Genomic DNA, 72089 nt, shown 5'->3' on the forward strand with positions numbered 1-72089 from the left:
GATTGTAGTGGACAGAGAGAGAGAGAGAGAGAGAGTTGGGGTTATGAACAGAGAGAGAGAGAGGGGTGTTGTGACCCAATTTCAGGTCAACAACACAAACTGACAAATATCAAGTGATTATATATCCTGTTCATGTTCCTTAACTCTCTTGAACACACACACACAGTTCTGTAGCTGGGCGAGGAACACCATAGGAACGTAATCTTGTTCCTCGCCTCTATAGCCCTGAGCGGTTCATTTTGCATTTGTTCGTGATGCGTCTGGTGGATGGATGGATCGCCGACCACAGCAAGACGGATATGATGTATTTATTTGTGAGCCATGGATTAATGTGGGGTAGGTTAGGTTAGGGTAACAAGATAGGGTTGAGTAGGCTAGAATGGATAGGATAGGGTGGATAGGATAGGGTTGAAGGAACTCTTTGAAATATATGAAAGATTGAGAAACGATAACCAGATTTTGTTTAGATTTACAAATGTTTATTCACGTCACGTTTGCTGCATCGCTGAGAATTGATTCCATCCAGACTGTTGTTGATGTTACACGTGTGTGTGTGGGGGGGGGGAGTAGAGGGGTAGTCGATGTTTACCACGAGTCTTTTATTTACGAGAACGGTGTAAGTACATCACCTGAAGATTAGCCCACCTCCCCAACTTATTTCACCTTTTAGAATAATTGTCTTCATGTTACCTGGGAATGTTAGATCAGGTTAGGTTACGTTAGGTTAGGTTACGTTATGTTAGGTTAGATTAGGTTAGGTTACGTTATGTTAGGTTAGATTAGGTCAGGTTAGCATTAGGGTCGTGAATCATCAGGTGAAATAAACTAGGGTCACTAATCTTCAGGCAATCTGTATATATTTCAAACAGAAAATAGATTTTTGAAGGATATTGTACAACTTAACCTAACTCAACCCATTTCTCACCACTAAGAACTCATAAATAACAATGTTCTATGTATATATATGTATATTTCCTACAAAGTTATTTATCTCAAATCAAACATATGAATTATTTGTATTATATTTACTTATTTCTACTTACATGATTTTAGGTACACATGTATGTAGGCAATAAAAACAGTCATGTGTGGAATTGACTACTGGCTGAATCAAGACTAAAATGCCTGGTGTTTATGTTATAGATTCTGCTTCAGTATTCATTATATCAGTTATATTACCAAGCAGTTATAGGGGACAGATTATTATTGCCACGGCTATATTATGAGAGCAGTTATTTTATTGTCGCATCTGTGTTATAGGGGATTGAGTTACTATATTAATAGGAATTATACAAGACACTAATGATAATACAATAATTATATTACCCAACTGTAGATTAATATATATTACACTAATTTATATATCACAATTACTGTATACTCTTATAGCTGCCTAATATAAATATCTATTGTATATATTGCCTTCATATACCTGTACTCATAAATACATAATAATTACAGTTATGTACAGTACTACAGTGATATAACTACCTAATACATCATACAGTTTTAGCCACAAAATCTTAACTACCTAAACTACACCATTGAGGCTTGGAGCTGTTTGATGATGGGGTGATAACAGCAATTTGTACGTCCTCGTTAACGTGTGTGTGTGTGTGTGTGTGTGTGCGTGCGTGTGTGTGCGTGTGTGCGTGCGTGCGTGTGTGTGTCTTGTCTAAACTTCCTGAACACTTGGGATCTATTTGTGGGTGATGGTGATGGTGGGTGATGGTAATTTATTAAGGTGATGGGTGGTAGTTGATGGTGATTTAATGGCCCATTTGTTTAGTGGTGAATTTGAGTGAATCTTGGTAATTTGTCGATGGTGAGTGTTGCAGTATCGATAAATAATCCAAACAAATCACACGAGAAAAATACAAACAGATATTGAATAAATCCCAGTATCTTAACCTATACCTCATTTAACCCCAGATACTCTCACGTGTTTAGGGAATCTGAACACTAGTGAACAGTCGCTCAAAATAGAGGTGTTCGATGAATCCCAGAATGAACACTGTGACTCTTGTTATCTGAGTAGGGTCTTCAAAATCCCTCATCTGCCACATTATTTAATACTGTTTTTATTGGGCGATTATATTAAATGTTTCATAATTCTTCCACATGTTAGAGTATAATACCTGTATACCATTGAGCATACACTAATATATAACACACTGTTGATCAGACACCTATATAGAGAGATCCAGTGTATGGCAACAGTTTAAATGAGTGTATTTTTTTAATTAATGTTGTTATTGTCAGGATTTTTTATTGATAGGGGTAGTTTTGGTACATTATTTCTATGGGGGGGAGGGTTAATGGGTCGTCCTTGAAGGGTTAGAGTCATCCCTAAAGGGTTAAACTATCCTCCTCAAAGGGTTAAGTTTGTCTCTTGTGTTTGCTTGGTGACAGACTGTAGTGAGTTACAGTAATTCCTGCTGTATCCTAGCCCCTCCATATCATCTACCTAAACAGAGTGAATACAGAGACAAAAACTCGTATAATGTTTTCTACCTAACCTAATGTGAACTAACCTAACCAAACCTGACCAAACCTGACCAAACCAAACCAAGAAAGGAAAAGTATGATGGTCTCTACCTAACCTAACCAAACCTAATCTAAACTCAACATAGAATGAATACCATGATAAATACACACACACTGTACCATTTAATACACCGTGTGGGAGTAACCGCAACAAGTACAGGGTGCGGCAGAAGTCTTAATGCGGCTCTAACAGTCACGCCGGGAGAGTAACATCATTTGTATAATACGTGAGATAACAACACTAACGTTTCGGTGTCGTAGAACTTTGTTTATGGCACCAGTCGTTTCATTACAATTTTCTTTACGACTTCTGCTGTTTTCTGCTACTTAAATATTTTACTTGTGTATGTATAATTTTTATTTAACTTGCTTAAGAAAATAGAAAACAATGCCTTTGAAATATATATAGTACTGTACATTATTGCCAAGTTAGGTACTATAACTTGAAGTATAGTTAGCACATTATTACCAAGTTAGGTTTATATCCCACACACTGTACTGTATAACTACACTACTACAAGCTATATATTTCTACCATGTATACTTACTAATGACTACCATAGTTGCTATCATAAGGCGATATAACCAGCTAGAGTTTGTACGTATATTACCATTGTGTAGAGTGAGGTAAGCTGTGTAGAGTGAGGTAACTTGTGTAGAGTGAGGTAAGCTGTGTAGAGTGAGGTAAGCTGTCATAAGGTGCCGTGGATGAGAGGTGAAGTTAGGTTAGGTTCAGAGGTTAGATGACTGGCAAATGTAAAAAAAAAAACATCAAGAAATGCATTAAAAAAACAGAAAGGAATTTAGAAGATCTTAATAATATGATAACCACATCCTAGACTCAGTGGTGGGCACAGCTAAACGAAAAGTTAGCTCCGCTAATCTGCTAACTAAAAAGTTAACTTCACTAATGCTAAACCGCTAAATAGCTAAAAAATTATTGGAAGCTAACGCTAACTTTTATTATATGAATTTAGCTTCATTTATTTTTTTTTGGGGGCTTTAAAACCCTTAAAACAGACCTACAGAGCTGAAATTTTCAAATGTTGTCTTGTAGCTTAGACATAGAGCTTTCCAAAAAGGTATAGCATGCCAAGACCAGATGATGAGCAAGGTGTACACAAATAATTAAATGAACAAATGAAATTAAACATTAGTTTACATTCAAGTTTCAACATACACTTTATAATCTTTATTTACTGTACGAAAAGACAGAAAGTATTAAACGAATCCAAAACTATACAATAGTACTGTATAGCCTAGGTAGCATCATGCCAAGATCAGATGATTATCAAGTTATCAAGGTGTACACTGTACACAATTTCACAAATAATTTAATTTGCATTCTCATACAACCTATCGGCCTTATTCATGTAAATATGCAATACCAAACACATACACATTATACCAATGCAACTTATTGTTAGTCTTAGTCATGTCTTGTCACGTTTACACATACTAACACGCAGTCAGCCAAGTGTGCCTGACTGGCTGTTGGAGACACGCGTCACGGCATCAAACGCTTACAACAGACAGGAACAAACATATATAAATTTTGTTAGCGGAACTAAATTTAGCGGAAACTAATTGGTCCTCTAATGGTTTCCAAAGTTAGCGAAAACGCTAATCCGCTAACGAGACAGTTAGCTTCGCTAATTAGCGGATTAGCGGAACCGTGCCCACCACTGCCTAAACTAACAAAACCACATCCTAACCAAACCGCAGAGGGTCAGCGTAGATGGTGTTAAATCTGAGTGGGGCAGTGTAACCAGTGGGGTTCCCCAGGGGTCAGTACTAGGCCCACTCTTGTTCATAATCTACATAAACGATCTCGATACTGGGATCAGCAGTGACATAAGCAAGTTTGCGGACGACACCAAAATAGGGCGGCAGATTAATTCAGGGCAGGATGCAAATGCATTACAGGAGGATTTAAATAAACTGCAGGGGTGGTCAGAAATATGGCAAATGAAATTCAACACCAGCAAGTGCGGCATACTTAATATTGGAAGAACAAATACTGTCAATATATACAGCCTTAACAACATCAACCTAGAGAAGTCTACTTGTGAAAGAGACTTAGGGGTACTTGTAAGCTCCGGACCTACGGCCTAGAAAACAGCGCGTTAATGTTCGAAATAAGGCAAACAGAGTACTGTATTGGGTTTTATATCTAGAAGTGTAAGTAATAAGAGTGCAGAGGTCTTATTGCAACTATATCTTGCGCTAGTCAGGCCGCACCTCGATTATGCGGTTCAGTTCTGGTGCCCTTGTTATAGAATGGATATCAATTCACTAGAGTCGGTGCTTACCAACTTACCAACTTTGTAGTAAGTGCTGGAACGCTGGAAAGTTTTAAAAGGAGGCTAGATAGATTCATGGATGATAGAGAGTGGTAGTAACTCTCGAAAGGAGCTGTCATGCACAGACCAACCGGCCTATTACAGACTCCTTATTTTCTTATGTTCTTATAACCTAACCTAAACTACCATATTGTCATTCTCACACCAATGGCGCCTCAGTTAGCTAAAAATGTCTACCGATCCTTGTGTGAACGGAGTCATGAGACACAGTGTAAGAATGTCCTCTTAGTTCTGTACTCAGTGACATTTTTTATAACCCTGTTTTATTACTGTATTAAAAGTGATTTGTATAAAGGATTTTGTGAGGAATGAAAGTCTTTAGTGAAATAAGGGGTGGTTGTACTCTGGTATCTATGGAGTGCCTGTACTCTGCGGTTACTGTACTCTGATATATGTAAAGTCTGGGGTTCCTGTACTCTTATAATAGTGTATTGTATATGTAATAAAGTACGGGGTGCCTGTACTCTGGTATGTTTGAAGTACTGGGGGTTCCTGTACTCTGATAATAGTGTTTATATAGAGTATGGGTTTAATGTACTCTAGTATGTAGTATGATTTCTTGTATTCTGATTATATATAAAGTTTACTGAAACAATTTTAAGTTGTGAAATAAAGGTGTTGTCTGATTTTTGAAAGAACGATTTAAAGATTGTTTTTTTTTGTAACTTTTACAATAATTAAGAAACACTTTTATGAGATTGAGGTGGAATAAAACTTTAATTAATATCCATTGATATAATGAGCTTTGTTATATGGGGGTTTCACATGTAACGAACCTCGATATAACGGCATAGTCTCACATATAGTTTGTTATATGGGGGTTCCACATCTAACGAACCTCGATATAATGGCATAGTCTCACATATAGTTTGTTATATGGGGGTTCCACATCTAACGAACCTCGATATAATGGAAGCCTATAACTTTACTGTACTGTACGTGAGACCTGGTTCAAGGAATGGTAATTATGAGGCCAATAACAGCTGAACTTTGACCTAAAATGAGAAAGTTTTAATTAGGTCATAAACAGCTGAACTTTGACCTAATATATGTGAAGGTGATGGTGTTATTGTGGTCTTGGCTACATCACTGTGGTAAGATGCTATAGAGGTCTGTCTTGGATCACGTATCATGTACAGGTGTTGTGAGCAATAGTTTAGTTTTATCACCTGTTAATTGTTTCGTTCTTCTTGTGTTCATAGTTTATTGTTTAATGGATTTACCTGAAGAATATTAAGATGCCATAATTTATCTCACTTGCTGATGAAAATGTTATAATGCTAACCTAACCCAACCCAACCCAACCCAACTCAACTCAACCCAACCCAACCCAACCCAACCCAACCCAACCCAACCCAACCCAACCCAACCCAACCAAACTCACTCAACCAAACTAAACCCAATTGATCTTGAACCACCCTAACCTAACCCCACCAGGTACAATAGTATAGGGTGTCTAATCATCAAGTGAAATAAACAATGAGGGTGTCTAATCTTCATGTGACCCCAGAGCCACTATGCATTAGGTTAAAAACTGTACATAAAATGAATCCTTAAAACATTTCCTTTGTCTATTTTCACAAAAGTATTTCATTATATTATCCAGATTATATTTAACTAGTCATTATTATTACAGTGAAACTTTTTTTTTACGGATATTTAGTTATTTTAATTTTTATTTTGGCTAAACTTGAGTTGTGTACATAAGTTTGAGTCATTATTCTGTCTTGGTGATAAAGGTGAACTGTATTATGTTATGGTTAAGCCACCCTAGTTTATTTTACCTGATGGTTTAATACACAAATGTTAACTTAATCTAACCTAACCTTAATCAACCCTCACTAACGGAGGTCAAATGTGGAAAGGATCTGGCCGTGTATTTTGACAGCTAACTGAAGTTCTCGGGCCATTGCGAGAAGAAGGTGAATCAGACGACTAAGCTAATAGGTCCGTCCTGCCACAGCTTAAGGTTAAAGAGGCCACAGGTTTAGAAAATTATCAGGACAATTTTTTTTATTTGAGTGAGAGTTGTGAACTGTTGTAATAACCTGCCAGTGTGTGTTGTGATGGGGCCTAGTGTGAGTCCAGGTACCATAAAGATGTTGTAATCATCAGGTGAATTAAGGAAGAGGACTGACTTACCTCCATGTTGTCCCAGGTATCAGGTACATCAATATTAACTTGTTTATATTCACAGTTTAGTTCACCTGATGATTACAACACTTGAGGGGTGGAGAGGGTTAGGCTAGGTAAGCATTAAGGTGAAATAAACTAGGGTATCTAATGTTCAAGTGAATCCATAATAATAGGCTCCAAACACTTTCATCAATATTAAGTCACGTAAAAACTGGGCAGCGACGACACCGCTCCTTGGTGATGATGCCGACCAACCTACCTTGTAACACAGACCCCATAGTATGTGTCTTGCTTAGGGTCCTCTGCAAGTGTTTTATCTCCTTCGAGTACAGTGAAAATCTCCATATAGTGAACCTCTCTATATAAAATCAATTATATGGAGGTTTCACATTTAACAACCCTCGATATAGTGGACTTTCATATCTATATACTAGTTCGTTAAATGGAAGTTTAACATCTAACGGACGCTCGATATAATGGACTTTCCTCCCCATATAGTTCATTAAATAGAGGTTTTATGTTTACCCCGAGCGAGTGTTGGTCACAACACTCGCTGGTCAATACTGTTTATGTTAAGTATTGTTTTGAAAAGTATGTATACATGAAGAAATATGAATTCTGTATGTATGATTGCACACATATATACATAGTACACATGTAAACGACACGGTGTTAACGAAGTGGTTCTTTATTAATATGGATCATGAGTTTAGTTGTGTAAGGTAAAAAGTCTCGATAAGGTTTAAAGTGAGTCATTCTGTGTCTGTGATTTATTGATAATGACGAATAATACAAAATTTTAAGTTTATAACTGCAAGAGTGTTTTATTCCCCCTGTGTGTGTGTGTGTGTGGAAAACAATTGATTTAACACACCCACAACACCCACAACACACCCACAACACACCCACAACACCCCTACACACCCACAACACCCCTACACATCCCCCACACCCCCACGACACAAGACTGATGTGACACCAGCATTGGCAATTATTTCTGTTTGTTAAAGTGTTGTGTTATTTAGCATTCTCTTACACCACAAAATACTGGTAACTTCCTTGACTCATGGCTACAGGTCCATATAGAGGAGGACAAGTACATAAGGAGGTAGATATCGTGTACTAATATATAGACACAGTATATAGTTTAGATAAGTAGATAGATATAGTTAGATAAGTAGATACTGGGTAGATATACGTACAGTATACGTACTGTAGTTAGATATAAAGATACAGTACTTTGTATAGTTAGATGTACAGATAAATATTTATTCAGTAAAATTGTTTTAAAGGTGTATTATTGATTTAGCATGTACTGGTGCAGTATATATATAGTGTAGGCATACAGTAGTGTATGCATACATGGTGTAGGTATACAATATGCATACACAACAGGGGCAGATCCAGGACTCTCAAAAGGTGGGTCAAAAGAAGAACTTTGTGGGTGGAGGAACATGGTGAGCACAGTGACCCCACACAGTTTGGTATTTTGAGGCCATGTGCACTTGTTAGATATTCTGAGGTCAATAGTAATTACTTGTTACTATATAAAAATACTTGAGTACAATACTGTATTGAAGAAAAGTACTGGAATTATCTGGTGAAAAGGGGGGGTCTGGACCCAAGGACCTCCCCTGAGTCCGCCCCTGCACAGTGTAGGTTTAGAATATGCATATGCAGTGTAGGTATACTGAACTACTATGTACTTACACAGCAAATGTATACAATTATTTAAAGAATATTATTAGAGAAAGGAAGGCTAGTATTGGTAGGAGATAAATCGTGGTGAAGTTTACCTCCGAGATTATTATAAGGTATTGGCTGGTAGGGTTAAGACCGAGATAAGGAAAGCAAAGAGGAATAATGAACTGAAGGTAGTGTGGGGTTTCGGGATGTTGTCTCACACTCAGGATGGGTTGGAGAAAGGAAACTCACAATGCGCTCTCTGTGTATATATTGTGTTGGATGTACAGTGCAGCTTGGTGCTGGGAAGCTGCTGCGTGGTTAGGAGCTTGCTGGTTCGGGAGCGTGGAATAGAGAGAGCTGGTTGGTGAGGAGCTTGCTGGTTCGGGAGCGTGGAGTAGAGAGAGCTGGTTGGTGAGGAGCTTGCTGGTTCGGGAGCGTGGAGTAGAGAGAGCTGGTTGGTGAGGAGCTTGCTGGTTCGGGAGAGAGAGCGTGGAGTAGAGAGAGCTGGTTGGTGAGGAGCTTGCTGGTTCGGGGCGTGGAGTAGAGAGCTGGTTGGTGAGGAGCTTGCTGGTTCGGGAGCGTGGAGTAGAGAGAGCTGGTTGGTGAGGAGCTTGCTGGTTCGGGAGCGTGGAGTAGAGAGAGCTGGTTGGTGAGGAGCTTGCTCGGAGGAGGTGTTGCGTGGCTCAGGTAGAAGAAGGGAGGTCACAGCGAGGTGAGGTCTTATGTAGCGGAGGTAGGCGTGGCTTGATGGCTGACCTGCGCTTTGTCAGACGTCGCTAGTAGCCGACCTTAGACCACGAGGCATTGGCTGGGTAACCCGAAAAGGGATCAGCCAGTCAGCGACAAACGGCAGTTGTAGTTGTAGGGGAAATTTCCACTGCAGTAGCAAGGGAGGCGAAGTCAAACCCCAAGGGATTCTATCAAACGTATCAAACTAAAACATGAGAAAAGATTGGACCAATAGTCAGATACCGGCGAGCTAACTGATAACGACAGAGAAATGAGCAATAATCAGAACAGATATGCTAACCTAACCTCACTTGAAGATTAATCACTCTAATGCTAACCTTAATAAAAATATTAATAACTCAAATTAATAAAAATAAAATAAATAATAGTACTTGTAATAACACTTGTAAATATCACGTTAAACTTATAAATGGACAGTGAGGATGAAATGTTCACTTGTGTCTTGTTTTTAGTAAACTTGACACATGACCTTAGTGTCCTCGGGCGTGTACCTGGTGGGGCAGGTAAGAGAAGGGGTTGGGGGCTATCTGCCACACAACCTTTGACTCTCACTAAAGAAGCGACCAAACATCGTTTTAACCATCTGTGATTGGTTAAACCTTATGACGTCATTATACGTCATCGTCCACCATCAAACATATTGTTTATTTTACGCTTATTTTATAATTATCTTCCATTTTATGACATATATATTATTAACTTATTTTATTATCTCAATGTAAGGCTTCAAATAGAGGGAAATTTATGAGTATTTAGCTGATATAAACTCAAAATAAAATAAAATCCAGCAACCAATGAGAGTGGATGTTTGTTGGGTGACGTAAGCAGCCTCAGAGCGTCAGTGTGGCGGCCGACTTAATAGTGTGTGGTCCTATAGACTAACACAAGTGAGTTAGTGTCTACATTATATATGGGAAGGTATTTTAATCTGTTATAGGAGTTACAGTACCTTCCTTGACCCGACATATCAAACTATTTCTTATATTAATCTAGTTTATGTTTTAACTACTTATTACAGGGATGCTGTTTTTAATCAGCTCAGAAGGGACCCCATACACAAGGGGTTAAGAGTGTTCAGTTAGTCGAGTCACCCTTGACCTGACCTGACCTCACCATTACAGTACAATTCTAAAAGTTTTGTGTCAGTCAAAATATTCAGGTTAGGTCAGGATTTGGGTCTGTTATCGTCAGGTTAGGTTAGGATATGGGTGTTAAGTTATCAGGTTAGATTAACATTCGGGTTTTAAATCATCAGTTGAAATAAGTTAGGTGAGTTAATCTTCTGGTGATATGAACATTGTCTCTGGCTGGGCGTCCAAGTTAGGTCAGAAAATTTTTTATAATAAGTATTTTTTTTGTATAAATATCATGTAGAATTTACCTTACACCTTTATTTTCAGTTACTGTACAACACAAAGATGAAACACTACAGAACGTGGGTGTTTGTGTTGCTGTGGGCTGCTGCTGGTACAGGCGGCTACCAGTGGGACGCCCTGCAGCTCCACCCACAACACCTGGCCTTCTTCTTCAACAATAACCCACAGGTGGCCGAGGAGTGTCGGAGAAGTGCGTCTTGTCCCTATAAGGTGAGATGATGCTGTACAGGGTGACCCAAAAAATGTGTTGTACAGGGTGACCAAAAAAATGTGCTTCTGTAATAATGAGCAATATATGTACTGTATTTCTTTTATCAGCAATACAGTATACAGTAGTTTATAAATGAATGTATTGTTGTATCAGTTAAATTTTCTGTTTCTTATAGATGCACCTTGACCGGCCAGCGTGTTGGGGTTACGAGGACGACTGTACGACTGACCGAGCGTACAGTCACCCGTCCTGTCCCGGTGATGCTAGAGGTCAGTTTGTCACCTTAATTAGACCATAATCACCCATTTATGTGTTGAACAAGATGATCCAGTTAATTTACCTGATGATTGCATACCCAACTTAACCTAACCCCCCCCCCCTCTCCTCCCCAGACAGGAATAGAGTATTTAATCATCAGGTGAAATAAATAATGTGGCGGCAAACCTACGCACTTCTCGACTAACTCTTGCTAATGTTAACAGGTTGGGTGAAGAGTAAAGAAGAACAGATCTCGACCTTCTACCATCAGGGAGACTTTGGTTACATCAAGGAGAAGCGACAACAACTCCAAGTGATCTGTGAGCCGCAGCGAGAGGTGACGTTCTCTTACGGCGGATTGGTCTTGTTTTTTAAGTCGTCATTTTTAGGTTGTCTGAGGATTGGTGTCCGCAGTTTGATTGATGTTAAGGATAGTTGTGTTAATCTGATCTATATAATCTGACTTAATCCAACCTAATGTAACTGAATTTAATGTAATCCAACCTAACCTATATACTCAAAGGTTAAACCAAAATACTCAAAGGCAGTGGCGGCTCGTGGGGGTGCTGCTTCAAAACATTTTCAAGAATCGTTTTAATATTGTGTAAGAGACACACACAGAAATACAGTAGGTGTATATAATGATAAAAATAATACAATAATAAAAGTATGGTAAAAATAAAAACATTTAACACCTACAGATAAAATACTCCAGTCTAGCTTGATCCAAATTTATTTAAAAATAAAATCCATTCTTCTTGTTTTTATTTTGAGCGAAAAGTGCATTTAGCCTTTCCTGATTCATTGTGCTCCTCAGAAAAGTTTTTATTCTTTTTAATGTTGAAAAGCAGCGTTCAGGCTCTGATGTAGTCATAGGAATTGTCAAGAGGATTTTTATCAGTTTCGTAATCTCGCTAAGAACACCATCTAAATTATTTTCCAAGATAAATTTCAGCAGGTTAATTAATCTGCAATATTCATGCATATCGGACCTACTGTAGAATACTCTAAGTTCAGTTTCTAATTTGTCTTTGTCACTCATGGGATATGCCTCAGTGGTCAATCCTATCTCTTCTGTAGGCAGTTTATTCTTAAGACTAGTGAAGCTTTTCTTGTTGACTAATTTAGCAGCTACTGATTGTTTAGTGAAGGAATATCTCTCCACTATATCAACACATAAGCAGTCACATACTTCCTTTGCTTCAGCCAGGAGCGTCTTTGAAGGATTCTCACAGTACTTCGAGTTTCTTATTTCTAAAATAGCAGCTTTGAAATTTGTTATATATTCGTGTACTTTAAACACATCAATTTCTCGAGACTGCATTTGGTTGTAAATTACTTTACCATGAGGCATGATCTGATGAAAAAGCTCCAACCAGAACATGAATTTTTCATTATTCAGGTAGTGCAAAATTCCTGTTGCTTCTGAAGTGGTTCGATCTGCATTTACCGTCGACTGGATTTCAGCAAGGCGGCTTTTTAAAGGTTGCAAATTTTCATGAACTTTGTTCACGGTCCGTATGTTAAAGTTCCACCTTGTAGAGGATGGGCCTGGAATGCTGACGTTCATATGCTTATTGAGAATGGATACACGTTGTGGTGATCTTGAGAAAAATGTTGGTATAGCCAAAACGTTAGAGAAAAATATTCTTGAGTCCCGCGTAATACTTGCTGCAGTTCTCATTATCAGATTCAGTTGGTGAGCATAACAGTGAATGAAATGTGCATTATTATAAACTGCTTTTATTTTTGCCCGAACGCCCCCTTTCTTGCCTTTTATGACATTTGCACCATCAAATGTCTGTGCTATCAGTTTTTTTCTATTTCCTTGAAGGATTATATCTAACTGCTCTAGAATACATTTTGATATGCCATCTGCAGTTAAATTTTCTAAAATAAAGAATCCCCCAAAACGCTCAAATATTTCTTCACTCAGCACGTACCGTAGAACAATTACCATTTGAGTGTGTTCTGAAACATCTGTTGTGTCATCAGCCGTGACAGCTACAAATGAAGCTTCTTTAATCTCTTTCTTTATCTCATCATGGTATATCTGCATCAGGCAGTCAAGTATCTCATCCTGAATAGTCTTAGAAACACGTGTGAAGACTGTACTTGTTTCTAAATGGTTCTTTAAATCTGGGTCTAATTTAGATGCAAAATTTATTAATCCCCTAAATACACCTGGATTTACTGAATCATCTTTTTCATCACGTCCACGTAAAGGACTTTCACGTTTCTTGGTAACCTTCCTGTTATGCTCATTGATCATAAGTCTATAGGCTTCATTAAGTTTTTCTTTAATATTTACGCTTCCTAAAAGTGATAGTGAAACCACGCTTCAAAATGCTTCTTTGACTTTTCATGTTTTTCATATTTTTCTTTCATTTTGTTTATATTTCTAAAGCCGTCTATTGTCCAAGTTACATCACTTCCAATTCCAAACAACAAACACGGAAAACAAAATAATGTATTTTTTTTTACTTCACAACCACAGAGCCAACTTTTCCTTTGGTACCATTCTGAATGAAAGCTACGAATATAACTCTTACTGTTGCTTATTCCTGGCCGAGATATTTGAATATCAGGTGAGGGACGGCCTCTTGTCTTAATAACAACTTTCTCATGAAGAGACAACTGTGAAAATTTAAGTTGTTGAAGTTCACTCACATCACCTACAATTTATCACATTCAGATACTCTTGACGGAACGTAAGCACCACACAGGATGATGCGTAAACACTACCTCCCACACTGATAACCAGATCGGCACTGTGTGATCCACAGTGCTCGCCCCCGCTTGCCTCCAGGACATGCGCTAGACAAAGCAAAGGCCCGTTATTGGAACTGTCGAGTAAGACAGTTCCACATACAGGGTTTTTTGTTTCTCGGAATTAGAGGACGGCCATTGACATTAAGTTTAAGGATTATTGATAATAGTTTTAAATATCTTGTACAAGCATAAATAAATAAGCATATATGATATATTATATTATATAATACATATATATCAGGTGAAATAGGGGTGCTGCAGTTCCACAGTGCCTACCGCTCAAAGGTTAAATCATAATATTCAAAGGTTAAATCATAGTACTCAAAGGTTAAATCATAGTACTCAAAGGTTAAATCATAGTACTCAAAGGTTAAATCATAGTACTTAAAGGTTAAATCATCATAGTACTCGAGGGGTTAAACCATCATACTCATGGGGTTTTCATTGTACTCAAGGGGTTAGGTTGGGGAAATGATCAATATAAAGTACATATTACATTCTTGTTACAGGGTGATTCATCGTTGGAGTGTGTAGACTACCTGCAGTTCTGTCGAGGGAGGAACATATACATTGACTTCCGCCCACTGAAACACCGCAAGGAGGTGGTGCACTATCATATGGACGTCTTGGACTCGGGGCAGATCGGCGGTCATTGCAGGTGTGTTTATCATCTCTCTAAATTCCTGTAATGTGTGAGATTTACGACTACGGGATAATTCGACTAATGTTATCGTGTATTACAGGTTAAATAAAAATCTTCTGGCACGACAAGCTGTACAAATTAGTCCCCTTCAGTCGTGGGCGCCGGAGCTGCGTCACTTCACCGAGCAGGAGGACACGGTGGCGGCCGGCGGCAGGATGTGTGACCTCTGGGTTGACACTCCGACGTTTATTATGAAGATTGATGCAAGTAAGTGATGATAAGACTGACTGATGCAAGTACGTGATGATAAAACTGACTGATGCATTGGGAGTCTTGTTGTTGAAGACTTAAGCTAGGATTCCATTCACGTGAAATGCCAATAATAGAGCATATTGAAATGCGGTTGTTTCCATCGGCACGGTTGCATTAGTGGTGTCGTAAGCATTATACATTTGTAGTACATGTCGATCGCTCCCTGTAGTGATTGACAACACAACCACTTGGAAATGGACGCAGGAATCCCATACTGTGATGTCCCTGTGTTTTCTCTCCTCACCCAGCAAAATAACTTAGGAAAAAAACCAGTTTTCTCTCGAGGTGACTGAGAAGTTGATTTCACTAAGAATATATCCCAACCTATTTTTGTGATGCGTTTAAAAACCTTTCTACTGTATATCAATTTATGAGATCCACACATCTTTGACACAACTGATCTAAATTGAAGGTTCATGGTCTCAATAAAAGGTTCACTGGAATACTAATTTTTGTGTCACGTAAGTATAATGTCTTAACCCCTTCAGTACGATGTCTTAACCCCTTCAGTACGATGTCTTAACCCCTTCAGTACAATGTCTTAACCCCTTCAGTACGATGTCTTAACCCCTTCAGTACGACGTCTTAACCCCTTCAGTACGATGTCTTAACCCCTTCAGTACGACGTCTTAACCCCTTCAGTACGATGTCTTAACCCCTTGAGTACGACGTCTTAACCCCTTGAGTACAACGTCTTAACCCCTTCAGTACGACGTCTTAACCCCTTGAGTACGACGTCTTAACACCTTGAGTAAAAAGTATAGTTATTTATTGCATACGTATATACATTTTTATGATAAATTATAATAACATTAAAATATACAGCATACATGTAATGATTAATGAATGTATAGTAAATGAGATTTTAGTTTGTATTAATGATTGTATTTTACCAGTAGCCGGGCTAAGTACACCTGTATTGTTCTTTATAGCAAGTTGTTGATTAGATCGTAGACATTTTCTTTCTTACAAACACTTGATACAGCCTAAGATAACAGCCTGAGTTAGTGTTAGATGAAGTCAGGTTATGTTAGAATTCATTAGATTATGTTAAGTTAAAACAGATTAACACCGGGTAATGTCAGGTTAATATATAGTAAGATTAACAATAAGTCGTTAATCTCAAGGGTGAAATAAACCAGGTCAGAAGGTAATCACCACGCGACCCTCATTAGTCTATTTACCCGCAGCTGTTAATTTGTATCACCACTTCTGCGACTTCTTCAACCTCTATGCGTCACAACATGTCAACAACACTGACTCATCTGCCTTCTCCCGCGACACACAGGTGAGTCATTTGTTACCTGTTGTGTGTTACCTGTTGTGTGTTACCTGTTGTGTGTTACCTGTTGTGTGTTACCTGTTGTGTGTTACCTGTCATTTGTTACCTGTTGTGTTTTTTGCTCTATATTTGGTTGTTATTCTATGTGTTTTAGCCCCTTGAATACTATGTCGACCCACTGAGTACCACGGGTTAGTTTAGTTGAGTTCAGGGCCGGATTTACCAATAGGCCAAGTAGACCATTGGTCTAGGGCCCACCGGTATCTGGGGCCCCACTGAAACTAATTTGTCGTGCAGCGTGCCAGCGTATAACTTTGTTTCAAGTGTACACCGAGTATTTCATTATATAATATATTCACAACCATAAGGGCCCCTGTACAATAAGTATAGGGCCCAGAGTATGGGGCCCCTGTACAATAAGTATAGGCCTGCAGTGGTCTTCAACTGGTGGGCCATGGTGGGCCCACTGATGAGTTTGGCCTGGGGCCCACAAGAAGGTAAATCCGGCCCTGGTTGAGTATGTAACCCCTTGAGTATGATGACTTAACCCCTTGAGTATGATGACTTAACCCCTTGAGTATGATGACTTAGCCCCTTGAATATGATGACTTAGCCCCTTGAATATGATGACTTAACCCCTTGAATATGTTGATTTAACTGGGAGGATGTGTGGTAATGTGTCACCCCATTACAGATCCTTATATGGGAGACTCTCGTGTACCGCACCAACTTCGGGTCAGCCTTCGATGCTTTTACCAAGAACCCCATTTGGACTCTTAACTCTGTCTCAGGTAACACTGTAATGCATAAGAGTTCTACTGTAACACATAATAATAATAATGGTTGCCCCTCGTGTTCAAAGATGGCCGTCCCTTGGGCCACCTAGGCGTGAATTTGTTTAAGGTGTAGAAGCTGCTGCCAACACAACAACCACACCCTAATGTGTTACGTGACCCAGTGTCAAGGAATAGTCCGAGAAGACCGGACAACTCACCAACTGCACTGGCTAACCATTGTCTTGGTAAATGATCTATAAATTGATTAACATTCAGGTCCCCAATTACTGCTGCGTAGACAGAGGCAAATGGCATAAACATACCCTTCATGCAGCTGTGTATGTTAATGTGACTTGTGATTGGTTGTTGTAGCATTACCTCCACCAATCAGGGTTCTCGGTGGTCTTTACTGGTTGGGAAGCCTTTATTTGAATGTCTTGGGGTCGGATGTTTTGCAGGGTTGAGAACTTTACCCTAACTGTATTTGGACTTGGCAGTGAAGTACTGTACACTATCTATTTAAAGAAGTACAGAGAGGAAAGTCCATTATATTGGGAGTCCATTTGGTTAGGTTAGGTGTGTTGGTGTTAATATCTGATGTTAGAGTGTTACCAACTAAGTCATGTTGTGTTCACCAGGGCAGCGGGTGTGCTTCAAGGAGGTGGTGTTGCCGCTACTGCCTCGGATGGTCTTTGGCCTCTACTACAACACTCCCATTGTATGTACTGTACTGCAACACTTGTACTGCAACACTTGTGCTGCAACACTTGTGCTGCAACACTTGTACTGCAACACCTGTACTGCAACACCTGTACTACAATACTCATAATTCTATACTATACCACTACCATAATTCTACACTATTTCTCTACCATGATTCTGTACTACAGCTCTCATGTAATAAAAACTTTGTTGACAATTTGGTTATAAATTTCTGGTTCATGGTGTAAATACTATATACATTAACACTTAATTTAATTCTTAACATAGCTGCCACTTCAACGTATTAAAATCAATATAATATTTAACGTAACCGCTACAATAAGTTACTGTAATATACATGAAAATAAAATATATATTAAGATTTATTTTTCTTGTTTATTTTTGTAGATTTGGGGATGTGAGAACAGCGGTTTATTCCACGCCTTCTCTCACCACCTCATCCACCGCTTGCACATCCCGGAGAGAACTGTCGGGGACGGGAAGATACACGTGACATTCCTCTCGCGGGAGACTGAATTCCGACGAGTCTTAAATGAGGCGGAACTCATCGAGGCCGTCAGAAGAGATAAGAGTTTTGTTGTGAGGAAGGTGAGTCATGAGGAATAGGGGTCATCACTTAGTTTATAACCCATCCCAAGCCTACCTGACCTAACCTAACCCATCCCAAGCCTACCTAACCTAACCTAACCCATCCCAAGCCTACCTAACCTAACCCATCCCAAGCCTACCTAACCTAACCTAACCCATCCCAAGCCTACCTGACCTAACCTAACCTAACCTAACCTAACCTAACCCATCCCAAGCCTACGTAACCTAACATAAGAAAATAAGGAGTCTGCAATAGGCCGGTTGGTCTGTGCATGGCAGCTCCTGTCGAGAGTTACTACCACTCTCTATCATCCATGAATCTATCTAGCCTCCTTGTAAAACTTTCCAGCGTTCCAGCACTTACTACAAAGTTGGTAAGCTTGTTCCACTCGTCCACCACCCTATTTGTGAACCAGTTCCTTCCTATCTCCCTCCTAAACCTACACTAAACTTATCCAACATAAATCTGTTGCTCCGAGTCCTATCCTGCTCGGATATTATAAGAACTTTATCTATATCACCTTTGTTGATTCCTTTAACCCACTTAAATACTTCTATCATATCTCCCCGCACTCTTTGTCTTTCTCGGGAATGCAAGTTTAGTTTCTTTAACCTATCCTGATATGGAAGGTTTCTAAGTCCCAGAATCATTTTCGTCATTCTTCGCTGCACCGACTCTAGTGAATTGATATCCATTCTATAATAGGGGCACCAGAACTGAACCGCATAATCGAGGTGCGGCCTGACTAGCGCAAGATATAGTTGCAATAAGACCTCTGCACTCTTATTACTTACACTTCTAGATATAAAACCCAATACCCTGTTTGCCTTATTTCAAACATTAACGCACTGTTTTCTAGGCCGTAGGTCTGGGCTTACAAGTCCCCCTAGGTCTCCTTCACAAGTCGACTTTTCTAGGTTGATGTTGTTAAGGCTGTATACATTGACAGTATTTCTTCTTCCAATATTAAGTACGCTGCACTTGCTGGTGTTGAATTTCATTTGCCATTTTTCAGACCACCCATGCAGTTCATTTAGATTCTCCTGTAATGCATTTGCATCCTGCCCTGAATTAATCTGCCGCCCTATTTTGGTGTCATCCGCAAACTTGCTTATGTCACTGCTGATCCCAGTATCTAGATCGTTTATGTAGATTATGAACAAGAGTGAGCCTAGTACTGACCCCTGGGGAACCCCACTGGTTACACTGCCCCACTCAGATTTAACACCATCTACGCTGACCCTCTGCGTTCTATTGGTGAGCCATGATTTTATCCAATTTAAAACTTTCCTCGATACCATGAGCCTTAATTTTTCTCAGAAGCCTCTGATGCGGTACTCTGTCAAATGCTTTGCTAAAGTCTAAGTAAATAACATCGTAATTTTCGTCATTATCTACTACCTCGAAGACTTTCCTAAAAAACGTCAGCAGATTTGTTAGACAAGATTTTCCCTTTGTAAACCCATGTTGAGAGTCGTAGATTAATTTGCTTTTCTCTAAATGCGATCGGATGCTATCTGCTATAATTGATTCAAGAAATTTCCCCACTACTGACGTCAATCTGATCGGCCGGTAATTTGACGCTGATGCTCTGTCTCCCTTTTTGAATATGGGTACCACATTTGCCTACTTCCACAAGTCTGGCACAACTCCCGTGTCTAATGATTTTGTAAATAAATTTACGAGGGGTCCACTAATCTGTTCCCTACACTCTTTCAAGATTCGAGGGAATATTTCATCCGGCCCTGAGGATTTTGTCTTCTTTAGTTTATTTATCCTCTTAAGAACATCCTCTCTTCTGATAGTGATATTCTTTAATTTCTCTTCTTCCATTCCCCTAAATATCAGTTCCACCTCTGGAATTTCCTCGCAAATTTCTAATGTGAAAACTAATAAGAAGTAGCTGTTCAATGCTTTGCTTATTTCTTCACTTCCATTTATCACTTCTCCTCTCCCTGACTTTAAAGGCCCAACTTTGTCCTTGACTTTTGTTCTATATACCTGGAAAAATCCCTTGGGATTCGCCTTGGATTCTCTTGCTATTTTTATTTCATATTCTCTCTTTGCTTTCCTTACATTTTTCTTAACATTCCTAGATAGTTCATTATACCTATTTCTGAGCTGCTACTCCCCTCCCTTTAATTTCTTATAAATGCCTTTCTTTATTCCTTTGTCATGTTTAAGTTTTCTGGTCATCCACCTTGGCTCATTCTTATTTGACCTAATTTTTCTGTATGGTATATTTTGTTCTTGTGCTTTATGTAGTATACTTGTGAATATATTATAGTCATGATCAATTGTTGTGTCATCCATGACCTCACCCCTTCCTACTGGGGACTGACGTGACTGTTCCCAGGTGACCTCACCTAGGTACCTTCTTAACCCCTGATAATCCGCCAACCGAAACTTTGGGACTCTGACCATATTGTCATTGTTTTTCATTTCCCAATTTAGGATGAACCTGATTTGTCTGTGATCACTGTTACTTAGTTCTTCCCCTACTGTGATATCTCTGATAATATTTTCTTTATTTGTTAATACTCGGTCTAATATATTGTCACCTCTAGTAGGTTCTGTAATTAGTTGTTTCAAAAAATTGTCCTGTACTGCATCTAGGAAGTTTTCAGATTCACAGTCACCTACAATGTTGTCCCAGTCAATATTTCTGAAGTTGAAATCCCCCATAATGCATAGGTTGTTATATTTTGCTGCCCTACTCATTTCCTGCCATATGGGCTGAGCTGCTTCTTTGCCAAGACTTGGGGGCCTGTAAATCACTCCCATAATTAGTTTTTCTCTTCCTTCCGTGATTTCTACCCATACAGACTCGGTTCCTATTTCACCCTTTATTGAATTATTAATACAACATTTTAATGTATCCTTGACGAAGAGTGCGACCCCTCCCCCCCTTCCCTGTCCTTGTGAAAAAGGTTGTACCCTTCTATGTGGTACTCTGATAAAAAAATTTTGCTCGCCAGATTCATCCAAGTTTCGGTGATTGCTATGACGTCTACATTCTCGGTACATACAACCGCTCTCAGCAAGTCTATTTTATTTCTAACGCTCCTACTGTTTGTATAGTATACATTTAAACCTACCCTTCCCTGGTCCTGTTTTACCCCTTGTCCTGAGTAACCAATTTTACTTCCCAGGACCTGCTTGTTTTTTGACTCCCACTTTCCCCGACCTCTCTCTACTGGCGAAACCCCCCCTTTGGAGTGACAATTTCACGCTCCAGGGATGCAGACAACGTCTTTACCCCCGCACGAGACAAGTGTACTCCGTCACGACTGTACAGGTAGTCGTTGCCATAGAATCGTTGCCAGCTATCAATGAATGCCCAACCATTGTTTGCACAATGTTTTTCCAGTCGGCAATTTATAGCAATTGCCCTGGACAGCCATTCACGACCAACCCCTCTTCTAGGCAAGACACCACATACTATTGGGATCCCTCCCCTATCTCTAATCTTCCCCAGCGCCTCCCTATACCTCTTGAAAAGTTCCTCACTTCTAACCTTTCCTATGTCGTTTCCTCCCACACTAAGACACACTACTGGATTGGTACCCTCCCCTGACAAAACCCTGTCTATCCTCTCAGCTACATGCCCTATCCCAGCCCCAGGAAAACACACCCTAGTCCTACGTTTCCTATCTCTTGCACAAAAAGTCCTATCTAATAACCTCACCTGGCTGTCCCCAACTACCACGACCTTACCACTGGGCAGGGTTTGTACAACTGCCCTTTCCTCTCCCTGCACCACACCGTCCTGCCTCTTCTCTTCCCCGCCAGCTTCCTCCAGCACCTGATAGGGGTTACTACACTCCACACCCTGGTCAGCTTTCCTGAGTCTGACCCTAGTCCCCTTGGAGACAACCACTCTCCACGCCTGCTCCTCCTTCAGGTAGGTGTCCTGCTAGGCAGGACACCTACCTGAAGGAGTTCAGTCCTGAGGGGTTCATTTTCCCCCTTTAGAGTGTCAATCTCACTCCTCAACTGCCCCAGCTGCCTTAACAGAGTGGCGAGGAGGTCGTCTTTCCTCACACTCCGCTCCTCTTCCCCCAAGACACAAGGATCCAAGGCGGCCATTTTCCTTGGTCACTAACGGGAGCACTTGGGGGCACGTCCTTCTCCAAGCTGGGGCAGGTAGCAACTGAGCTGGGTCAGGTAGCAACTGAGCTGGGGCAGGTAGCAACATAATCCAACTCAGGTAGCATAAGAGTGTGTGTAATCATCAGGTGAAATAAGCTCAGAGCCTTAATCTCCTTATAGATCCAAAAATCATTAAAAATACAATATTGTTCTTGGACTGAGGTCGATAAATGTCGTGCCCCATCAGGTGGACTACAGCCACGAGATGGACTTCCACCAGCAGCTGAGGCAAGACCAATGGACAGATGTATTTATTGGTATGCATGGTGCTGGTCTGACCCATCTGCTCTTTCTTCCTGACTGGGCTGTTGTCTTGGAACTGTGAGTATTGTATTGTTCTGTGTGTGTGTGTGTGTATGTGTGCTTTTTGTGAGTGTTTTAATGTGATTTATGTGTACAGTACATCTTTTTATGTGTGTGTGTGTGCTTTGTGTGTACAGTGTTTTTTATGTTTGTGTGTGTGTGTGTTTTGTACATGCTCTATGTGTCACTGTGTGTTTTGTGAGTGTGTTGGGTTTGTGTGTATGTCTGTCTAAGCATCAAGCACATCCAATCCACCATTTCCTTTCACCTAACAAACATTCTAACATTATGTTCACCACATTTCCAGATACAATTGTGGTGACCCAAACTGCTTCAAGGATCTGGCACGTTTACGAGGGATCAAATACCTGACGTGGCAAGACCCAGCCAAACTAACCCCACAAGATAAGGTATTTATTGTGAACGATGTGGTAACACTCTCTCTCTCTCTCTAGATGAAGTGTGATTTAATGTATTTAGTGATTTTTATACTGTATTTAATGTACAGTGGTCCCTCAATTAACGAGCGCCTCGGTTAACGAGTTACCTCCCATAAGATTCTTAACTTCGGTTAACGAGCAACCCCTCGGTTAACAAGTTTCTTACGAGCCGACCTCAACATGTTTTGGCTTGCACTTGGCGGTCAACCAGCTGTAGTATTAGTCCGCCAATACATTAATCGGTTCTAGGGCTTAAATTCCTTACTATTTTAGTAAATATCAAGAAGTTTATACTATTCAATAATTTTAAAAGTTTAATATTAGGTTTTTTAGTAATTTTAACAATTATTGATCATAATTGAAGGTAAAGTGACTAGTTTAATGCACGGCATCCAGCCTCTTAACACAGCAAACAAGCGTTAGTCTCTCTCTGTTTTCACTGGAGGTAATATCTTGCTTGAGACTCTCTTCAACTAAATGCTTTTTTTCTGTGTTTCCAAGCAAATTATTGGTCATTTTGAAATTTATTTTACATATTGACAATATATAGCCCAGTGCAGTGTTATTTTAAAGAAAATATTCTTTATTTACAACAAGTTTAACTTTAAAAAACACGTGTTGACATTGTTTGAATCCAGCATGGGGCCTAAGAGATCAAGAAAAGCGATTTCAATCCAAACCAAGCAGGAAATTATAAAAAAAACATGAACAAGGCATTAGAACAAATGCGCTATGCAAAGAATATGGCATGACGGCATCAACTGTGTCAACAATTCTTGCACAGAAAGACAAATTTAAAGAAGTGAAAGTGAGAGACAAATCTACAAGAGTGTTTAAAAGTAGAGACCTAATTGCAGAAACAGAGAGGTTACTTCTCATCTGGATTAGGGAAAAACAGATGAAAGGTGATTCAGTTTCTACTGAATTCATTTGTGAAAGAGCCGGGGAGATTTACGAACATTTAAAGGCAGATCAACCTGGTTCTTCAGGCACAGAATTTGAAAATTTTCGGGCCAGCAAAGGCTGGTTCGAAAAATTTAAGAAAAGAAGTGACATTTTCAGTGTTATTAGGCATGGTGAAGCTGCCAGTGCTGATAAGGAAGGGGCAGCAAAGTTTTTAGTGAATTTAAAGAACTGATGGAAGAAGAAAATTATCTTCCACAGCAAGTGTTCAATGTGGACAAAACTGGGCTGTTCTGGAAAAAGATGCCCAAAAGAACATTCATCACCAGAGATGAAGCCTCTTTACCTGGGCATAAACCCATGAAAGACCGTCTCACTCTATTGCTTGGTGCCAATGCTTCAGGGGATTTCCGACTGAAGCCTATGCTTGTCTACCACTCTGAAAACCCCAGGGTGTTCAAGCAACAGAAAGTGGTAAGAACAAAGCTTGGAGTTTATTGGAAGTCCAACCGTAAGGCATGGGTGACAAGACAGCTCTTTAATGAATGGGCTGTTGAGGTGTTTTGCCCTTCTGTCAAGAGCTACCTAACCACCAATAAACTCCCTTTAAAGGCTCTTCTCCTCATGGATAATGCTCCTGGTCATGACCCTGAACTTGCCAGAATTTGGAGTATCAATTTGACTTTGTGAAAGTGTTGTTTTTGCCTCCCAACACTACATCAATCATACAGCCAATGGACCAGAATGTGATCAGCAACTTCAAGAAGTTGTACATGAAAAAATGTTTAGGAGGTGTCATCAGGCAGCTTCCACTGATCCTGAACTAACACTGAAACATTTCTGGAAGACACAATTCAACATCCTGGAGGCTGTAAAATTGATTGTGTCATCATGGGAAGAAGTCTCCACTAGATCCCTCAATTCTTCATGGAAAGCACTGTGGCCATCAGTAGTCCATGATTTTGAGGGATTTGAGGAAGAAACAGTGTTGGACCAGGAGATTGTGTCCATTGGTCAGTCATTGGGCCTTGAAGTGGAGGAGGAGGATGTGGAAGAGCTTGTGATGTCTCATGAGGAGGAACTTACTCCTGATGACTTGAAGCAACTGGATGAGATGTTAGAGGTAGAGGCTGACAATGGTGAGGAGGGAATTGAAAGTGATGACCATATGTCAGCTAAACAGTTGAAAAATGTGATTTACCACTGGGAGAAGTTCAGGGAACTGGCTTCAAGGCACCCAGAAGTGGAAAAAACTGAACTAACTTTGTGTCATGTTGAGGACTCAGTGGTCTCCTTCTTTAAACATAAGTTAATGGTGAGGAGGACAGATGCCCCACAGACCACAATTGACACTTTCTTCAGTAAAAGGCAGAGGGAACAAGATGCTATCCCTCAGCCTTCCACTTCAAGAAGGAGAGAGGATGATGCTAGTCCTCAGCCTTCCACTTCAAGGAGAGAGGATGTTGCTGGTGGAGAATCTGTCAGTCCAGAGGTTCCTGACATTTTCATGGAAGGTGACTCACCTTCCAAGAAGCAGTAAAATGCTTCTCCTCCACCTCCACTTCCTTCTCTTCTCCCTTCTCCTCCTCCACCTCCCACTTCAAATTCACATCATCATCATCATCCAGGAGCCTTCTACATACTGTACACACCTCAAAGTAAGTGAACTTTTCTACCTTTTTTGTTGAATTTTAGGCAATTTTCGGTGAGCTGGAACCAATTACCCAAAAACCCATTGAAACAATGGTTTCGGTTAACGAGCAACCTGCTGGAACGGATTGTGCTCGTTAACCGAGGGACCACTGTAGTTAGTGATTTTTATGCTGTATTTAATGTATTTAGTGTTTTTTGCTGTATTTAGTGATTTTTATGCTGTATTTAATATATTTCGTGATTTACAGGGCAGGCATCCCACTGAAGGAGCTCACGAAAAGTTCACGAATTACTGGTTCGACAGAGAGGAGTTCGTGCGACTTATGCAGGAGGCAGCGGAGCACGTCAGGGAGCACAGAGGCTGGCGGAATCTACAGGAACAGTTGAATAAGTCGCAGCAACGGGAGGAGTTGTGAATGTGGTTAAGTTAGGTTATGAGGTTGTAAGGGTCATCTGTGTTGGTTGTGAGGCGATATTAGTCGAGTTGATTTGTGGTTGATGTTGATACTACCACGTTCTGTCCTTTTCTTTCCTGTTCTGTCCTTTTCTTTCCTATTCTGTCCTTTTCTTTCCTATTCTGTCCTTTTCTTTCCTGTTCTGTCCTTTTCTTTCCTGTTCTGTCTTTTTCTTTCCTATTCTGTCCTGTTCTGTGTTGTTCAATCCCGCCAAATACCTTCCCCTTAGCCCCTACACCCCGGGTAACGTTCCAGAATGCGCTCCTTTTCCCGCCACTGTTTAAATGGCCAGCGCGGGTTATGAGGTTCCAGTGTGACTATTTGCTTGTCACGCCACCCCTCGGCCACAGGGAAGCTTCCTGGACATAATTACCTACTTTTCTTTGTCCATTTCATCATGTTGTATCAAGGTAATATTGATAAAAGTAGTGTAGTTGTATTGTAGTGTAGTATTACTGTAAAACAATGCTATGATTATGTTATAAATGTATTTATTTGTGGAATTATTATTTTATGCATTAATTGCTCTACCAAACACAAAGACAGCCTGGCGACAGACTGCGTGTGTGTTGCCAAGTGCTTTTTATGAAAAATACTGCAAATAAAATATTCTAAATGAATTATTTATACCAAATAAGTATTATGATCAGTAAATATTTGCATTACTGGCCATCTCGAACACAAAGGCAAGCTTAGTGCGTAGGTGACCACGAATGCTCCCTTATCTCCCTCCCTCCGCACGGCCAGGGAAGTTTCTAGAGGGTCAATATATAGATTTTCTTACTATGGACCTGTGAATCCAAGACATGAACCCTTGAATCTCAGACATGGACCTGTGAATCCAAGACATGGACCTGTGAATCCAAGACATGAACCCTTGAATCTCAGACATGGACCTGTGAATCCAAGACATGGACCTGTGAATCCAAGACATGAACCCTTGAATCCCAGATCATTGTTGGGTCTATAGCAGGTGCACAGGTTCATGGATGGGGGAGCAAACTGACGGACCTTTTATGGTGGCTGTACTGTACAGTCGTCTGGTACAGTGGCAGGTGTGTTTTATCAGATGTGGCAACTCTGTGTTTTATCAGATGTGGCAACTCTGTGTTTTGTCAGATGTGGCAACTCTGTGTTTTATCAGATGTGGCAACTCTGTATTTTATCAGATGCGGCAACTTGTGGTATAACTTAATTGTAATTTATTAATAGTATTTTTTTTAAATAAGTGAATTAAGAGTTTTATCGGCTTTTGTGTTTCTGCCAAGTACTGTAAAGCCGTCCCTTCAGTTACTCAAAGGCTCGGCTCGTGAAAAATAATGTATAAAATTGATCCAGGAACATTTGTATGCCGGTGCTGTTCATTGAGTCCTCCGTCCAATAACAACTAAGAGACCGGCCCTGAGAGTAAATCTGCCTTATATCCCGTCCAGTGTAAGCAGTACCCACTTGGTTCTGTTCAATTGATTATTTATACATCAAGATAGTGTTTTAAGGCAGGTATGATATAAAGTAATGTGCTTTATTTATTATTGAAATACAGTACAGTAGGAATATAGGGGTACATTTGGTGCAAGAGGAGTGGGAGCTGAGACAATAAGTAGAAACACACACACATACAGACACACACACATACAGACACACACACACACACACATACAGACACACACATACAGACACACACATACACACACACACACACATACAGACACACACACACACACACACAACATATAATTTCGTTGATATAAGTGTCCAAATAGTTAGCGCTGTATGTAATTCACTCGATTAGCTGAAAGTTACGACACCTGACCATGATACAGTATCAAGTTCAGGTTAGGACACATGCCTATTTCAGACTCCATTACACGACACTGATGCACAATTTATGCCTTTTTTTAATATCAGGTTCGTAGCTCAGGTGGTGAAGGATATTTTAGTGATTAATGGTGATACGTTTCTTCCTCTTATGAAGGTCTCTGTCGGGTCATTGAGATGATGGCATTAACTTGAGGCGCTGACGATCATTATTCTGGAGGTCTGTGGCGCTGGTGTTGTCATGAGCGAGGTCATTTGTACACCACCACAAGATCGGCTCCCATAGATACCTGCAGGGTTAGGTTAGGTTTCTGGTTAGTTAATATGTGAGGTAGCTCTTCAGGTGAGCACTTGGGGAGGGGGGTGGGGGGCTAATCATCAGGTGATCCATAAAAGCTTAAGACCACAAATGGCTTCGTTCGTGGCCCCGATCTTAACTACATCGCGGATTATTAACTCCGTTGATTATAAAAATATTACTCTGTTGTGTCCTATGTTTTATATATATCTCTCCATGGGGTCGTATTAACACTTTGATGATTATTGAAGGAGGCGGTGAATTGTGATGATGTTTTAATTTTATTTAAACTCGTGGGAAATTTTCTAGATAAAATAATGAGTTGGGTGATAGTACAGTCAGTTCTGCTATAACGCGATAGTTGTGTTCTTGTAAAACATCGTGTTATAGAAATTCGCGTAATAGAAATAACAGGGCTTATGGAGAAAATAGGGTTAGGTGCAGGTTACTACTCGAAATCGAAAAAAATTAGTAGTTAGCCTAACACAAAGGATAGCACAGTCTAAATAAATGTTACATTCATATCTAATAATGAAATCATACAGTAAATGTAACACTTTACCTTGAAAAAATGTGAATATAACTTGATGGGGGAGAAGGGTGATTTTGAGGTTGATAACATCGAGCTTCTCTTCAAGGGTTATAGCCTTTCTTTTACAATCATCACGGGGAATGCGATCACCAGAACGCTTCTTGGAGATATTCTTCTTTACCATATTCACAGTTAATACCACAAAATTGGAGAAATAATAAGCAAAAATCGCGTTATACAAATATCGTTCCTCTATTCATAAATCGCGTTAGAGCCAATTCGCGTTGTCAAAACACGCGTTATAGCAGAACTCACTGTATGAGAGTGAGACCTTGATATAATGGACTTCTCTCTCTATTTACTACAGTGATGTCACCATTAGCCGCAACAATTGGCACTTCCAGGAATGAGAGATTTCCGGGTGACGAGATGACTCTGCAACACTGAACAAATTCCCCCATCCCCGGAATTTTCCGGGTATCGGGAAAATTGTCTCGGATTTTTTCGGAAAATGTGCCCCTCGTAAAATTGTTTCCAAAGTCGGAATTTTCCTGAAATTCCTGTGCTTTGGGAACGATTTTCCGAGAAAATTTCAATTCCGGCCGCTGGAGTTCTGGGTTTGAGGGATTCTTGCTAATGTAGATATTACTATAGTCTGTTAGATGGAGGGTTAACATGTTACAGACCCTTCATATAACGGTCTTCTCTCACTCTATATACAGTAGGTTCTCAAATTTCGCGACTTTTTAATTTGACGTTTTTTATTTGGAAAAAAAAATAACACTACACAATTTCAAATTTCAACGGCGGAAACTCGAATTTCGACGGGTTTGAGTGGCCCGCCAACGTTCAGAGAGTGCACAATACAGCGTAATTTCTCTTATGTACAAAAGATTCATTATTGTTTATTAATTTCTTTTTGATTGAATTAATGTTTGTGTGCAAAATGAACAATACAATTCATTAATAATACATAGAATATTAAAACACACGAGGAGACGAGACGGCTTTGTTTTTGTTGTTTACAAAACCAATGACTGATTGGTTCTACATAAAAAACTGAAAAAAATAAGACCCCGGTTGTAGCTGTAGTAAAATTAATGTAAAAAAATAATATGGTTGTTTTAAGTAATGATATTTAATGTTAATAAATGAAACAATGGAAGAAGCTAACCATTAATGGTAAAGAAAAAAGTGAGACTGCGCGTATGTAAGTGAGCACATGTGAAAACATATCGTCATTACTCTACATAAGAATATGAAAGCAACACCTATTTACTGTTCATATATATTTTAATTAATGTTTCTGAATTTAAAACAAAAATTCTGCCCACCAGTGGTGGTAAAGTTGAAAACATAAGGACAGTTAATGTTGTTGTGTGTGTTTTACTTGGATGACAAAGTTGCCAAGTCATCAGGTTCAACTCTAGCTGAAGCTGTAGAACATAGGAACTTTTTCTGTGTTGTTTTTAGTTTTTATTTAACTTTATCTGTGTTATTCTCGTTGGTTTATTAGGATGTTGCTTTATTACAGGTAGTAATTCACCCAAAAGTAGGGTAAATAAGGCCAAATTTAGCCAAACATCGAAAGTACCAGACTCAATTAATTTTCTCAATAGGAAGTTGTATTTAAATTTGGACGATTTGAATTCTCGAGGTTTTTACAGTCTAAATGGGTGTCCAAATATGAGACCGTACTGTAGTTCATTCAACAGAGGTTTAACTGTAGTATGTTTCATGTGCCTTAAAATGTGTTAATGAGTTGACTGAGGAAATGGAGTTTGTTGATTTTGTGGAGAATATGTTGAGTGCTGTGGTTACCCTAAGCTGAATATGTTGAGTGCTGTGGTTACCCTAAGCTGAATATGTTGAGTGCTGTGGTTACCCTAAGCTGAATATGTTGAGTGCTGTGGTTACCCTAAGCTGAATATGTTGACTGCTGTGGTTACCCTAAGCTGAATAAAATCATCTGGTGGTAACTTTAGGGTGTTTAATCATCAGGTGAAATAAGCTTATAAAAGCCTCAGTGTAGACTCATAACAGCCTCATGTGTGTCTCAGTATAAGGACAATTAGGCCTCACACCCTGTGATAATGGAAGTATTGTGATGATCAACACAAATATTAGGATTAATTTTATGGTTTTGTGTGTGTGTGTGTGTGTGTTATTCTTGCATATACAGTATAGTCTGGATTTACATAGTTTTTGTTTACGTGTTTGGTCATTTACGAGGTGCCTTGCCAGAATGAAATGTTTTAATTACGCGGTAAATTTCATCATTTACACGGCGAGCGGCTGGAGAGGTCCAGACACGCCACGCCATTTTTTACTCACGCGGTCCATTCTTGACCATACGCAGGAAGTGGCACGGTGAGTGGTGCGCATTAGGCCGCTCTTACGTTATCGCTGACGTCATATGACGTATCGGACTGTGATTGGGCCACGCATCCTTACCACCCACGCATTTCCTCCGCCGCTAGCTGTGATTGGTCTAATGTAACATGACATGCCCTGCCACCAGAGGGTAGAAGTCGCTGACCTTGCCGGGCCTGTCTCAGTGTTCTCAGTCCGCGTATACAGTTCTCTCTTGTGCCCGCTATTCCCCTCACAATGGCTTCCACTGGACCCCCACCACCAGAAAAAAACCTTGAATTGCCTGGACCAAGCCATGATTGTGTGAAGGAAATCATCGACTTGGGGGAGAAAATTAAGCTCGTCCTTGACAACGACCCAGACAAGCATCGGTATGAAGCGTCTAATAACCATCTGACGAAAGTTATGGAGCCGTATATCCAGATGTATCACGACAACATCAATGCTAGTCGTCAACGCAGTATTAAGGACTTCCTCGCCCGCAACCCACCACAACCACAGCCAGCCCAAGTCAGTGATAGTGACAGTGAGGCTATGGACTTTGAGGGGTTTGTCTGGGAGGCAATGCAAACCTCTGCGAGTAGTGAAAGTGATTCACCGGAGGGCAACTAATCTGCCCTCTGCCTTGGAACCAGCCGCCATCCACGTGTGCCGACCCATCTCTTCTACTAACGTAAGTGTTAAACACCTTTAGATTTGTAGTTTTTTTATTTAGATATTATGTGTGTAGCAATACCATCATAAATTTATGATATTTTTACTACAATTACGTATTGTGTCGGAAAAAGTGGAGTTTGGCCCAGTCTCTGTTTCAATTAATCCCATATCTTATGTTATTTCGTTTACGTGTTTCTCGTTTTACACAGACCTCCACGGGTTCAATTGACCGCGCAAATGCAGACTATACTGTATGTGTTGTGTGTGTGTGTTCTTGCATATATGTGTTGTGTGAGTACATACATGTATTTTCCAAGGTATTTCTGAGTTGACAATGTTATTACCATTAATAATTAATAAGTTTATAAAATGCCCAAATATGTCCTGTTGGTTGTCCAGAACTCAATAATTATCCAAGTAAATAAAATATGTTTGTCTATTTTGTTATTTGATGCCTTAATAACTTTGTATTTTATTATGTATTGAAGCTGACAATAAATTTTTTACTACACTTTGAAATCTTTGATGTTGGTGGGTAAACTATCCTACTGTACCTTTGTAGCGTAGTGTTTGTGGCTAGTTGTTAAATTTCTCTTTGTTAGGCTCACATACATACGTACATGTAGGAGATCTCGCACTAAGGATGGAGGTGAGAAGGGGAACTCACAATGGCATTTTCTATTTATATATATTATGTACAATGCAATGCTAGGGAGTTGCTGTGTGGTGAGGAACTTGCTGAGAGGATGTCTTGTCTGTTTGAGAATGTTAAGTAGAATAATCTTCATGGTTTTGTTGTTGTTGTTGAGATTGTCTGGCCGTAGTCCGACACGGGCCTTTGCCTGTAGGCGGCCCGTTTGGTGGTTCCGGTTGGAGCTCTTGGAGCAGCCAGACCGGATTGGGATTGGGGATGGAGGTTGTCCGACCTGCAGATATGAAAGGATACTGCGGGTTTACAAGTGTGAGCGTACCCTCGGTCAGTGAACGCTGACCACCAACCCCCACTCTTGGACGTGGTCAGCTTCGGAGTGGTGCGCCCCCCGAACTGGGGTCCGCACTTGCTGGGGGAGGATACTTCCTGAGCTATCTGTGTGGTGGGTATCGTGTGATGACCCGGAGAAGGTGGTGAATGTGGTTTGTTTGGGCCTTTCGGGTAAGAGTGGCCGCTGGTGTTGTGTGTTCTTTTTAGAAGTTACGAATTCTGTACCTTCACGGCGAGGCTGGGGGTATTTATATAATTCTGCCGGAATTGAGCAGCGCTGCTGATTGGCTAAGGTGAAAGGCGGTAACTGGCCAATCACCGCGCAGCCCTGGACGGCTCTGCTCTGTGCTTGCTGGCTGCTGCCCTGGACGGCTCTGCTCTGTGTGTGCTGCTGCCCTGGACGGCTCTGCTCTGTGTGTGCCGCTGCCCTGGACGGCTCTGCTCTGTGTGTGCCGCTGCCCTGGACGGCTCTGCTCTGTGTGTGCCGCTGCCCTGGACGCTCTCTGTGTGTGCCGCTGCCTGGGCAGCTCTGCTCTCTGTATGTGCTGCCTGGGCAGCACTGCTCTGTGCAGCTGCCCTGGTTGCTCTACTCTGTATGTACGCTGCCCTGGACGCTCTACTCTGTGTATACGCTGCCCTGGGCAGCTCTGCTCTGTGTGTGCACGCTGCCTGGGTACAGCTCCCTGTTCTCTGTGTGTGCACCCCCTGGGCAGCTCTGCTCTGTGTGTGCCGCTGCCCTGGGCACTCTGCTCTGTGTGCACGCTGCCCTGGGCGCTCTGCTCTGTGTGTGTGTGCTTACCCTGGGCGCTCTGCTCTGTGTGTGCCTGGGCCAGCTCTGCTCTGTGTGTGCCGCTACCCTGGGCAGCTCTACTCTGCTGCTGCCCTGGGCGGCTCTGCTCTGTGTGTGCTGCTGCCCTGGATGGCTCTGCTCTTGGTTTGTGTGGCTGCTGCTGCCCTGGACAGCTCTGCTCTGTGTGTGCTGCTGCCCTGGACGGCTCTGCTCTGTGTGTGCTGCTGCCCTGGACGGCTCTGCTCTGTGTGTGCTGCTGCCCTGGACGGCTCTGTGCTTGCTGCCCTGCAAATCTATAGAGCCATTAAGTTTCCATTAATAAATGTCATTATGTCTTTATTAACCTTTTCCAGCATTTACAATATTTTCAACTTTTAAAGAAAATTGACTAAGTTGAGCTTCAGATTTTGAAGCAAAATAATTTAATGAAATACTTGAAAAAAATATCTAATTCATTATATACAAATGAAAAAGATATATAAACTTGAAAAATAAACATATATATATATATATATATATATATATATATATATATATATATATATATATATATATATATATATATATATATATATATATATATATATATATGTATGTATGTATGTATGTATGTATGTATATATATATATATATATATATATATATATATATATATATGTATGTATATGTATGTGCAAGTAAATCACTGTAGGTGCTCGTGATCCAGGTATATGCTGATGACCACAAGGAAAGAAGAAAACACGAAGTTCTAAGTGCTTTCCTGTAATTCACACCTTCAGGGGTGAGTACAGACTAAGGAGTAATACAAACCAAGGTGTATATATACAGAGGAGGGTCCACAATGGTCAGGTAATGACCCTACTAATCTTTAAATAGCGCACAACGGTTGGTGGTCACCTTACCGGTAAGCGTTCCCTAGTCCCACCCAGTAGGTCCAGGGTTCGATTCCTTGCTGGCGAGGTCGTTGATTATATGTTCAAAGTCCGCCTGTTATATGGACTAAAAATTAAGTATATAATATATATATATATATATATATATATATATATATATATATATATATATATATATATATATATTATATATATATATATATACTTTAAGCAGTGTGATGTGGTCGTGGTACTGGGAGCAACATCAGACCGTCTAATCAAAACAATAGACCTCTTGTTCTCAGCAGCAGATACAGCACTAAATTATTTGATCAGTTTATCACCCATTTTAGGCCCTTATTTAGGTCATTTGGAGTCATAAAGTCCCTAAAATATTACCCTAAGAGTGTTTACCTAAGTGTCAACTCCCTAAGATAAAGGTAAGATGAGTTTATGGGGAGTAAGAGGTGTGTGAAGGTCATTTTGGGTGAGGGAGTGAGAGGCAGGGAGAGGTTGAGAGGGAGTGGAAGGCAGGGAGAGGTTGAGAGGGAGTGGAAGGCAGGGTAAGGTGGTGAGAGGTTGAGAGGGGGTGGAAGGCAGGGTAAGGTTGAGAGGGAGTGGAAGGCAGGGTAAGGTGGTGAGAGGGAGAGATACAAGCATTAGCTCTAGAAGTAATAAAATAATGTGGGTAAAGGTGTAGGAGACAGTTAGTACCACAAGGACTTTATGGAATTTAACCAAATTTTCAGAAGTTGACATAATTGTAATACAATGGAAACGAGAATACACAGAACCTTACCTAACCTGACCTACCTAACTTTATCCGACCTACCTAACCTTATCCGACCTACCTAACCTTATCCGACCTACCTATCATAACTTCCTAACCTGTGCATAACATCTCTAGTAAAATGGTTAAATTCTATCCAATATAAATCATAATTGACACCCTATCAGGATTGTCGTTGGTTTCTTGACATTTAAACAAAGACTGCGGACAATGTGAACCAAAACACAAGGCAGCTGACGTGAAATTACTGCCATACCATCGGTGTTAAAAGTGTTTCTTCTCCATTATTTTCCTCTTTCATCCACTAACAAGTAATTTATGATTGGTAAGAAAAATACTACACTACAGTATTGTTATTATTAATGTTATTGCTTATTATCTTCTGTAGAACAACTGTGGACAATATGAACTAGATAATGTATTGAACACTTTAACTCTGTTCCAACTTTATCATTATTTTTTATATACAATATTCATGTTTAATTTTCTTCTTAAAACTTTGGGTAATACTTAAGACGATTATTAATTATTATTCTTTTTTTAGATGTTTTGGTGTGGCAATAATCAAGATGACTGAGCCACAGGAAGGAAGCTCTTTACCTGCACCTGAAACATCTACAGACAAGGCACTAGTGGAAGAAGCACTCAGTTGCATCAACACTCACACACAACTGAAGCCTGTACCCTCACTAAAGCGCAAGTTGTGTTGCCATCCTGCAGCCATATCACCATTGTATGAGGCACCCAAGAGAACATGGTTAGAGACACCCAGACCAACAAACGTGGCACCCAAAAGAACATGGTTAGAGGCACCCAGACCAACATGGTTAGAGTCACCATCAACATCAGTTGAAGAGTCACCCACAACATCAGCAGAAGAGTCACCCACAACATCAGTGAAAGAGTTACCCACAACATCAGTGGAAGTGACCCCCTCAACATCAGCGGAAGAGTCACCCACAACATCAGTGGAAGAGGCACCCACAATGTCAGTGGAAGAGTTACCCACAACATCAGCAAAAGAGTCACCCACAACATCAGTGGAAGAGTCACCCACAACATCAGCAAAAGATGAATACAGTGAACTAACGGAAGAGGCACTTAGAAAACTAGCGGAAAAGACACTCAGGAAAATGGTGGAAGAGGAACCCAGAAAACTAGTGGAAGAGGCAATCATAAAACTAGTGGAAGAAGCTCCCAGAAAAGCAGTGGAAGAGTCATTCCATGGACTAACAGAGAGGAAACTGAGGAAAATAGCGGCTCGGGCGTTCAGAAAACTAGTGGAGGAGGCACCCAGAAAACTAGTGGAAGACACACTGAAACTAGTGCAAGAGACACTCAAACTAGCAGAGGAGCCGCCCAAAAACCTGCGCTCAAGAAAGTCCAAGGTGAGTCTTAGCTTACTGCTGCTGTTGGGGTATTATTCTGTATTGTACTGTACTGTATTGTACTGTAATGTATTGTACTGTACTGTAATGTATTGTACTGTATTGTACTGTACTGTACAGTAAAGGGTCACATCAGGGGTTAAAACGTGGTGTTTTATGAGTTAATATACTGTATTGTACTGTAGTGCAGTACATATAGATGTTAAGAGTGATGGTGAATACATCAACCGTGGTGCTTTATGGTGACTTGTGGTAAAGTACAGTACTAAACTTTATACCGCTACTCCTCGATTTACGTCCACCTGGACATACGACCGCCCCAGTCATACCAAAATTTTGTCAAATTACGTATTTTTGAGTCCCGACGTTAGTGATTGTGCTGTGTACTGAACTGACAAAATATTCGTTTGTAATTCACTTTAAAATGGCTGGCAAGCTTAAAAGTGAGAGTTTTGTGGTCCTGAGAAGAAAAAGAGACACCCATTTTTGATGTTCTATGTATTATTTAAGCATTTTCGACTTGTGTCGAGGAGTGGCTGTACTATATTACAGTATGTAATTATTCTGCCAACACCTATATTTTTACTATATTATATAATTATTAAATTAAAAGCTTTATTTTTTCCACATTAGTTTATCTGCAGAATTTTCCCTTTAGTTCATATTTAACCCATAGATGGTCAATTAATTTAACCTAAATCTTAAAACAACTCCAGAGGTTCCCGTAACGACACAATAAAAACCACACCTATAACCTCGTTAAATGGTTTAGAGGTCCCAATCATTGTTGCCACCACTTATGTTATTTACTTATCAATATATCATTAGTTCTATTTAATATACACCATGTAGTACTGGAGGTGACAACACACCAACATGGTACTGTATTCCTCCCTTCACCACACACACACCAACATGGTACTGTATTCCTCCCTTCACCACACACACACACACACCAACATGGTACTGTATTCCTCCCTTCACCACACACACACCAACATGGTACTGTATTCCTCCCTTCACCACACACACACACCAACATGGTACTGTATTCCTCCCTTCACCACACACACACCAACATGGTACTGTATTCCTCCCTTCACCACACACACACACACACATATACTGTATTGGTTCTAGGACATTGTTCGTTATAGCATTCGTTCGTTATAGGATTAATCCGTTCCAGGCCCCCAAATACAACCACTTAACACTGAAAAATATAATATAAAATTGTAAAAATTGTAAAAAAAGTGCATAAATATGCTTCTAAACCCCTGAAATAAAGAATATCATTAATACTTGTAATAAAAAAAACAATAAATTAGTAAAAAAAAAAATAATAATTAAATAATGTTCGTTCTAGGAGTTTCGTTCGTTATAGCATTCTCAATTTTATAGGTAAAACCGTTCGTTATAGGAATATTCGTAGTAGGATCCATTCGTTATAACATACCCCACTGTACTGTATTCCTCCCTTCACCACACACACACACCAACATGGTACTGTATTCCTCCCTTCACCACACACACATCACCTTATCTCCACACATTCATCTATTTAAAGCCATAAGTTGCCAAGTCATATAGAATGAGTTATACTATGGGAGCCCTTACTAATGCCTACAGTATCCTGCCTAAACATGAGGTAAACCATGCCACTAACCAATCAGCATATGACAAGGGGTAATGTAACTTATCTCAGTGATCATTAATAGGTTAAGGATTTTTACCTGTGAATTAATCCTAGAACATGTTCACTACAGGAAAAGTGTTTCGTGCTATTCGTGAACTGTACTCACCGTAAGATCGACGTGTGCTGGATCAACTTCAATGGTATAAGCAAGAAGTATAAGGTAAGATGTTGGGTTCCTGTGTACAGACCTGTGTACAGAATTCTTAAGTGTATTAAGATCAGGTGAAGATTAGCCACCCTCACTTAACCTGACCTGATCATATATATACCTAACCTAACCCCCTCAGCAAGCCTTAGTGTGTTTAATCATGTGTAATAAACTAGGAGGGTCTAATATGTAAATGAATTAAACTAGAACGAGCTATTCTTTATGTGTAATAAACTAGGAGGGCTAATATGTAAATGAATTAAACTAGAACGAGCTATTCTTTATGTGTAATAAACTAGGAGGGCTAATATGTAAATGAATTAAACTAGAATGAGCTATTCTTTATGTGTAATAAACTAGGAGGGCTAATATGTAAATGAATTAAACTAGAATGAGCTATTCTTTATGTGTAATAAACTAGGAGGGTCTAATATGTAAATGAATTAAACTAGAACGAGCTATTCTTTATGTGTAATAAACTAGGAGGGTCTAATATGTAAATGAATTAAACTAGAACGAGCTATTCTTTATGTGTAATAAACTAGGAGGGCTAATCTTCAGGTGTAATAAACTAGGGGGGCTAATCTTGAGGTCATTCAAAGCTAACACATATTCTTCCACCAGACTTTGTACCCGGGAAATCAGGTAGAGATCCAGACCTACGTGACTCACCCCTGGGTCTTCCGAGACACAGAGACAAGAGCTGCCTTTGTGATGGACTCAGAGAGGGTGTTCTTCCCCAAGGTGAGAGATGAAGTCACAGCTGTAGGGTCCTGTACAGCGACACGTAAAATATATTTGTTGACGTTTTTACTCATCTAGAATAACAACCTTATACAGCTACTCCTTGACTTACAACTACGACCGCCTCAGTCGTACCAAAATTTTGTCAAATTATGTATTTTCGAGTCCCAACGTCAGTACACAGACAAAATTTTCGTTTGTAATTCACTTTAAAATGGCTGACAAGCTTAAAAGTGAGAGTTTTGTGGTGCTGAGAAGAAAAAGAGACACCCATTTTAGTTTTTCTATGTATTATTTAAGCATTTTCGACTTACGACCAATGCGACTTACGACCTGGATTTGGGTCCCTAACCCCGTCGTAAGTCGGGGAGGAGTTGTACAGTATACAGTATATGCAGTAAACCTTCGAAGATCCGGATTTCGTAAGATCCGGAAAAGAATTTGTGGGTTTCTGGGCTAAGAAGCCTCCTAGAAGTTTCCCTAAGAAACATTCCCAAACCAGAGCAAAGAACATTTTAGGGCCGTGGGCGCTGCTTGACCCGTCAGTTGCTTGGTGCCCGAGGAGGTGGGAAACAGTTGTTGTTTGTGGTAATATTATTTCACTCACTCTAGTAATGATACAATGTTTCTTATAATGTTATCACAGGTAAATGCTTGGTTTATATAATTTATTTATCACTACATTAGTACTGTATTTTGGGTGTTTCTTATAGGAGGGCTAATCTTCTGGTGTAATAAACTATGACATATTCTTCCACCAGACAATAATTCCAGGACAACACAGGGTCAACACTTATGGTAAACTCCCCTGGTTCTTCCATGATTCAGAGACAGTTACCTTTGTGATGGACTTAGAGGAGGTGTTCTTCCCCAAGGTGAGAGATGGTGTCACAGCCGTAGGGTCGTGTACAGCGACACTTAAAATATATCTGTTGGTGTTTTTACTCATCTAGAATAACAAACTTATAAATTTTAGTCGTGGAATTTGAGCATCAGGATGAGTGTCATACTTAAATAGACAGACAGATTGAAAGATAGTTTCCTTATCTCTGTACACCTTCCAGTGATGTACAGACTCCGTTAATTAAGGTTATTTTCAGCCTATTTTACAAGAGGAGTTGACGGTGGATGATGAGGTCAGTTTCCACCACCCACCAGTCTTCATCTACAGTCCTTTCTACACTCTGAAGGCTCTGGCAGCACAGGTGGGTGATCCCCGAGAGACGTAGAGTGAGGGGCGAGGTGATCCAGATGTATAAATGGAAGTCAGGGCTAAACAAAGGTGATTTAACAATAGTACTCAAACTATCCAATCAGGAGCGAACTCGTAGCAATGGTTTTAAATTAGACAAAGTTAGATTTAGGTGTGAGATAGGTAAACATTGGTTTGGAAATAGAGTTGTGGATGAATGGAACAAGTTACCAAATATCATCATTATGCTGGATAGCTTCAAACATAAGTTGGATGGATATATGAGTGATAGGGGTTGGGTGTTACGGGACTGACCAGTATGGCACGCTGCAGTTTCCTCCATTCTTATGTTTGTCGGCTTTGACAAGGTACCAGAGCCTCATATTGAAGCTTCCATCCCCATCCTGTTAGCCATAAATTGTTATTGGTGATTGTCCTCCATGGTACCATTTACTATCTGAATATTCACTCCTGATGGAAGCTTCTCTGGCACAAACTTAGACCTGTCAACTGAGTACTTCATGAAATAGTTGTATACATTCTCACACCAGCATCAGAAATTTGTTCTTTTGTCGAGTCACTAGTACCAATAATTTTATCCAAATTCGTATCATTCTCAGACAGTTTAAGCTTTGTAATGATGGCAGCCAACCCATGACCATGTGTGGCAGATGTAGGATGGCAGCCAACCATGACCATGTGTGGTAGATGTAGAATGGCAGCCAACCCATGACCATGTGTGGCAGATGTAGGATGGCAGCCAACCCATGACCATGTGTGGCAGATGTAGTATGGCAGCCAACTGTTATTAGGCCCCTTATGTTACAGAATTTGAGTCGTCTTCTCTGATCTTTCCCACTCTCTGTGCTTTATGTATTTATAAAGTAATTCTCTGGTATCAATATCATCAGCACTTACTGCCATGGTCCCAACAGCAGCTCCTTCCTATTCATGTTTCACAGCTGTTGCATCACCGTCATCTTTGGCCAGCTCGACACGGTGTTCATCTGATTCAAGTACTCAACATTGTTCTGTACTGTAATGAGATAAATTGAGATGAATTTTTTATCATTTCTACATTATACTAATTATTCTATGCTATGGTTAATTTTGGGCTATTTTGACTTTACTATAAAACAGCCTGAAACTAACCTAAGCTAACCCAACCTACCCTAATATAATCTGACCTATTACTAATCAAATCTAACCAAACACTAACCTAATCTAACCTAATACTAACCTAATCTGCCCTAACACTAACATAACTTAACCTAATCTAACCAAACACTAACCTAACTTAACCAAACTGAAAATCGTCATAAATGGTCAAAACATAACTGATTGTGTTTTCCATCCCCAGGTTGTTGGTTCACTGTTACCAAACCCTGAGGATGCCTACGACCTCATCATTCCCCGAGTACTCATGAACACCGTCGCTAAGTCAGCCTTTCGAAAACATCACATCAAATACATTTAGTTTATAATTTAGGTAAGGCAAAAGTTGTTCTTTTAATATACAGACATGCAACGCTTAGCAATCGTTCACTTAGTTATATTTAGGGGTATAGCGATTTAAAATTATTTACACTATTTGTTGTTTAACAATATGTAATTTTGGGTTTAGTGATCTTTGACTCACTGGGAAAATTTTGTGAGGGAAGTTGGAAAGACTGGGAGTTGTGTGCATCATTGTGCTGCTATAATGTGGTTTAGAGGTGTAGCATTGAGGGAGGAACACCAGGCAGGGGAAGCATACATGAGCTTGGGATGTATGAATATACAGTACAGGTATATACACATGTATATGTGTGTATATGTATTTTCCTTGGTACTTCAGAGTTCACAAAAGAATGGTATATCAAACTTATGTACAGTATTTTTAATATTCATAATGTTAAAAACACAGATACTGAGTGGATAATAATAGCAATATTAACATGGCTGAGCCAGTTGAGAACCTGAGCTGCACCTGATATATACTGTACATTTATCTCAAAGAAGTATTATGTAACATTTAGTATCATCTGGAATAGTACAACAGCATGGTGGTAATAACAACATCTCACCACGGTTATCACTTCATTATTTATTTATTTATTATATTTGTTTTAGTTTATTTATTTATTTTTATTATAAGCATAAACTGTACACAAATTACAGTGGAATTGAAAAACATAAGTATAATGGGGGAGCAGTACAACATGGGCCGTACAGTCTTAAGGTTGAACAAGAGGACAGAGCTGTCAGGATTATGTCTAGTTGGCAATTATGTTTATTGCAATGGTAATTACTTATCTATTTACATGATAATTTCCGATAAAACGGTTTTGATGGTACAGCAAAGAACCTTGCTGTATCTAGTTCTTCCTGTGATAGATTTATCAGCAACAGTTACCCGGTAATTATTTTCGTATAAAACTGACGATATTATACGTACAATTAATTGTTCTTTCACAAGAAACAAGAAAAACATTATTTTATTATGATGCTAAGTCATGCATTATTGTTGTCAATACAATTAACTATACAGTACTTTAGTCAACAACCAACCAAGCGGACAAAATGCCGCTCAGTTGAAAAAAACGAATATCTAGAATTTGTTCCCAAATTGTTCACTCTCTTTTGGTCATTATTTTATATATTTTTCATTGTTTTATTATTACATGGGTCAGTATAAGAGTGTACAGTACAGTACGTAGGTTATGGTGGCTGTATAATGTGGCCAGCATAAACAGTTTGGCTCTAAGTGATCTTAAACAACCCTTCCCCACATTGTGTTATACATACTGTACTGTACTGTACTGTACTGTACTGTACTGTACTGTACTGTACTGTAGTGTACTGTGCTGTACTATACTATAGAATAATACTAAATCATTATAGTAATATTATACAGGTATTATCATTATAAAAGTATATTTTTAAACTGTGTTAAGTTTGGGTGGTGTTGGTAGTTACTGAGACATTTATTGTAGTCACAGAAGGTAATTTATTATGCCATTGACACGTGTTGCTTACATGTTTAAATAGCACAAACACTTTATAAACACTCATATGGACACTTATAAAACACTTGAGAACACTTTTACAGATGATTATCATGTCTACAGAAAGGCATTATGGCATATTTTACAAAATTAATGGTTATAAATTTAAGTACTACAGTAGTATAAGTAAAATATAAATAAATAACTGAAAGCTTCGTAAACACTTCACAGGTTAATTTTACCGCAGTGGACGGCACAAGAGTCTGGGGTGGATATCAAGAGACAGGATTTACAGACCTCGCTCACTAACCTGCCGGGACAACACTCATGGCTCCACGTTCTACGGACTGTCGCCAAGTATGGTGTCGGAATGACTCGCCAAAATCTCAGGCGTCGGTTAATTACTGGATTGATGATTTGGCCGTCAGTGTCAATTGAAAGAGATTATCATTGATGCTTGTGCACGTCAGTGTTTAAAACGTTCACAACTCAAATAATTATCAAAGTCAATAAAATAATTATACAGTGTTATTTTGTACACCATTTCATCTTTTTATTTTATTATGTACGGAAGTTATTAATAAATTTTTCAACATATAACTTTTAATTATTTCAGTCATACCGGATTTATCTGTCTGTCTGTCTATCTGTGGCTGTCTATATCTTTCTATACATTTTGGCCGATAAGAAATAGTGAACATAAAACAATATATCTGCGAGGCGTCAGATATATAATGTTAAAATATTACTCGACCGTGATGTAAACTTATTTTGAAACAGGTAAATTTAACTTAACTAAACAAAGTGATGAATTAACAAATATAGAAATCAAGAATATATTTAATTGGACCATAAGAATGAGCTATGCTAATTACTTTTCCAAATAACAGCAAAATTATAATTATTAATAAATTATTAGTAAAACAAAACAATGTAAACTTAATATGAATAGTTTATGGTAATTTTAGAGTATATTTGGATAGATTTAATCACATATAGTTTTTAAAATAAATAAAAACAAGAAATAAGTAATATATGAATAAATTATTTACTAAAATACTACTTTATCTTGACACTACAGTAAACTAACTCAAAATTAACCAAAGTAATAAAATAAAAAAGTAATATAATTCTTCAAACTCTCAAACAATTTCCTATACATTAGTCCAAACACACCTGTACTGTATACCTGTACCATACACCTGTACTGTATACCTGTACCATACACCTGTACTGTATACCTGTACCGTACACTATACTGTATACCTGTACCATACACCTGTACTGTATACCTGTACCATACACCTGTACTGTATACCTGTACCGTACACTATACTGTATACCTGCACCATACACTATACTGTATACCTGCACCATACACCTGTACTGTATACCTGTACCATACACTATACTGTATACCTGCACCATACACGGATCTGTGCAGCATCTCTGAATGGGGAGATACAAACTTGGTTAAGTTCAATAGTAACAAAACTCAATATTTACCAATTACACTTTGTAAAGTAGACGATCTCCCACCAATTACATTTCAGGACGTTATCATCCTCCCAAATTCTGAAATAAATATATTAGGCCTCACCATTTCCTCCAATATGTCCTGGAAATCACACATCCTTAGCATAACTAAAGCTGCCTCCCGAAAGTTGGGAATGCTGTACAGATGCTGCAGCTACTTCACTCCTGAGCAGTTGCTCCAAGTATATAAGGGATTCATTCGTCCTAACTTGGAGTACTGCTCTCATATCTGGGGTGGCTCTTCTTCTGTCCAACTATTAGATAGGGTGGAATCAAAGGCATTTCGTCTTATTAACTCTCCTCCTTTAGTCGACAATCTCTCTCCCCTTTCTCTTCGCCGCAATGTTGCTTCACTCTCTCTCTTTTACAGGTACTTTAACGGGCAATGTTCAGTGGATTTGGCATCCTGTGTACCGCCGGTAAGGCCGTGGGTTCGTAACACACGTCTTGCCCGCGGTGCCCACCATTTCTCTGTGGATATCGGTCACACGAGAATAACCCGTTATAGTACCTCACACAGCCAAACTGTGGAATGCTCTGCCTTCTTCTGTGTTTCCATGCTCTTACAATCTGTCTCACTTTAAAAAGCTGGTTTTCCGGCATCTTCGTGGTGTAGATTAATACAGTATAACCTTTTTTTCTATATTTTCAATTTCTTTCCGTTCTTTTTTTTTCGCCCCCCAGGCTCCGTTGTGGGTCGTTTGACCTGTGCCCGGGTGGGCTAATTCCCGTAAAAAAAAAAAAGTAGACATTAAGTAACTTACAAAAGTGTTTAAGATATCAAAGTAAAAAGAAATTATAATGGAAATAGTTTATTAAGTAAACTGGATAATAGTGAATCATCCTGAAGTACTGCTCTCATACCTGGGGTGGCTCTTCAACTGTTAGACAGGGTGGAATCAAAGGCATTTCATCTTATTAACTCTCCTTTAGGTGATAATCTTTCTTCCCTTTCTTTTCGGCACAATGTTGCTTCACTCTCTCTCTTTTACAGGTACTTTAACGGGCAATGTTCGGTGAATTTGGCATCCTGTGTACCGCCGGCAAGGCCGTGGGCTCGTAACACACGTCTTGCCCACGGTGCCCACCGTTACTCTGTGGATGTTGGTCACACTATAATAACCCGTTATAGTACATCCTTCTTTCCTCACACAGCCAAACTGTGGAATGCTCTGCCTTCTTCTGTTTCCATACTCACACAATCTGTCTCACTTCAAAAGTTGGTTTTGCGTCATCTTCGTGGTGTAGATTATTATACAGTAGTCTTTTTCTCTTATAATTTTAATTTCTTTTTACTCTTATCCCCCCCAGACCCGTTGATGGTTTATGACCTGTGCCCGGGTGGGTTATTCTCTGTACACAAAGTTTGTATATATAACATTTTGTTTTAAATTTATAAGAAATATTAATTTGTAATATATTCAAAGCTAAATGCACCAAATTATTATATTAGGGGTAAATGATATATATTTCTTCATCACTATTAAAGTGCTTCAGTAGCTGGAGTTCACAACTTTTGTTCTTAATTTTGTTCAACTTTGTCGTAATTACTAGTTTAAGAAAAAATAAAATAATATAATAATTGAACTCGCCTTAAAAACCTATTATTTTCTTCATAACTTCTGACTGGCCCGTCATCATAAAGAACATTTTGGTATTACGTGGATAACTACAAAAATATTGATCATTATTATTATTAAATTATACCTGCAATAATGTCTATATCGATAAGGTCTTTCACGTGTTTATTGTCTCCTACACATTTACTGAGTCTTAGCAATAATTAATTTCTAACATACATACATACATCCTTGATTAGCTCAGCAGAAAGGGTTAACAGCATTTCTCTCTGGTAAATTGTTTTTTGTTAAATGCAAATAAAGATACGAGGGTAATGTCATGGAAGAAAATTGTCTTAAAATTGTCTAAACCATCGGAAAATCACCTTGGAACATTGCTCAATTCAAGAGCCATATTGATTAGTCTGTAGCAGTTATTACAGTTTAAAGCTTTGCCTGATGTATAAGTGAAATAGTAATGTGTTAGGGTGTGTGACAACCGCCCATCAGGCAATATTTCTCGGTATCCCCCGTTCTACCGTCACCTCGGGTCCCATGCGGTCGGAGTGCCTTGCTGGGCGGCGGCCATTATCCCTGTGAGGGTCCCACCAGGTGGTGACTACTCCCAGCTATGCCAATCCACTGTGAACATGTAGATTCCCAGCACCCCACCCCAAATGAGTAGGAACAACTAAGGAAACGTTTGAGAAACTCCGCGGTCGTCATTTGGAGTGACCTATAATAGTCGGACTGCTGTCAACAGTCTCGAAGTTATCCAGAGGAAAGCTTCTCGTATCATCCTTGGGGCTCCTCAGTGGACACGCTCTACTTCTCTATATACCGAACTTGGTCTTTCCCCCTTACAGGATCGTGTCCAGGAGTTTTACCTAAAAACTACCGTTTCCATTCTACGGGATCCTCGGGGCAACTATGTCCAAGCCAACTTGACTCCTGCTGTCCGAGGCCGACCTCCATCTAGAAGACAGTGGCGAGGGTCACTCATCCGAGCCCTTCAGGAACATGACCTCCTGCCTGATATTGTTGTCACCCCTGCTGTTGGTTCGTCTCCTTCTCCCTGGCTGGATTTTCAACCTGAAGTGATTGCCCTCGGTGGACCACTCCCGAAATCCCACGTGAACCCTGTTATTCTCTGCAAATACCACCTCTCCAGGATTGCCCACTGGTCCCCAGGTAGGGTCGTCCTCTACACTGATGGTTCTTTTGACCCCGCTACAGGTCGGGCCGGGGCTGGTGTCTACATCTCCCGTCCTGATGCCCCTGAGCCTATCAAACTGTCTCTCAGAGTTTCTGACGGGGCATCCTCCACTCAGGCTGAACTAATAGCCCTCCTTGCTGCCCTTCTCGATGAGGAAGAAGCAGACGGTTTCTGCCTCTTGCTTGTCTGCTGCGATTCCAGGTCTGCTCTCGATGGGATCACATTTGGATCAGGGAAAAATAAGGACCTTATCCTCCGAATACGAGGGTAAACATCCACACTTCAGGATGCAGGCCGTCCTGTGACATTCCTATGGGTACCCAGTCATGTCGGTATCTTGGGGAATAGGGCAGCAGATGGCCTTGCCAAGACTGGCTGCAACAAGGCCACACCTGACTACATTGTTCCTCGAGTACTTTTACAGCTTAGGACCCAAATTCGCAGCAAACAGAGAGAAGCTCGGGAAGCAGCCATCCCCCTGGACTCCCCGCCCACCTGGTACGATGTCCTCCGTAATCTTCCTGACCTCTCGTACGTCTATGGGAAAGGGTCGCAGAAAAGGGACGTGATTGCTGCCCGTATCATCATTGGGTATGACTTTGCTTGGGAGATTGGTATCCCCACATCCCCTGAGCAACGCTCTTGTGCATTATGCAGAAGACCCGACAGCCGCACCCTTATCCACTACCTCCTAAGACGTCCCCGCACACAACGCTTCCGTGACGCCTGCTGGACCACGACCCCCTGACGATGATCCTCCCCATACTGGCCAGATATTATGTAAATAACATTGATTATGTGTTAAAGGAATATCCTTCCTTTCTTAGGCTTTAGTAAGCCCCTTTATAATACAGTATTCATACTGTATATACTTGTCACACTTGCCAGATGTTTCTGCTGTTATTGTACAGGGGTACCTAGTGACAGCACTAGGATCCCGCTTCCTCTATTAAGGAATAAACAATTGAAATTGAAATTGAAATAGAACCTTAATAAACAACGCGGCAATGCTCAACCCTAGCCACCTCCTTATCATGGGGGACTTTAATTATGGCGACATCGACTGGAGAAACGAGTCCACCCCAAATGACTTGAATAACCCTGCTACTCTTTTTGTAGAAACTCTGAGAGATAATTTTCTGTTCCAACATGTTAGAGACCCGACACATTACAGAGGGGAAGCAAACACCCAAGTCACTTGACCTCATCATAACAAACGAGGAGGGTATGGTGGCCTAACTGCAACACCTTGCCCCAGTTGGCACCAGTCACCATACAGTGTTGTCATTCAGATTTAACTGTTACCTAGTTCAGGATAAGGCCAGACCAAGGTGCAAATATTACAAGGGAAATTACAATGGGATGAGGGAAGAGATGAGTGGTCTCAACTGGCCTGACTTATTAAGGTACAAGAACGCAGACACGACGCTGAATATCATAACTAGTAAAGTGACCCATTTGATCGATAAATATATACCCAAGACCAAACCCAGTGCCTCTAGGAATACGAGGAGATCCCTACACATGAACCATGCGGCGGTCGACAAAATTAAGAAAACCCAGAAATTCAAGACGTGGGTTGGGTCAAACGATGAGCAAGACAGGAGGATGTATGCAAGAGCCAGAAACCAAGTAAAGATAGAATGTAGAAGGGCTGAAAAGGAGTTCCAGAGGCTGGTTGCAAGCGAGGTCAAGTCAAACCCAAAGGCGTTTTACCGCTATGCAAAGTCGAAATTGAAAACGCGAGTTGAAGTATCAGACCTGAGGCTTGAAGAGGGTAGTTATGCAGATTCTGACCAGGATAAAGCTGAGGCATTGAACAGCTTCTTTTCCTCGGTGTTCACAAGAGAGGATGCGATTAGCCTTCCTGTGTTTGAGGACAGACGGTTGGACACAGCACCGACCCACATTGTGTTCACAGAAGAGGGTATTAGAAATAAACTGTCAAAGCTAAAGGTCCATAAGAGTCCCGGCCCTGACATGGAGCATCCCAGAGTGCTAAGAGAGTTGAGCAACGAGCTTGCCGAGCCCCTGAATATCCTGTTTTGTAAATGCCTGGATGAACAAATGGTCCCCAGTGAATGGAAAGTGGCTTATATGAGTCCTATCTTCAAGAAGGGCGATCGTCACTCCACGAACAACTATAGACCGGTGAGCCTGACCAGCATAATATGTAAAGTAATTGAGAGTATTATCAGAGATGCCGCAATGGAACATCTACTACGAAACAACCTTGTAAAGGATTGCCAACACGATTTTATGCAGGGGCGCTCCTGCTTAGCACAATTGCTCAAGGTATTGGATATTTGGACCCATATTCTGGAACGGTGGTAATATCGACAATATTTACCTATATTTTGCCAAGGCTTTCGACAGTGTACCCCATGAAAGGCTGAAAATCAAACTGGAAGGGTACGGTATTCGGGGAAATGTCCTAGCGTGGATAGAAGACTTTCTACATGACCGCAAGCAGTGTGTGGTGATTAATGGCATGAAAACATCATCCGTACCTGTCACAAGCGGGGTACCACAGGGCAGTGTATTGGGCCAGCTGCTGTTTGTTTGTTTCATAAATGACATGCCTGACGTTGTACACTCCTCCATACAAATGTTTGCCGATGACGCCAAGTTATTTCGGGAAATTAAGAACCAAGCAGACTGTGAAGAGCTGCAGAAGGACCTCTGTGGGCTCCAGGAATGGTCGAAGAAATGGCTGCTGAGATTCAATGTCACGAAGTGTAAGAGGATGCACCTAGGGCGTACCAACGGTAAGGAGGCGTATCAGATGTCCCAACGGGATGAAGAAACTGCACTATTTGAGACAATGCGAGAAGGACCTAGGTGTGTATGTTGACAATGAGCTGAAGTTCTCGGGCCATTGTGAGAAGAAGGTAAATCAGGCAAATAAATTATTGGGTCTTATAAGAAGGTCGTTCAGATATCTAGACGGTCCGTCCCTCGTGACGATCTTCAGGAGTGAAGTGCTTCCCCATCTGGAGTACTGTCACCCCATCTGGTCCCGAGATATGCTAGGGACTGTCAGTTGGTTGAAAATTTTCAAAGGAGGGCCACCAAACTGGTGCCTGCACTTCGGCACCTCAGCTACCCTGAGAGATTGGAGCGCCTGAACTTGCCTAGCTTATACTACAGATGGGCAAGGGGGGGACCTAGTTGAGGTGTATAAACATCTCAGGGGGCACTACTCAGTCGAGTGTCCTTACTTGGAGCTGGCGGACGCTCGCCCCACAAGGGGTCACAGCTCAAGATTGAAGAAACTGCAAGTCCAGAAAACCGTGAGGGCAAACTTTTTCGGAGTGAGGGTTGTAAACTCTTGGAACAACCTGCCAGAGAGTGTTGTGACGGCACCGAGTGTGAGCTCTTTCAAGAGAAGACTTGACCAACACTGGAGCAGGTTCAGGTACATTCAGGAGCCGGTGCATGCCCAGTATTTGCCAACAGTGTGTGACAGAGACGTGACCGATCGCCCAAGCGGCTAAGAAGCCGATCAGTGGTGAAGAGGATAAAAGTAAAAAATTAAAGTATTGTGTGACGGCTGTCACTGACCGCTGTCAATGGTGGCTGTTACTGATGGCTGTTATTGACGGATGTTGCTGACGGCTGTTACTGACGGCCAACAAAGCCATCAAATTACCGGGAGAGAAGAATGGTATAAGCTGAATTACCTTACAGAAAGCTGACGAAATAAATCGTACCACAGCTTAACACCCCACTAAGCTTACCAAATAATTCATAGTGCTGTAAATAAAATTTATAAAATATACAAAATTGAAAATTAAATTGAAAAATAATAATAATAATAATAATAATAATAATAATAATAATAAATACTGTAATAAAGAACCATAAAGAAATACAAAAATGAAAAAAAAAGATCGAAAGCGATGAACCAAATATACAGTATGTATGATGTGCTGTGAGAGAAACAATTGAGACCCTGTGTGTAAATGAGGTACAAGTCAGATCATCAACCTGGGACTAAAGGTCTCTGTGGCAGAAGGTCCACCATTAGACAACACTTCCAATATCTTTGGCGGTAGTCCCTCCCTCCTTCTACCTATTATTCATTTAACTTGATTAACTATTTTATCTCATTCCTTCCCAAATGATTTCAAAGTAATAATATTTTTAATAGACAACTACAGTAATACAGGGAGAGAGAAGTAAGAAAACTACAAAAAGGTACAAGTGTCTAGGTCCGGAAAGTTACTTTTCTCCCAGTATGAACTACATCAACTTTTATTATTTCATACTGTCAAGATTAATATAGCTTATTATAATACGTTACTTTACACACTATAGCTGTAGTTACTCTAACATTATTATATTTATTTGTGTTTGCTAATAGACTACGATTAAGAGGGTCATAAAACAGTTGCTGATCATCATATGAAAAATATATTAAACATGGGCTGGCCCCGGACACTCTTGCCATCAACCGGTTTAAAAACTATTTTGTTATTTTTTCTAAACGACAGTATTATGTAAGACTAAAAATGATCTGTAATGTTGCTGTAAGTAATTTTGATAAGTTTTTGGTCATAAATAACAAAATTATTCTTCGTAACTGAGAAATATTAGTAATTACATGTATCAAAAAATAGTTAAAATTATAAGACTTGGTAGCTCCCTCGTCAAGCTGCCATTTAACTTAATATTTCAGCTGTTCGGCTAAAAATATTAAATGTCCTGCTTTTTTTAACGTCTCCAACTATCCTAATTTATCATAGCGTATAGTTAACAGTAGATGAGATAACATTAGAGAAGAAAATGTATGAAATCATTATGGATATTTGGTAAAACACAGTACTGTGGGTGGCAACTGTGTGGTAGGCTGGGGTACATACAGTTTACTTATGTGTTAGACGAGACAAACTACAGTTGTGGACGGAAATAAAATCCACAGGCAAAAAAGGTCACAGGACTTGTACACATTGACAACACAATATATATGATGGCATTGTACGTAGGTTAGGTTAGGTTAGGTTAGGTTAGGTTTTCCATGCCCTTTTTTCCTACAACCGTGGACCCTCCCTCTACCGTGGAGCCAATACAGTACATGTTAACTAATACATTACAGAGGTAACTGGTTATAAGACTGTACAGGATAGGAGTACTGTACTGTACCGTTACTGATATAACGGGTGACTAACATTACTGTACAGTCAATCTGTAATACATCACAGGTGACTGGTACAGTCTACAGGGTGACTGTAATGTTATAGAAGTGACTGGTACAGTCCAATGGGTGACTGTAATGCCATAGAAGTGACTGGTACAGTCCAAGGGGTGACTGTAATGCCATAGAAGTGACTGGTACAGTCCAAGGGGTGACTGTAATGCTATAGAAGTGACTGGTACAGTCCAAGGGGTGACTGTAATGTTATAGAAGTGACTGGTATAGTCCAAGGGGTGACTGTAATGCCATAGAAGTGACTGGTACAGTCCAAGGGGTGACTGTAATGCCATAGAAGTGACTGGTATAGTCCAAGGGGTGACTGTAATGCCATAGAAGTGACTGGTATAGTCCAAGGGGTGACTGTAATGCCATAGAAGTGACTGGTATAGTCCAAGGGGTGACTGTAATGCCATAGAAGTGACTGGTACAGTCCAAGGGGTGACTGTAATGTTATAGAAGTGACTGGTATAGTCCAAGGGGTGACTGTAATGCCATAGAAGTGACTGGTACAGTCCAAGGGGTGACTGTAATGTTATAGAAGTGACTGGTACAGTCCAAGGGGTGACTGTAATGCCACAGAAGTGACTGGTATAGTCCAAGGGGTGACTAAGTGACCACGTGGGTATAGTAGCAGGTGGTTGGCAGGTGGTTGAACACCTACTGTTATTACCTCACATATATAATGTTTATATATAACATTACCATGCCTCACACAATATATCGTGTAGCCATCAACTAATTATATCATTAACTAATATTACAAACGAATACAATTTATTTTCTAAGTTAATTATACATATTATTATTGTTATTATATGATAAAGCATTAGTTATAATGGTGTAGTTAACTTCGTATTGTTTTATATCTTATTAATGTCTTTATTCAAAAGGTTGGTAAATAATGACTCATATTACTTGATATAAGGCAAGTTTGGAGGCGCCATATATACCGAACTATGCACTAAAGTATAGAGAATGAGAAAACTAACCTTCCCGGGCTGTAATATTACGGGACGGGTAATTATGAGCACTTTTCTACACATTTCTCCGTTCAGAAAATACCGGCATCAAGGGGCAGACGACCACGTGTAATCAATAGTTTCCCGCCAAAATGTTCCCGAATATTCTCGAACCTTCTCCCGCGTGACGCCATTATCGAGCATCTTCCGGTAAATAGTTCTTGTACTAAAACCTAAAATTTAAATTCTACAAATATTTAATCGCCATTTTGGTTATAGTTATTTTATTAATTTTAGGTTCTAGAGGTTATTTTATTGATAATCTTGTGATATACTCAAGAATTAAAAAAATAAATATGAATGTTTACCGCGGAGGAATACATCAAGAGTGATCGGTATTTAAGCGGCGTCTGGCGCGAATCTCTCACAGTGCTCCTCCAGCTTCAGTCAAGGGAAGGTCTCGCGGCGTACTCCACACATTCCTTTTATATAAATAACATTCCAAACGTAAGTACTAAGTGATTGATAGTTATAAAAGTGATAGCATAACAAGGGAAGAGTGTAGTGTGTTATTGAGATGTGTCCTGTGGTTGTTTCTGTCTCAAATAAGGTGGAAGATGTTTTAATGTTTAGCAGTACAAAGTTCGGGTTGGGTTGTGGTGGGTAGACGTCAACAAACCGTTTAGTATTGCTTAGTAATTTTAATTGACTAATGAAATACTAAACCGTAAAGTCCTTAACTATGTATGTAAAGTTTATAAACGTTTATATTTTAGGGTTACCACTATGAGCAAGAGGGTTCAATCGACTACGGTGAGTGAGGGTGAACAAAGCTTCAACTGTCGTGTTGGGAATTATGACGGAAGTAAATTCAGAAGGCAGTCAATACCTAAACGCGACGAAGGGAGGTCTCTGAACATGACTAATTTGAATGTCTACTACACAAACATTAGGAGTTTGAAAAAAAGAATCGGTAATATTAGGGCTTTGGTACTTGCCAAAAAAATCGATATATTGGCATTTACCGAAACGTGGATCAAACTAGACTCACCCGTGATCCGTTTAGAATACCAAATTGAAGGTTACAAATTATTTCATACCGATAGGCAGCGTAAGTCAAGAGGCGGGCAGCGTGAGAAAGGAGGCGGGGTAGCAATTTATGTCAGGAATTATCTGAAGTGTAAAAAAAATAATAAAATCAGAACTAATCAGAATACAGAAACAATTTGGATAGAATTAATCGATGGTAGGGAAAAAATAATCATGGGAGTAATATATAGACGTCCTAAACTTGGTAGAAATAATCAACTTATTTGGGATGAAATTTACAGGGCTTCTAGTAGCTATAGCAAAGTCTGCATAGTAGGTGACTTTAACTTTAACTTTAAGCATATAAATTGGATTAACCTTACGGGTAAAAGCTCTGAATCACGTGATTTTCTTGAAACAATCCAGGACTGTTCCCTAACGCAACATATAACCGATCCCACCCGGGGTAATAATATACTCGATTTAGTTCTGTCAAAGAGAGAAAACCTCGTTAGTAATGTCAAGGTAGGGAACAAACTTGCTCACAGCGATCACAAAGGAATTAGATTCCAGTTAGAATTTTGGGATAATAATAATTACAATGATGATAATGATGATGATAGTAATGATGATGATAGTAATGATGATGATAGTAATGAAGATAATAATAATGAAGATAATAATAATGAAGATAGTGATGATAATGATGAAGATAATGATGATAATGATGAAGATAATGATGAAGATAATAATAATGATGATTATAGTGATAATGAAGATAATGATAATGATGATTATAGTGATAATGAAGATAATGATAATGATGAAAATAATAATGATAATTATAAATAAAATTATAAAATAATGATAATACAGTAACTAATAAAAAATAATAAAATAATGATAATACAGTAACTGTAATAATAATAATATTTATAATAAAGAACTATAAATACAAAAATGAAAAAAAAGATCGAAAGTGAGAAATGATGTATGTATGTTGTGTTGAAAGAGAAACAATTGAGACCCTGCAATTGCGTGTAAGTGAAGCAGAAAGTCAGATCAGCAACCTGTTTGGACGACTTCTTTTAAAGTAGACATGATCATCCATTTATTCTAATATATCCTGCCTTTAATAAAGGCTATAGTATAATTAACATTATAATTTTCTTTGCTACTGAACCACATACAGTAAATATAGTCTGACATTAGTATGAACATTGTATTATTATCCTTATCACTACAGTTAATATTAAACATTAAGAAATGCAGAAATAATTTGCTGTTGACATTGCAGACTGTATTCAGGAGATTTTTAAACCATTTGATTATCTCTTCTGGAAACAAGTAAAATACATGTAAAGGATATTCTACCTCGCCACATCTTGCACAACTATCATGTTTTAACATTTTTAGTCTGAGTTGTTGGTAGTTTCATGAATATACCTATATATGAAGTCTTTCTGGTGAGGATCCATATAAGAAAATAAGGAGTCTGCATTAGGCCGGTTGGCCTGTGCATGGCAGCTCCTGTCGAGTTACTACCACTATCATCCGTGAATCTATCTAGCCTCCTTTTGAAACTTTCCAGAGTTCCCGCACTTACTACAAAGTTGCTAAGCTTGTTCCACTCGTCTACCACCCTATTTGTGAACCAGTTTCTTCCTATCTCCCTCCTAAACCTAAACTTATCCAACTTGAATATGTTGCTCCGAGTCCTATCCTGCTCGGATATTATAAGAACTTTATCTATCCCGTTTATTGATTCCTTTCACCCACTTAATACTTCTATCATATCTCCCTGCACTCTTTGTCTTTCTAGGGAATGCAAGTTTCTTTAACCTATCCTGAAATGGAAGGTTTCCAAGTCCCGGCATCATTTTTGTCATTCTTCGCTGCACCGACTAGTGAATTTATATCCATTCTATAATAGGGGCACCAGAACTGAACCGCATAATCGAGGTGCGGCCTGACTATAGCAAGATATAGTTGCAATAAGACCTCTGCACTCTTGTTACTTACACTTCTAGATATAAAACCCAATACTCTGTTTGCCTTATTTCGAACATTAACGCACTGTTTTCTAGGCCGTAGGTCCGGTCTTACAAGTATCCCTAGGTCTCTTTCACAAGTCGACTTCTCTAGGTTGATGTTAAGGCTGTATGCATTATAAGTATTTGTTCTTCCAATATTAAGTATGTGGCACTTGCTGGTGTTGAATTTCATTTGCCATTTTTCAGACCACCTCTGCAGTTTTAGATCCTCCTGTAATGCATTTGCATCCTGCCCTGAATTAATTTGCCGCCCTATTTTGGTGTCGTCCGCAAACTTGCTTATGTCACTGCTGATCCCAGTATCTAGATCGTTTATGTAGATTATGAACAAGAGTGGGCCCTGCGGAACCCCACTGGTTACACGGCCCCACTCAGATTTAACACCATCTACGCTGACCCTCTGCGTTCTATCGGTGAGCCATGATTTTATCCAATTTAAAACTTTCCCCTCGATACCATGAGCCTTAATTTTTCTCAGAAGCCTCTGATGCGGTACTGTCAAATGCTTTGCTAAAGTCTTAAGTAAATAACATGGTAATTTTTGTCATTATCTACTACCTCGAAGACTTCCCTTAAAAACGTCAGCAGATTTGTTAGACAAGATTTTCCCTTTGTAAACCCATGTTGAGTCGTAAATTAATTTGCTTTTCTCTAGATGCGATTGGATGCTATCTGCTATAATTGATTCAAGAATTTTTCCCACTACTGACGTCAAACTGATCGGCCGGTAATTTGACGCTGATGCTCTGTCTCCCTTTTGAATATGGGTACCACATTTGCCTGTTTCCACAAGGCTGGCACAACTCCAGTGTCTAATGATTTTGTAAATAAGTTTACGAGGGGTCTGTTAATCTGTTCCCTACACTCTTTCAAGACACGAGGGAAAATTTCATCCGGCCCTGGGGATTTTGTTTATTTCAGTTTATTTATCTTAAGAACATCCTCTTTTCTGATAGTGATATTCTTTAATTTCTCTTCTTCCTTTCCCTTAAATATCAGTTCCACCTCTGGAATTTCATCGCAAATTTCTTCTGTGAAAACTGATAGAAGTAGCTGTTAAATGCTTTGCTTATTTCTTCACTTCCATTTATCACTTCTCCTCTCCCTGACTTTAAAGGCCCAACTTTGTCCTTGACTTTTGTCCTATATACCTGGAAAAACCCCTTGGGATTCGCCTTGGATTCTCTTGCTATTTTGATTTCAGTCTCTTTGCTTTCCTTAGATTTTTCTTAACATTCCTAGATAGTTCATTATACCTATTTCTGAGCTGCTCCTCCCCTCCCTTTAATTTCTTATAAATGCCTTTCTTTATTCCTTTGTCATGTTTAAGTTTTCTGGTCATCCACCTTGGCTCATTCTTATTTGACCTAATTTTTCTGTATGGTATATTTTGTTCTTTTGCTTTATGTAGTATATTAGTGAATATATTATAGTCATGATCAATTGTCATCTTTGACCTCACCCCTTCCTACTGGGGACTGACGTGACTGTTCCCAGGTGACCTCACCTAGGTACCTTCTTAACCCCTGATAATCCGTAATATTTTCCCAAATAAAAGGTCATTTAAACGGCCGATACTTTTCCTCAACTGCTGGTTTTGTCCATATCATTAACATATTGTATACATCTTTATTCTTGACATTGGGAAAGTTATGATGCCTTGCTAACCTTCGTAGGGTATTGATTGCAATACTATAACAAGGTAGAGACAAGTAGGAAACATTATCCGTAGGTTTCATTTCTAATAGATAGCTGGTCCTTATAAGAACATAAGAATGGAGGATACTGCAGCGGGCCTATTGGCCCATACTCGGCAGTCCCGTTTACACCCAACCCCTATTGCTCAAATAAGCATCCAACCTATGTTTGAAGCTATCCAGCGTATTCGAGTTAATGATGATATTTGGTAACTTGTTCCACTCATCCACTACGGTTTCCAAACCAATGTTTACTTATTTCACGACTAAATCTAAATTTGTCTAATTTAAAACCATTGTTACGAGTTAAACATTTCCTCTTCATGGTCTCGAGCAATTTTTATGAAAGTTGTACATAATGTAGCGGCTGCTTTACGAAACGCATTAAATACACCAATATCACCTTGTTTGACAGGTAAATACAGTCTGTCTTTTAATTGGCTGGTACATACCACCATATGTATTTAAAACTACATGATTCAATTTTCTGTGTATTTTATTGAATGGAAATGTATGGGATAGGTACCATACCTTGGACAACTTTTGAGTTCACAATAATTGCTTTTTGGTACAAAGTTTTCTGTTTGATAAACAATTAACAGCAATTATAATTTCCAATATTTTGTTCCAATTCATATTAAGTGTGTTCGTAATTGTCATAATAGTGCCTAAAATTCTGGAATATTCTGCTGATGTAATCCACAGCACAGGCCATAAATCTCTTGTACCACTCACCCAAGTCCATAATACTTGTTTAGCACCTGTTGCTTCCTCAAACCTTTCCATTTCTCTGCTAACCTCCATTATGGACTGGTCTGTGGCCACAAAGACTGTAGAACCATCAGCATATCTCTGTATGGTTACTGTCCCCGTCATATGTTGTTGCCATATCATCTGCTTCATCATATTCCATACTTTAACAAGATATTTTACCCTTAGTTTGATCCACATTATTCCTCTGTATTTTGGCCTCACATGTAGTGGAGGTTTCCTGTGCTGCATTTTCTGAACGATCTGTGGATGTGGTACTTTCTGGACCTACAGCATCCTGGGGTATAGTCTGAACAGGCACTTCTTCCCTTTCTACCCCATGCCGGGTTGTTGCGGGAACCTGACTTACTGTGACCCTTTCTACTCCTTCTTTAACACCTGCCTTTGAGCTGTGCATCTCCCTGGGAAGCCTTCCTCATTAAAAATGTTCACTTTATATATATATATATATATATATATATATATATATATATATATATATATATATATATATATGCAAGATCCGTTTTGTTACACTAACAGCGATCGCAAAGAAATTAGATTCCAGTTAGAATTTTGGAGCAGCCGCCAAGAAAATTCCACTAAACTCCTATATTTCAGATGGGCAGACTTGGATATCTCGAAGGGTTATCAAGCTTGGGGTGAACGGAAATAAGTTAGGTTTGGTTTTTTCCATGCGGTTTTTTGACTCATTCCCTTTTTTCTGGATTGCCTGCTTGGAGCTGGATTGCATGGCAGAGACCTAGCGGTCGAGGATGGCCTAATAACAAGATCTGAGGTTGACGAGTTCCACAACAGTTTAAATAATGCCATACTTAATGCACAAAGGCAGAATATACCATATGCGGATCAAACAACAATGACCCTAAATGGATAAGTAGGTATTTAAAGAATATCATTGGACAAAGAAAGGCTATAGGCAACGAGAATAGATCGTGGTGAAGTTTACCTCCGAGATTATTAAAAGGTATTGGCCGGTAGAGTTAGGACCGAGACAAGAAAAAAAAATGAATTGAAGGTAACAAGGGAGGTGAAGTCAAAACCAAGGATTCTATTGTAACAATGTCCTAAGTTTCCCAGGGATTTAGGTTTATTTTTAAGTGTAACTGTTTGAGTTGAGTAATGTTAATAAATCGAGGACCATTATGATTGGTGCTCAATTACCTTGTGTTGACTAAAACATTGTCATGCATGTCTTTGGTATTATGCTGTTATATGGTGAGTCATATATAGTAACTATCTTATATTTCTCCTCTGAAGTGTCTTCATCCCCCTAACCACCATTCCCTGGGGTCTTTCCCTTGGTGTAGGCCTTTCTAGCCTAACCACAACCTTTAGAAATATCAAGGTAAAGGAGCCAGGTACTTGAGTATAACTACAGGTATTGGCTGTTTGTCTTGTATTGTAAGAAACTTAAGGTATTTATTTATTATATTTCCAGATGCCTGAAGAAACTATGGAAGATGTGGAGACCTTCGCCTTCCAGGCGGAGATCGCCCAGTTAATGTCCCTCATCATCAACACCTTCTACAGCAACAAAGAAATCTTCCTGCGAGAGATCATCTCCAACGCCTCCGATGCTCTGGACAAGATCCGCTTTGAGTCTCTGACGGATCCCTCCAAGCTGGATTCTGGCAAGGATCTCTTCATCAAGTTGGTGCCCAACAAGAATGATCGCACACTCACTATTATTGACAGGTTGGTACTGTTCTGTGCTGTAAGGCGGCTCTAATGAGGAGTTTGATCGTTAGTTACAAGTTTTGTGATTCTGGCGGTAAAATTAATGATAATCAGTTGGGAGGTATGTAGGCTGAAGGTGACCATGTTTGTTAGGCTGGTAAAGACCTTTACCTATTTATGCAGGGCTGTGGAGTCGAAGACAAAACCTTCGACTCCGACTCCTCAAATTTTTATGCTACAGCTTTATTAATGATCTGGACGATATTTAAGAACTACAAAAAGATGATAGGCTTGACTTTCAAAGTTTCAATCAAAAGAAAAATAAATTTATTAAGAATTCAAGATATTAACTAGAAAACACCATTTACATGTATATCTAAAAGTTCGATCTCCTCGCATATGAATTTTGTTTAAGCTCATAATCTGATGTGGATCTAAATGATGATCCTACAATTCCTTTTAAAGTAAAGTTATATATTTATGTACATTAAAGAAATGAATACCTTATTAGGAAAATGGATAAACCTTACATGATTAAGTTATTAAATTAAATTTGCCTTAATCTCACCAAAAACAGGTTGTAGCTAATTGTTTTGTAGTCGAGAGCCTCTTCAGTTTTCAACTAAACAAAATTTGATATAATTCAAAATTTCAAATGGTAAAGAGACTATCGTCCAAAATTATAGTGCTATACTGTGCCTGCTACAATAAATTCATAATAATGCTTATAAAATGGAAATAAATTCTTTTAATAATTTAAGAAAATTAGTGGGATCAGTGGAATCGCTGCAATGAATATGCCTGAGTTCATATATTTGTTCTTAGGAACAGAATAGCTTCAGTCGGAGTCTGGACAATTTTACCGACTCCGACTCCACAAGCCGAAATTTCCTCGACTCCGACTCCACAGCCCTGTATTTATGTAATATTTCTACAATGCTGTGTGAATGAGAAGATATTGTATTGACCCGAACTATCCATTTACAGTGGTATTGGCATGACCAAGGCTGATTTGGTCAACAACTTGGGAACCATTGCCAAGTCGGGCACCAAGGCCTTCATGGAAGCTCTCCAGGCTGGGGCTGACATCTCCATGATTGGTCAGTTTGGTGTGGGTTTCTACTCTGCCTACTTGGTGGCAGACAAGGTTACTGTCATCTCAAAGAACAATGATGATGAACAGTACATCTGGGAGTCTTCTGCAGGTGGCTCCTTTACTGTCAGGACAGATACTGGTAAGTTGACACTGACCAACATGGTGAACTGCTTTTGATAAACTTACTCTTGTATTGATGACCTTTTAATTAACTGAAAAATATCAAAGTTGATTGTTAACTTTGATAAAGGTTTAAATTATACATGTTAATATTTATTGAACTGACCAGTATTAGGAAAGATTTAAATTATTTAAGATGTACTGTTGTCTTCCGAGTGTATATTTAATACTGGTGGAACTTACAGAGGGAGTTATTGGAGAACCACTTGGCCGTGGCACCAAGATCACCCTCCACCTGAAGGAGGACCAGACAGAGTACCTGGAGGAGAGGCGCATCAAGGAGATCGTCAAGAAACACTCGCAGTTCATTGGCTATCCCATCAAGCTGTTGGTTGAGAAGGAGAGGGACAAGGCAAGTGTTGTTAATTATTGTATCCTCTCTGTCGTCCTGTACTCTGGCTGGCAGATTTTTATAGTGCCTACACTAATTGGTCCATAAATCTTGGTCTAAATATTCTACCTGTAATACAACTTAAACTGTACAGTACAGAGTTTATTTTGAATTGGTCTTGGAAAATGTCAAAAGAATTTTCAGAATATTGTGGACTTTTAACGATGCGAGTTCATGCGACTCCTAATATAGTGAACGTGTCCTTAATATCAATACTAATAAATGGTTTATCTTGCAGGAAGTGTCTGATGATGAAGAGGAAGAAAAGGAGGAGGAGAAGAAGGATGAAGATGAAGAGAAGCCCAAGATAGAAGATGTGGGTGAGGATGAGGAAGCTGATAAGAAGGAAGAAGGGAAGAAGAAGAAGACTGTGAAGGAGAAGTACACAGAGGATGAAGAACTGAACAAGACCAAGCCTCTGTGGACCCGTAACCCTGACGACATCTCTCAGGAGGAGTATGGAGAGTTTTACAAGTCCCTCACCAACGACTGGGAGGACCACTTGGCCGCTAAGCACTTCAGCGTCGAGGGTCAGCTCGAGTTCCGTGCCCTTCTCTTCTTGCCTCGTAGAGCTCCATTTGACCTGTTCGAGAACCGCAAGCAGAAGAACAAGATCAAGCTGTACGCGGCGTCGCGTGTTCATCATGGAGAACTGCGAGGAGCTCATTCCAGAGTACCTGAACTTCCTCAACGGAGTCGTTGACTCTGAGGATCTGCCCCTGAACATCTCCCGCGAGATGCTGCAGCAGAACAAGATCTTGAAGGTGATCCGCAAGAACCTGGTGAAGAAGGCCCTGGAGTTGTTTGAGGAACTGATTGAAGATAAGGAGAACTACAAGAAGTTCTACGAGAACTTCTCCAAGAACATCAAGTTGGGCATCCACGAAGACTCCACCAACCGCAAGAAACTGGCGAAGTTCCTCCGCTACCACACCTCCGCCTCTGGTGACGACATCTGCTCCCTGAAGGACTACACCTCCCGCATGAAGGAGAACCAGAAGCACATCTACTACATCACCGGGAGACCATGAACAGGTCCACAACTCTGCCTTTGTTGAGAGGGTCAAGAAACGTGGCTTTGAGGTGATATGACTGACCGAGCCCATCGACGAGTACTGTGTCCAGCAGCTGAAGGAGTACGACGGCAAGCAGCTGGTGTCTGTCACTAAGGAAGGTCTCGAGCTGCCAGAGGATGAGGACGAGAAGAAGAAGTATGAAGAACAGAAGACAAAGTTGGAGACTCTTTGTAAGGTATGTTGAGTATATGTAGATGAGGATTATTGTTGTGTTGAGTAGTATGGGTTGGAATACTGGGAACCTTCCTAATGAGGCTTCCCTTTGTGGCAAGTGTTGATTTATAGACATTTTTACAGTTTCATTACAAAACATTAAATTTGCCACGAGTGCCATACTATTGCTTTCTGTAAGGAACAATATTTCAAACTAGATAACAGGAGTAAGATGTTTACGGCTGATGGTCGAGTCATATTTTAGTAACTGGTTTGTTTTGGGGAAATAATTTATTAATATTTCATAGACGTTTGGTGTAAATGAACAAAATTTTTGAATACTTTGTGGTTGAACGATACTTTATTCTGTAAGGTGACAGTGATGTATAACTACCCTGAGGACTGACAGATGGTTCCCTTGTGTTACAGGTGGTGAAGGACATCCTGGACAAGCGTGTGGAGAAGGTGGTGGTGAGCAACCTTGGTGACCTCTCCCTGTTGTATAGTGACGTCACAGATGGGTGGACGGCCAACATGGAACGCATCATGAAGGCCCAGGCACTAAGAGACACCTCCACCATGGGTTATATGGCAGCCAAGAAACACCTGGAGATTAATCCTGACCACAGTATCATTGAGACCTTGAGACAGAGGGCAGATGCTGACAAGAATGATAAGTCTGTCAAGGATCTGGTCATGTTGCTGTTCGAGAGTGCCCTTCTGTCCTCGGGCTTCACACTCGAGGATCCCGGCGTTCATGCTGGCAGGATCTACAGGTGTGTAACGTGGGTCTTTTGTCTTGTGAAATAATGTTAAATTAGTACCCGTTTCTGGTGTAGTAGAGATTTTTTTTACGGATTAAAGAATTGGTCGACGGTGTAAAGTGAACTAATCCTTATCGCTGCAACTGTTGAGAACTTTGAACGTGAATTACTAAGATTTAATCGTTCTGTGTTTGGGGGAACCGATGAGTAGACCAAAATAATGGTTGGTTTTAACAAATGATGATAACTACTCCGCTTATTACATGAGCAACCTTGATTCTATCATATATTCTGACTTGTCCGACATGCCAAGTTTACCGAAATTATTTTTTGGAGAATTAATGGAATTTTATATTTAAAATTCCAGGATGATCAAACTAGGTCTGGGTATAGAGGAGGACGATGCCCCAGCCGAGGAGACGCGAGAAAGCTAGAGAAGGAGGAGATGCCACCCTGAGACGGCGAGGAAGACACATCGCGTATGGAGGAAGTGGACTAAACTGTGAAGATCTCATAACCTAACCCCCACCATTATCCCCCAAAGTTCATCTCATATCACAGGATCTGCAAGTTTCTCATTGAACTTCTGTTAACTTTCCTTCATTATTCATTTGTATCACAATTATCATTCCATTCTTTTGACCTAAGGCTAATTTAGTTTTTCCATCAAGATATATTTGGTCAGTAATGTTTCATAGTGTTGGGCTCACTCACACATGGTACTCCTACAACACACATAAACTGGTTATAGCAACATACTCTGCCAGGATATTACAACACTTCACATCATCTCTGGCAGGTTGTTACAACTTAATTTATGTTATCACAACTTCTCCGTTATATTTTGGCCGACAGTTTGTGTACTGAAAGCTTGTAAAACTATAGGCTGTGAGCTTGAGCAAGGTGAATTCTACCCCCAACTATGAACATCTGAACAGGAGTATAGTATTGCCCTCAGAGGAGACTTTAAAAGCTATTAGTCTCTTACACTCTACAAGACCTAATTATTTCTCTTGTCCTGTACGGTAATTTGATTTCCTAGAGACGTAAATTTGTGAATAGTCTTGTTGCCCCTGTAAGGTGTATTGCTTTTAGAGGTATAAATTTTTGTAGCCTCTCGCCCCTGTACAGCTACAGTATTTGATTTTCTGGAGATGTAAATTTGTGACATCTCTTGCCCAAGTAAAATATGCGTTGAGATGCATAAATTTGTTGTAGTCTCGCATGTAAAATAATTACCTAGTCTACAGAAAGCCAAAGGGAATAGAGAGCAGGGGCAGGTCCAGGTCTATCAAAGGGATAAAAATTGTAGTTAGCGAACATGGTAATTCCCCTCCTGCTGGGCATTTTGAAGGCCAGTACACTTAATGTTGGCAATTATTGTGGTCACTAATTACTATACAATACTGCATTAAAGAAAGAGTATCGGGATATTCCAACGCCCTGGATCTGTCCCCGAGAAGTTCCTCCCAAGTTCTCATTCCAGTGTTTAACTAAGCATTCCAGTCATTCTAAATTTCATTACTCCTCTTTTGCTGAAGAAAGGAAACCTTATGTTAGATGTATATGTAAATATTATTTTAGGGAAGCGAAAGTTACGTTTTCTAATAAAAGTATCAAAGAATTTAGTTTGTGTTTTGTCTTTACTTTGTTAGCTCACAAGTTGAGCTGATGAAAATGTTTGAAACTATGCATTAAATTTGCAACCTGCTGAATATTGCATGAAATTTGCAAACTGCTTTAGCATTAAATTTGCAAATTATGCCGAGTATTTATGACCTGTTATTCTGGGTCCAATTAATTAACTGATGGTGGAGAGAAATTTGATCATGGTAGAATGATTCATGAAGATTATTAAGGTAAATGGAACTACAGTATAATTGTACACAGTTTCTTGTATGTGTTAGGTGGTGAAGAGAACGAAGTGACTGTATGCTACTGAATGATTGAGAAATGTACATTAATAAAGAATGTAACGAGATAAGAATGGTAAATTATGTACAGTTTAAGAAAATGTACGAAAGTTAACAATTTATACTGCAACATTGATCTATCTTAACTTGTGGCCAATTAGTTCAAATATTACGTACTTGCATGACCCATAAGATGGTATGGTATAAGGTAAAAAAGATAAATTGTTAAAAGCACTTAAATGCCCATAAGTAGAAAGCACTTACGTGATGGCAAGTTATAATTTATTATAAGTACTTTCATGCTAAACGTAAGTACAGTACAGGTTACCGATTCCCACACGGGGTCATTGTTCATAAAGGTGCCCTAGTAGATGCTGCAGGACGTTGCTGACTGACTGATAAGTCTTGTGTATGTGTTGTGACCCTGATCTCGCAGCAAGTCTGGAGTAATCTGACATAAGGGGTTATTTCTGGTCTATGTAGGTGAATTACTGTGACCTGGCTGACAAGATAATTGCTGGAGTCTTGTTCGGTTGCAGGAGTCCGTAGTGACTGGAGGAACTTTAAGAAGTGTGATTTGTGACAGTAAAACCTGGGTAATTAAAGAGGCTGGGATATAGGGGCTTTAGTGAGCTGAAATGAGAATGGTGAGATGCATGTAAGGTGATAGATCAATGAGGACGGGTAGGTATTGAGAGGCAGGCACACTGAACCACCTGTCTCTACCCTTCAAGCAAGGTAAAAAGGTGTACGAGAGCCTACCTGTAAAGGAGAGAGAGAGAGGGGTAGGTCAAGAATGGGAAGGAGAGGAGAGAGGGGTAGGTCAAGAATGTAGAGGGGAGGAGAGACAGGTAGGTCAAGAATGGGAATAATCAACCAGTGTTGTGACAGCACCGAGTGTGAGCTCTTTCAAGACAAGACTTGACCAACACTGGAGCGGGTTCAGGTACATTCAGGAGCCGGTGCATGTCCAGTACTTGCCAACAGTGCGTGACAGAGACGTGACCGATCGCCCGGGAGGCTACAGCTGATCTTTTGGTGAAGAGGATAACTGAAAAGGAAAAGTAATCAGAGACGTGACAGAGCGCCCAAGTGGCTAACAAGCCGATCAGTGGCCAAGATGATAAAACTAAAACTAGAATGTTGAGGGGAAGAGTTTCGGCTACGGAAGTTTGGAATGGGGAACATTCAGGGTTTGAGGTTTGATAATTCTTCGGGCTTGGATTTGGGATTAAGACTCGGTTTAAGTTTTTCAGATTCGTAATTGAGGATTATGACTCGGTGTTCGGAATGATACTTTGACGGCCATATTAAACAACATCTTCCCTTGAAGAATATCGTCATATCGAAAGCCGTATTTTTAAATGCGAAGAACCTTTTAGTGCATCGCACGACAGAGTGTGATGGCATGAAAATGAACTAATTTCACCTAACTTTGAATAGGTGGCTGTGAGCTGCTTTTCGTCACCCTCTTCATAATTATTTTGTTAGTTTTATTGAATATTTCTTGTCAATACGATTAAAGTACAAAGAAACACGTATTGGTAATTTTACAAATGTTTTTTTTTTACACTGTTGGTTTTACGGCCCATATTATGACAGTGCAAAAGTTGTGTTCCGTCCTAATACGACTATCGTGCGTGCTGCCTGTCAATAGTTATTGCCAAAGGCAAGCTGCTGTAGTCATCCCATCTTACTACTCACAGATGATCTTCTGAAGAGGCTCACGCCTGTGACTCCAGCTCAATAGCCTCTTCTCTACTCAGGCGGTGGCTGTGTGGCGGATAATTGTGCCCCAAAATTATATACTTGTTGATTTTTCCAGTATTTTATCTAATTTTGCTTCAAACTTTTCCACCGTCTCCACATTCACTACCCACTCAGGTAACTCAGGTAACGTATTATTCTTCCAATTGTTTATCTAACAATTGCTGCCGTGTGCTCCAAAATAGTTTATTTTCTTCCTCTTCAATGGTTATATTTTTCCTGTTTGGTCAGTTATACCGTTTTTCATCAAGTAATGACGTTTTCTTTTTATTATTCTGGGATGAGGTTGAGGGGCTAGGTTGTAAATTTGGGTCATCGCCCTGCTGGAGGCACGCCTGGTACAGGATTTGTGAAGCACAAATCTTGACCTGATTTGTAGGCATGCTTTCAGCAAAGTAATTGTGGTCCTCATCAATGAAACTGACTGATGGGTACACTTGAGCTGTTCTACTGATGGCCGAGGACCATATCCCTCAGCATTGAAACTTGTTGTAATGCGTATCCATGCTTGTTTCTTGAGTGCAACAAGCTTCCCACAAGTACTTTTATTTTTCAATATTCTCTCCTCTCAATCAAATAAACTAAGACATCTCGCTCTCTCTGTGATGCGGGACCTGGAGAACACACCCCGGCCACAGCTGCTACACCCCCGGCCACAGTTACACACCCCTGGCCACAGCTGCTACACACCCCCCACAGCTGCTACACACCCCCGGCCACAGCTGCTACACACCCCCACAGCTCACACACCCCGGCCACAAGGTTACACACCCCCGGCCACAGCTGCTACACCCCTGGCCAAGCTGCTACACACCCTGGCCACAGCTGCTACACACCCCCTGGCCACACAGCACACACCCCTGGCCACAGCTGCTACACACCCCCGGCCACACACACACCCCCTGGCCACAGCTGCTACACACCCCCCAGCCACAGCACACCCCAGCCACAGCTGCCCACACCCCTGGCCACAGCACACACCCCGTGCCACACACCCCTGGCCACAGCTGCTACACACCCCTGGCCACAGCTGCTACACACCCACACAGTGCTACACACCCACAGCTGCACACACCCCCGGCCACAGCTACACACCCCCGGCCACAGCACACCCCCTGGCCACAGCTGCTACACACCGGCCACAGTACACACCCCCACACAGTTGCCACACACCCCTGGCCACAGCCACACACACCCCTGGCCACAGCTGCTACACACCCCGGCCACAGCTGCCACACACCCCCCGGCCACAGCTGCTACACACCCCTGGCCACAGCTGCTACACACCCCTGGCCACAGCACACACCCCGCCACCAGCTACACACGCCATGCTGCTACACACCCCTGGCCACAGCTGCTACACACCCTGGCCACAGCTGCCACACACCCTGGCCACAGCTGTTACACACCCTGGCCACAGCTGCTACACACCCCCGGCCACAGCTGCTACACACCCTGGCCACAGCTGCCACACACCCCCCGGCCACAGCTGCTACACACCCCCCAGCCACAGCTGCCACACACCCCACAGCTGCTACACCCCCCTGGCCACAGTTACACACCCCTGGCCACAGTTGCCACACACCCTGGCCACAGCTGCTACACACCCCGGCCACAGCTGCTACACACACCCCCCTGGGCTGTTGCCACACACCCCCGGCCACAGCTGCCACACACCCCCGGCCACAGCTGCTACACACCCCGGCCAGCTACACACCTCTGGCCACAGCTGCTACACACCCCGGCCACAGCTGCTACACACACCCCTGGCCAGCGCTACAACACCCCAGCCACAGCTGCTACACACCCCCGGCCGCAGCTGCTACACACCCCAGCCACAGCTGCTACACACCTCAGCCACAGCTGCCACACACCCCCAGCCACAGTTGCACACACCCCCGGCCAGCTACACACACCCCTGGCCACAGTGCCACACACCCCCACACAGCTACACACCCCTGGCCACAGCTGCCACACACCCCCAGCCACAAGCACACCCCAGCCACAGCACACCCTGGCCACAAGCACACCCTGCCACACACAGCACACCCCCAGCCACACAGCACACCCTGGCCACAGCTGCTACACACCTCAGCCACAGCCACACACCCCTGGCCACAGCTGCTACACACCCCTGGCCACAGCTGCTACACACCCGGCCACAGCAGCACACACCCCCGGCCACAGCTGCTACACCCCACACGCCAACACACCCCGGCCACAGTTACACACCCGGCCACACCACACACCCCAGCCACAGCTGCTACACACCCTGGCCACAGTTACACACCCCGGCCACAGCTGCTACACACCCCCGGCAATAGCCCACACACCCAGCCACACAGCCACAGCGCACACCCGCCACAGCCACACACACAGCGTACACCCCGGCCACAGCTGCTACACACCCACAGCTGCCACACACCCCCAGCCAGCACACCCGGCCACAGCGCACACCCCGGCCACAGCTGCTACACACCCCCAGCCACACATGCACACCCCACACAGCTGCTACACACCCCAGCCACAGTTGCTACACACCCAGCCACAGTGTACACACCCCCTGGCCACAGCTGCTACACACCCCCGGCCACAGGCTGGCACACCCCGGCCACAGCCAGCACACACCCCGGCCAGCTGCCACACACCCCCCAGCCACTACACCCCCAGCCAGCTGCTACACACCCCGGCCACAGCTGCTACACACCCCCGGCCACAGCTGCTACACACCCCCCGGCCAGCTACTACACACCCCGGCCACAGCTGCTACACACCCCAGCCACAGCTGCTACACACCCCGGCCACAGCTGCTACACCCACCTGGCTGCTACACACCCCCGGCCACAGCTGCTACACACCCCAGCCACAGCTGCTACACACCCCCGGCCACAGCTGCTACACACCCCCGGCCACAGCTGCTACACACCCCGCCTGGCCTGCTACACCCCCGGCCACAGCTGCTACACCCCGGCCACAGCTGCTACACACCCCGGCCACAGCTGCTACACACCCCCGGCCATGCTACACACCCCAGCCCAGCTGCTACACACCCCCGGCCCAGCTGCTACACACCCCCGGCCACAGCTGCTACACCCCCAGCCACAGCTGCTACACACCCCGGCCACAGCTGCCACACACCCCGGCCTGGCTGCTACACCCCCGGCCACAGCCTACACCCCCGGCCACAGCTGCTACACCCCCAGCCATGCTCTACACACCCCCAGCCACAGCTGCACACCCCCGGCCACAGCTGCTACACCCTCAGCCACAGCTGCACCCCAGCCACAGCTGCACACCCCTGCAGCTGCTACACACCCCCGACCTGGCTGCTACACACCCCGGCCACAGCTGCTACACACCCCCCCAGCCACAGCTGCTGCACACCCCCAGCCACAGCTGCTACACCCCCGGCCACTGCTACACACCCCACAGCTGCTACACACCCAGCCACAGC

At 40.9% G+C, this 72089-nt stretch overlaps 3 protein-coding genes and 1 pseudogene across 8 annotated transcripts in view; all 4 read left to right on the forward strand.

Annotated features, from left to right (window-relative positions):
* Positions 1-10307: 10307 nt before the first annotated feature.
* On the forward strand, positions 10308-28462 carry LOC121867734 (EGF domain-specific O-linked N-acetylglucosamine transferase-like). 2 transcript variants are annotated; one of them, XM_042367790.1, is made up of 13 exons: positions 10308-10369; positions 10883-11068; positions 11245-11338; positions 11552-11664; positions 14609-14757; positions 14843-15009; positions 16245-16342; positions 17031-17127; positions 17751-17830; positions 18223-18423; positions 22764-22897; positions 23187-23289; positions 26124-28462. In XM_042367790.1, exons 2-13 carry the CDS (start codon positions 10901-10903, stop codon positions 26289-26291), a joined length of 1572 nt encoding a protein of 523 aa, XP_042223724.1. In that variant the 5' UTR covers positions 10308-10369; positions 10883-10900; the 3' UTR covers positions 26292-28462. The 2 variants fall into 2 exon arrangements, with proteins under 2 accessions (XP_042223724.1, XP_042223725.1); XM_042367791.1 differs by having other exon boundaries at positions 10314-10400.
* Positions 28463-34913: 6451 nt separating this feature from the next.
* On the forward strand, positions 34914-44197 carry LOC121867735. 4 transcript variants are annotated; one of them, XM_042367792.1, is made up of 8 exons: positions 34915-35092; positions 35987-36830; positions 38597-38686; positions 39299-39418; positions 40180-40293; positions 40519-40623; positions 41971-42099; positions 43829-44197. In XM_042367792.1, the coding sequence occupies exons 2-7, from the start codon at positions 36012-36014 to the stop codon at positions 42085-42087; spliced, it is 1365 nt and encodes a 454-aa protein (XP_042223726.1). In that variant the 5' UTR covers positions 34915-35092; positions 35987-36011; the 3' UTR covers positions 42088-42099; positions 43829-44197. The 4 variants fall into 4 exon arrangements, with proteins under 4 accessions (XP_042223729.1, XP_042223726.1, XP_042223728.1 ...); XM_042367794.1 differs by having other exon boundaries at positions 43845-44197; XM_042367793.1 differs by lacking the exon at positions 34915-35092 and adding an exon at positions 35270-35767.
* A 10292-nt stretch (positions 44198-54489) lies between these two features.
* On the forward strand, positions 54490-66583 carry LOC121867733 (annotated as a pseudogene). Its single transcript, XR_006089228.1, has 7 exons — positions 54490-54571; positions 61057-61313; positions 62283-62530; positions 62757-62923; positions 63201-64213; positions 64621-64967; positions 65323-66583. The product of XR_006089228.1 is annotated as a heat shock protein HSP 90-alpha-like (transcript).
* Positions 66584-71653: 5070 nt separating this feature from the next.
* Positions 71654-72089, forward strand: part of LOC121867649 (extensin-like) — a 1731-nt gene continuing 1295 nt past the window's right edge. Inside the window, exon 1 of the mRNA XM_042367664.1 lies at positions 71654-72089. This exon is cut by the window's right edge and continues 1295 nt beyond it. Coding sequence (XP_042223598.1) covers positions 71654-72089 — 436 coding nt within the window.

The sequence above is a fragment of the Homarus americanus genome, unplaced genomic scaffold (genome assembly GCF_018991925.1).
Source record: "Homarus americanus isolate GMGI-L3 unplaced genomic scaffold, GMGI_Hamer_2.0 scaffold46583, whole genome shotgun sequence".
In the NCBI taxonomy this organism is placed as follows: domain Eukaryota; kingdom Metazoa; phylum Arthropoda; class Malacostraca; order Decapoda; family Nephropidae; genus Homarus; species Homarus americanus.

Bases quoted from the DNA above. Each gene is read 5' to 3' on its own strand.
- LOC121867734 (XM_042367790.1), top strand. From the start codon at position 10,901: ATGAAACACTACAGAACGTGGGTGTTTGTGTTGCTGTGGGCTGCTGCT. The intron at 17,831-18,222 runs GTATGTACTGTA...TTATTTTTGTAG, and splicing joins TCTACTACAACACTCCCATT to ATTTGGGGATGTGAGAACAG. The intron at 22,898-23,186 runs GTGAGTATTGTA...CCACATTTCCAG, and splicing joins TGGGCTGTTGTCTTGGAACT to ATACAATTGTGGTGACCCAA.
- LOC121867735 (XM_042367792.1), top strand. From the start codon at position 36,012: ATGACTGAGCCACAGGAAGGAAGCTCTTTACCTGCACCTGAAACATCT. The intron at 36,831-38,596 runs GTGAGTCTTAGC...TGTTCACTACAG, and splicing joins TGCGCTCAAGAAAGTCCAAG to GAAAAGTGTTTCGTGCTATT. The intron at 40,624-41,970 runs GTGGGTGATCCC...TTCCATCCCCAG, and splicing joins TGAAGGCTCTGGCAGCACAG to GTTGTTGGTTCACTGTTACC.